At 40.3% G+C, this 72,089-nt stretch overlaps 2 protein-coding genes, 2 long non-coding RNA genes and 1 pseudogene across 6 annotated transcripts; 3 read left to right on the top strand and 2 right to left on the bottom strand.

Moving 5' to 3' along the window:
* LOC109232498 lies at nucleotides 3,676-5,486 on the bottom strand (annotated as a pseudogene).
* Nucleotides 27,000-31,452, top strand: LOC109232013 (probable LRR receptor-like serine/threonine-protein kinase At4g36180). Of its 3 annotated transcripts, XR_002068874.1 has the most exons (6): nucleotides 27,000-27,371; nucleotides 27,888-28,043; nucleotides 28,720-28,809; nucleotides 29,137-29,214; nucleotides 29,302-30,622; nucleotides 30,717-31,452. XR_002068874.1 is itself a non-coding variant. In XM_019397639.1 (5 exons), the coding sequence occupies exons 1-5, from the start codon at nucleotides 27,020-27,022 to the stop codon at nucleotides 30,363-30,365; spliced, it is 1,740 nt and encodes a 579-aa protein (XP_019253184.1). In that variant the 5' UTR covers nucleotides 27,000-27,019; the 3' UTR covers nucleotides 30,366-31,452. The 3 variants fall into 3 exon arrangements, 2 of the variants coding, with proteins under 2 accessions (XP_019253184.1, XP_019253185.1); XM_019397639.1 differs by having other exon boundaries at nucleotides 29,302-31,452; XM_019397640.1 differs by lacking the exon at nucleotides 28,720-28,809 and having other exon boundaries at nucleotides 29,302-31,452.
* Nucleotides 30,554-32,027, top strand: LOC109232497 (probable LRR receptor-like serine/threonine-protein kinase At4g36180). Its single transcript, XM_019398268.1, has 3 exons — nucleotides 30,554-31,384; nucleotides 31,749-31,872; nucleotides 31,951-32,027. Exons 1-3 carry the CDS (start codon nucleotides 30,554-30,556, stop codon nucleotides 32,025-32,027), a joined length of 1,032 nt encoding a protein of 343 aa, XP_019253813.1.
* LOC109232012 lies at nucleotides 32,233-35,107 on the bottom strand. Its single transcript, XR_002068873.1, has 4 exons — nucleotides 33,831-35,107; nucleotides 33,612-33,667; nucleotides 32,685-32,760; nucleotides 32,233-32,600 (listed from the first exon to the last, which is right to left on the bottom strand). It is a non-coding gene; the product is annotated as an uncharacterized LOC109232012 (long non-coding RNA).
* LOC109232732 lies at nucleotides 35,686-37,096 on the top strand. Its single transcript, XR_002068976.1, has 3 exons — nucleotides 35,686-36,002; nucleotides 36,341-36,436; nucleotides 36,780-37,096. It is a non-coding gene; the product is annotated as an uncharacterized LOC109232732 (long non-coding RNA).

Below are 72,089 nucleotides of genomic sequence, written 5' to 3'. Positions count from 1 at the left end.
TCTTGAAGTGACATAGGCGTTTCTTTGTTGAGCCATATAAATATTTTACCCGCCTAATTGTTATGTATCATAGTTAACCCCTTTGAGCCTGTAATCCTGTTTCTTTGGCAACCATATTACAAGCCTTACTCATTTGTTTGAATTAACCATCTATTTGAATATTTTCACCTCTCACGAGCACTTGAATTGTTATGAATTTTGTAAAAGTTAAAGTGTGGGGTGGTTGGTTTGGCTTTTGAGTGGAACTAATGAAATAAGGAGAAAGGTGCACTGTTTTGAAAAAAGTAAGAGCCACTTGAGTTGAAAAAGAAAAAAAAAAGATAGTTGTATTGCTGTGAAAATATTCGATAGTGGTGACTCTTGATGTAATTGTGCTTAAAGAAGTGGGGAGTTAATATATATTGATGTGAAGGTGGAGTTATGGTTTGACATAAGTATGGAGTTTTGAATGTTAAAGTATATGTATTAAAGTGCTTAGGGAGGTGTAGTCACTCTTATATCTAAATGTATCCTACCCGTCCCTCAGCCTACATTACAACCAAATAAAGTCCTACTTGATCCTAGACTGAATGAGCTCGATTAGTAGAGTAGTACACTACGGGCAAGCCTATGGTGCATCTTTTGTGGCATATGAATGTTATTTCTGAGAGTGAGTGAATTCTTTCTATCTTGAGTTCCTAAGTGTTCTTAAATTTTATTGTGTGGGACTACTCTCGTTGGTTGTGTGAGGGCACTTGATTCATGAAGGAAAGGTAATGTCATTGAGCTCTATGTTAGAGTAAGTGGGTGAGTTGTGAATAATGCGTGGTACTTGTGAGTCAAATCTTGAGGTGAAGATGTTACACTCTTGTGCTTAGTCTATTTTAAATATTCTTGGTGTGATAAGTTAGGAGAATTGTTTAAAAAGGTCGTGTCTTTATAAAGTGTAGTTTGATTGCTCGAGGACGAGCAATGGTTTAAGTGTGGGGTGTTGATGATAGGCTATAATTGTATATTTTAGTCGCTTATTACACTCTAATTTACTGCACTTTAATTGAGTTTGAGCTTTAATCGCTAGTGTTTTGCACTAAATATGTGTTTTATGCCTTGTAGGAGTGATTCCGAGCTATGTAGATGTTATGGAATGAATTCAAGTGATTTGGAGCTTTGAAGTCTGAGTAAAAGCCCAAGGATACGAGCCGGGATCGTGTTGGGGGGTCAACGGATGATAGTTAGAGCAAACAAAGACTTCAGTAGGCAGGTTGCGCACTGTCTAGTAAAATAGATATAACTCTTTGATCAGAACTCCATTTTGGCTCCACAATATATGGTTAGAAAGCTAACTCAAAGGGATACAACTTTCATGTTTTACGTTTTTCCAAATTCGGAACGGAACAGGGCGAAGAACGCGCGAGTCACCCGGGAAAAGTGTCCTTTTTCACATTGGAGAAGTATAATTGTTTGGGCCCAACCCTACTTGGTATATATACATGAGAGAACGTTTTTAGAGGAATTTTTGGACGGGAGAGGACGCCACTTTTGGTGATATCTAACACCACGCTTGGAGGAGGCTTCTAACTAGTTTTTCTTCTCTTCTCTTCTTTTAATCTCATAGTTTATTAGTTCTAGAGTTTTGGGTGCTACATGAACGTTGTAGTTTGAAGCGTGAATTATTCTTATTATTTTATCGTATTGGTTTATTTATTCAATCTTGCACTTAATTATTTGATTGCTTGATCACCAATTGAATACTATCTACGAATCTAGGATTGAACTCGGGAGAAGGAATTCTAGATTGCATATAAGATTGAGTAGAACAAGATCTTAACTCTTAGGGGGAGCGGATTTGCGGTTAGGATAGGAATATACCTAATCGCGTTGCTTGGTTATTATACGGGAATTATAAATGCGTTCTTGTTAATCCTAATTCCATAGGAATATAGGCGTTAGGTTAGCTTGAATAGGCGAATTGTACTTCGGGAGAAGGCTGCGAGCAATATTAACCCTGTCAATCAATAAACCAGATAAATTAATTTGACGACTTAAGTGAAAAACTCAACGGGATTGTTAGCTAACCCATAGCTCTAGAATATTCACTCACATTAAATTCGTCTCTATAATTCGCCAACTTGTTTTCTTTAATCTCTTAGTTTACTCCTCTAGATTATCTTTAGTTAAATATTCATACTTTAGGATTCGCTTGAATAGATTAATTGTTTGGTTTAATTTGGTTGATAGTTAATCACAAGTTCCTGTGGGTACGATATCTGGACTTACTATCCTATATTATTTGTCGACCACGTATACTTGCGTGTGCGTTTTGGAGCAACACTATGGCTGCGAATTAATAATCTAACAGTATTTTGATATATGAGGTAGGAGTTACTCCCAACCCCATCCTTAAGGTGGCTTTGATTAAAAAAGAGTAATTATTCTTTGACTAAATAATAGTATTGCATTATTAAACACTATTTCAGAGACATGGTTTAGTAAAAATAAACAAAATTTTCATAAGCTTTACATTTACTTTGAAGTCCGTATAATGTGGATTTGCTTCATTCTGTTTATATGTGCAAAAGGCGTAATCAGTGCTTGGGTTGACCATATTCACTGATCTTGTACCAATCTCAACTTGATAAAGTTACCACCAAACAACTAATGCTAAGTTAGCGTCTGGACATATATTAATTGAAATTTGAATTTTTTTTAAATTTGGACTGAAAAATAATTTTTGAAAGTTGAAGTTGTGTTTGGACATGCATTTCACTTGAAAAAACGTTAGAAGTTTCGTAAGGGAAAGAATAGATTTTCACCCAAAGCTGGCCCAAACTAGTGTTTTATGTTGAAAAAAAAATTCAATTTTTTTTTTCAAAAACTAATCAAATTTTATGAACAAGCAGTGTTTTCAAATTTTTTGTCAAAAAGAGTAAAAAACATCTATGTTCAAACGGGAGTTAAATACATAACTATAGCATAAATAAATGAGTAAAGTTGAATTGGCAAATGTCATGGTCAAATATACTCAGATTAAAAAAAAAAAAATTTCAAATTGTATTTTTCTTGGCATATGAATACATCAGTGATCAATAGACTAAGGGCTCGTTTGGTACGAGGATAAGGGATAATTAATTCCGGAATTAAATTTGAGATGAGTTTATACCATGTTTGATTGGGAAAAAATTGCGGTATAACTAGTTATCCCGGGATTGTAGTGTTTTTTTTATCCCCATAGATGGGTGAAAATAATTAATCTCGGGATAACTAATCCTGGTATAACCTATTTCCAACCAAACGACCCCTAAATGATACTCCTTGGTTAAAAGACTTAACTCATCTCAAGTTATCCCTTCCTTGTTCTCCTCTTCATCCATTGTATCACGAAGTGTTGTGCAATTAGTTTCTGGTAAACACAAAATAAAACAACCACATGTTGCTACGCTTAAACCAAAAGAAAACCACTTGTTGTTCCTACCAACTGTGATGAGCATTGGACTGAAGGCTCGTCCGACAACCATCACTTGTCTCACCATTGCCACAGGCCCACAGCCGAGCGAGTTCCTCACACACGTCGGAAAAGCTCCAACGTGTGTAGATTAATAGAATGCTATACGCTGTACACGCGCTGAAATATGAAATCAATTCTACCCTGGCCTATTTGCACAACAAATTCTAGTAGGGAACCCTTCCATGGTATCACTAATTAGCAAACAATAATGTAACTTCATTGCTTTCCTCTTCCTCCATGGTATCACAAAGTGTTCTGCCTTTGGTTTCTGGCAACCACACAACAAAGCCAAAACCAACACACATTACCATAACTAATCGACGAAAAATGCCCAATTCTTTTCCATTAACATCTTGATAGCTGAATAGAGATTGATTACTTTCTCTTTTTGTTCTATGACATAGATCCATCGAGGGGATTCACGAACAAAGAAATGGACTAAGAACGAGTAGAAAACTGCAGGGAGACAAGTCCAGAGGTAAATAAGTCTCCAGGAAGATCCCCTGGTTATAAATGCAATGGCTGGTAAAGTAAGAAATCCCATAGTGAAACAAAAGTAGCCAAGAATCCCAACTTGACTTTGCCATTGATTTGTGACAAGCTCTGTGGACAAGACAAGAGAACTAGTGCCAATTGTAGCTCTTCCACACCCAGAAAGAAACCTCAAGAATGAATACATCCATATGTTGGTAGAAGTAACAGTAATTGTTCCACTAATAGACATGAGTAGACATGAAAGAACCAACATGTTTTTCCTGCCAAGTGAAGAGTCAGCTAAAGTGGAGAGAAGGAAACCTCATGTAAGAAGATACACAACTAGAGTGTCAGATCCATGATTTTTATTTAATGAGTTCAGCTTTTAAATTTTTTAATATTGAACTTATTGTACTGTTAAAATTATGGGCTAATACTTGTTGAGATTTTAGTTGGTTTTTACATATAAATCCATATTTTATATCGAAAATTACATGTTTAATTGAACCATAATCGAAAGGCCACATCCACCCCTGGTTAGGAGTGAATTCAATTGAATCCATCATGCATATTTAGCATGCACTATAGATATATATTCGGAAAATCTTGATAAGTAGTATAAATATTACTCCATTCGTTTTGTTTTAAGTGAAAGTGTGCGACTTAAAACGAAATTTAAGAACGAAAGAATGATTTTCGGAACTTGTAGTTTTAGTTATCTCACGAAATTTCTGTGGCTATAAAATCATATCATTAAGGGTAAATGATAAGTTTAAAGTTGAACTATTTTGAAGTATAAAAAAATGGAATAATATTTTTTGGAACAGACTAAAACGAAAAGTGTGTGGTGTCATGTTGAGGACATAATTAAACTTTTAGATGAGATGGACATCATATAATATCAACATGAAAGCAGGCAACGTCTTAGTTCTGAGCTCACCGCCACCTGTTATTAAAGAGAATTTTCACATGTTTGGCCCATAGTAAAGAATTTGGTTCTCACGCGTGAGAGATATAATTAAGAAAATAAATATTACTTGTCTAAGCTTTTAAATGAGATGATCATATGTACAACTTCTAACATGTCATGTAAAGTGAAACTGGTAAATTCAAAACAAAGAACCTATTAAATTTAATTTATGGATCCATGATATTTACCAGTAAGACATCCCATGAAGAAGGAAGAAGCAGGAAGACCAGTAATAATTGAACCATCACACTGCAAAGACCACTCTGAAATAACTGAAGTATGAGCTGCTAAATCCCATGCCCATGAACCCTTTGGAAGATTACATAAATTAATGTTGAAAGAGTTGCAATCCGATGAAGAAGAAGAAGAAGGAGGAGGTGATGTGCAATGCCAAGATGGCTGTGCATCAGTGAAAGCACTGATGAAAGTTTGTTGAGCATCGAAAAACCATGCAAAAGAGACAAGGATGGCTTGCAAGAACTGAGCCCAAATTCCAAATTCATCTACCTCCATAATGCACCTTTCTATTATTGGCAAGCTTAGTGATGGTTCAACCATTTTTCTTTTTTGGAGATGTGATAACCCAAAAGGTCATCACTTGTTTTAGAAATAAATTCAGTGTTCCAAGGTCTAAAAACCTCCTCTTTACCTCACCTCGACTTGCGTGCGTGGTCCGGACCTATATCCGGAAAGCCTTCTATGTGAAAATATGAGAAATAGAAATTTCTAGAGTTAAAATTTGATTATGGTTGACTTTGGTCAACATTTTTAGCAAACGGATCCGGATCCGTTCCGACGATCCCAGAAAGTCCGCAGTAAAATATGGGACTTGGGCGTATGCCCGGAAATGAATTCCTAGGTCCCAAGCCTTAGAAATCAATTTTTGAAAAAAATTATTTTGCTGAATTATCTAAGAAATGAAGAAAAGAATTAATGTTTTTGAAACCATTGGTCTCAGGCCCGTATTTTGGTTCCGGAGCCCGGTACAAATTTGTTATAGTATTTAAATGATAACTGTGAAATTTGGTAAAAAATGGAGTTTATTTGACGTGAGTTGGACTTCCAGTTGAAGAGTTATGAACTTTGAGTGTTCTCGATGAAAATATTGAGTTTTGAGGTTTAATTCATGGTTTTACATGTTATTTTGATGATGTGATCGCACGAATAGGTCCATATGATGTTTTTGAGTTAGTATGCACGCATGGTTTGAAGTCCCGAGGACTCGGGAGAGTTTCGGGTAGGTTCCGGGATGTTTTAGGCTTAAAACATAGCTGTTGCAGGTCCAGGGATGTTGCAGATCTCTGAACCCGCCAGTGCTGACCGCATTGATTTTTGTGCTGACCGCGGAGGGGCCTTTGCGGCCGCACTCCTTTTTGTGCGGTCCGCGGTGAGGAAGAATTTCACTGGTCTGACTTCGAAAGCCTATATCTTTTGATCTACAAGGAATTTTGAGATGATTTAAAAATGAAAGTTGTACCCTTTCGTGTCTAGTTTCCAGAAAGGTAAAGAAATCATAATTTGGACATCTGTAGAGAAAGTTATGGCCAAAATATTAAAGCATGTCCCTACAGTCAACATTGTGAGCTCCGCGGCCGCACTCGATTTTGTGCGGTCCGCACAGAGGGTCTGAGATGGGTATATTTAGACGGGATTTTCAGTTTTTTTTTTCATTTTTCAAAACCCCAAAAACATAAGAGGCGATTTTTCAAACAACCTTTCTTCTCCAAAACATTAGTAAGTGATTTCTAACTCATTTTCTTTACTCCTTAACTTCTTTTTACAAGATTTCATCCTAAAATCTAGGGTTTTCATGGTTGAATTGGGAATTTTGGGTAAAACCTAAGAATATTGAAATTTGGGGATTTAGACCTCAAATTGAGGTCGGATTCTAAAACCAATTTTATATTCGGGTCGGATTCCTTATTTTCTGTTGGTATTTGATTTAAGGCGTTCCTTACATTTTCTACCGTTATTCTGTTGTTACCTGTTACTCCCCGCAGCATATTTCCCCCGCCAAACTTTAGTTGTAATTATCTGCTTTATTTTCCACTGTATATGATTTAACTGCACAGGTTTATTTGGTAGTCTGGTCCTAGCCTCGTCACTACTTCGCCGAGGTTAAGCTAGGCACTTACCAGCACATGGGGTAGGTTGTGCTGATACTACACTCTGCACTCTTTTGTGCAGATCCCCGTACTTTAGATTTCGGACCGCAGTGAGATTGCTGCTTCTTGTTCATCAGGCGACCCAAGGTAGTCCTGCAGGCGTCCGCAGGCCTTGGCGTCTCGTTCTATCTATTATTCATGTTTTCTTCTTGTATTTCCAGAGAGAGTGTTGTATTATTTCTTTCAGACCTTTATTTGTAGTAATCTTAGACAGTCTGTGAAGTTGTGACACCAGTCTTGGTAGATTTGTTATGGAATGGTTTTAGCAGTATTATTAAAACTTGAAATTAAATCTTCCGCTTGTTAAATTTTGTTGATTATTAACTGTTGGTTTATAACTGTTAACGAATTTAAAAAAATGGAAACAAGGCAAATAATTCAATTGGTTGGCTTGCCTAACTTTCACTAGTAGGCGCCATCACGACTCTCGAGGGTGGAAAATCCGGGTCGTGACAGGAGATTATTTGGAGACTTGTACATGAAATGACAAATGGTATGTCAAATATACAAGTTATTGCCCTACTTTACTTTTTCTCTTTTGGTCTGTTTCTAGGGGTGTGCATTCGATTTATCGATTCGATTTTGACCCTTATCGATGATTACTTATCGATTATCGATTTTACATATGCGTATCGTTATCGTTTCAATAAGGTTTTGATTTTTTCGATTTCGATTTATCGATTTTGGGGGCTTATCGATTCGGTTATCGATTACACCAATAAGAAAATTTGCGGGATTCCACGGAAAGTATATCACTATAAACGCGCCTAACTAATATGGACAAAAAGAAGCTAAAATAAGACGAACACCATTTATAATATAAAAATTGTGTCAACAAGCACACGCAACAAAACTAAAGTAAGGGATCAAATGTATGCCACCAACACTCCAATGGTATAAAAAAACAAAACAAAACAAAACACATCATCACGGCTAATTCTGTTTTCCATTAATTTGAACTTCATTCCCTTGATCTTTAAATATGATCATTCCTTAAATGTGGTAGAGGAAATAATAGGGTAAGGGACTTAGGGTAAAGGAAAGGGTATAGATTAGGGAAAATAATATTGTATAGCCGCTTTCAAAATAGTAGCGGAATATATATACATTCTGTATGTTATATTAATTTACACAAATAGGTAATTACTCATTTAACAAGTGTCTGCAGTCTAGGGGTGTGCATTCGATTTTGACCCTTATCGATAATTACTTATCGATTATCGATTTGTACATATGCTTATCGTTATCGTTTCAATAAGGTTTCGATTTTTTCGATTTCGATTTCGATAACAAATAATCGATTCGATTTATTGATAAACCGATTCGAATGCACACCCCTATCTGTTTCTAATGGGAACCAACTGGTTTTTTATAATCTATTATGGGCCCGTTGGCCATAAAAAAGTTCACATCTTTTTTTTGATTTTTTTCACTTTTTTACAGAATCAGTGTTTGGCCATGAAAATTTCAAATTTCACTTGAAGTTGAATTTTGGAATTTTTCGAAAATTTAAAAAACTCCAAAAAACTATTTTCTAAATTTTTCACTTCAAATCACTCACAAAAATTCAAAAACAACTTCAAATATTATTCACATTTCTTGGAAGAAAATAAGTTTCTTGAAATTTTTCATCTCGAATTGTATTCCCACGAAAGGAATGGTGAAGTTGAAAAACTAATCCTTCAAATCTTTGTTGTGGAGTTGATAAATTATACGCCCTTTGGTTGAATCATAAGGACTTACTTCAATTTTGACTCTATCTCCTGGCAGTATCCGTATAAAACTATGCCGGATCTTTCCTGAAACATAATATATAATCAGATCTAAACGAATCTAAACACAACTCTAACTTTCAAATATTATTTTCAGTTGAATCTTTTTTCATTTTTTCCCCGAAATTTCACAATTCTTTTGTCCAAACGGCCACTAAGAATTGACGGGAAAGGAAGTAGAAAGTACTCCATCTATTTATTGCCAATCGTTTTCTTTTCATTGCTATTGAAAAATGCAATGCCTTAATTGTTGGGGTAAGCATTAATATGCATTAAAAGAGGGTGAATGAGAAATGGAGGAAAATAAAAATTTTAAGTGAAATTTTAAGTTTTCCCCCTTGACAAAGAGACATTGTCCCATATTGGAAGAGGAAGAGGTTTTTGATAGGTATATAAGCAATTGTTCTTCTTTTAGCTCTTAAAGAGTTGAGAAGAAGGCAAGCCTCGTGCCGTCATCGTCGCTCGCTCGGCTTCGGCTTTGAATTTGGTCAATTGATTGATTAATTTTTTAGACCAAATTTATTTGTTAATAGTAAATATTAACAGAAATATTATTAAATATCCGTTTTAATAACAGAATATTAATATTAATATTAAATCCAACGGAATATCGTTTTTCCGTTATTCGTTTTCAGTTTTTCGGTTGTGTAACTGAAAATTAACCTCCCTCTTCAATTCTCGGTTTATTATTGCATAAATTAGCCATTTATGTTATGGTATTTATGCTATGGCCGTTTTGCATAAACAACCATTCTGAAGAGTTTCACCTCTTCAGTTTTCAGGCTAACATTGGCTATAAATACAAGTCCATTCTCTCAGAATTTCCATACGATTTTCTGAGTTCTTCTCCTTTCTTCTGCATACTTTTAACTTCAAAGAAAGCAACAGTAAGTGTGATTTGCTACCGAACTTTGTTTTCGCTGGAACACTGGGGTTTGAAGTACCACTACACCAGTGTGTAATTCGTTCTATCCTAGGAGGAAATAATTCATAACCTTGGGTACTAGGAGGAGATTAAATTCCTTAAGGAAACACTGTGAATTCAGCGGGGTCGGATTAACTTTTGTTTGGTTTACATTTTCTGTTTATATGTTATTCTATCTTTTCCAAAATTAGCTTACATATACAGTTTACTAAGAGCTTAAGGAATTTAATTTATTTTCTGTACTGTTATGGAGATTAAAACCTTTTTGGTTTTCTACTCCGTTGGAGATTAAAATCGGCATGATTTTAACGTTTGCTTTTGTCATTGTTGATACCCAATTTTTCCCATAATATTTTCAGAACTATGCTTTGGCATCAATTAGTATTTTTCATTCAATTTCTGTATTTTAAAATATTTTAATTTATCCCTGCAATTATTGCATCATAAATAGTTTTATAATAATTTTTGTGGCTTAATTTTATCATTTTACATTTGTACTAAGTTTCAATTATTGCACAAATAGCCACATTTGTATTTTTAGGATGCAATTGTAATTACTTTGCAATTATAGCCTATGCATGCATTATTACATTATTTTTCCAGAAAATAACCTTTTACATTTTTAAAATATTAAGTAATCATTTTAAAATACTTCTAGGCATGAAAATCATTTTTTACAACCTATTAGTTATTTTTTAAAATTGTTTTACAAATTGAAAGGGTATTAACAAATAGCCCTCTTATTTTCGGATTTAGCCTAATTACCTAGCCCAATTTCAACCCCAATTCAATTAAACCAGGCCCAAAATCTACCCAGCACAAACCCCTTATCTACCCGACCCAGATCTTGTTAGATCCTGGTCGTTGATCATTTTGATCAAAGGTCCAGATCTCCCCTTACCTAAATTAAACTAACCTATACCCCCCAAACCCTAATCATTTTACCACCCTTCCCCGCCGTCATCTGTTCCTCTCCTCCCTCAAATGCTCTCGACCTCAACCCTAATCTCCACACGCCGTCACTCACCTACCGCGCTCCTATGGTGGTTCTTCACCACCTCAGGCCTCTAATGGCCTCCTGTTTGCTATGGCGTCTCCATTTTTTGGATCCTTGAAGAGATCCTCAAGGGACCTAGGCAGTCTGTTTACACCTTGGGTTTTCTTGCTGATTTCAGGCTATTTAGCTTGATCTTGAGTAAGATCTTTCTCATTTTTTCGTCTTGGAACCGTGGTTTCCTAAGTCTGTGCATGTCTCTGTTGCTTTTCCAAAAAGGGACCCTAATTTTTATCCTTTGATCTTCTCAGATCTTGCCAGATCTGAGATGAATCGAGTCTATTCCGCATGTTTTCATGAAAGTCTTATGGTTTTTTTTATCGATTCTCCGTTTTTCCTAAAAACTAGGGTTTACTGAACTCACTCTTTTAAAGACTTTCCGATTTTTGAGTGTTTAATCGTGGTTCTTAAGTGTTACCGACTGATTCGTGTTAATATTGTTTGGACCCTAGTCGATTTATGCTAAATCCCTAATTTCTCATATTTTTTGCTTCGATTCTGAATCTTTCCGTGTAACTGGCTACATTGTTTGGTCTGTGTTTTGACTTTCATGATTTTCCTTAGCATCTTGTGACTTCTACCCTAGTTCATCTCTACTAGGGTTTCTGAGTGGATCTCTTGGCTCATTTATATGTGTTTATGAAGTTTTGTTCAGCCTACTCATCTATTTCTGGAAACTGGTATTTTTCCCTCTCTTTAAATCAGTATTATTTTGAATTTCGATTTACTGATTTTCTTGGTTGAAATTATGTGCTGATTCTTGATTTATTCCCTTGTTTACGACTCTAATTATTCTTATTACCTTATTGTCTGTAATGTTACTGATTCTTCACGATTACTTCCTTAATTAAACTTCTGTTTGTTTACCTTTTTACTTAGGTATGATTTAATTTTCTTTCCTTAAGTGACTCCTGCCCTTTAACCGTTGGGTATTTGTCCTTAATTGAAGGAAGACTATGCTAATTTCATGTGTGATTGATTGTGTAATTTCCCTGATTGCTGAATTATGATTTCTTTACCTTATTCTGCTCCGCTCCTAAACCGCTATATATACTCTCCCTTACTCTCAGTTCAACACGGACATTAGTTCATCAACTACTCTTACACTCTAAAATGTTATCTGTTCTTCCTGCTACTTGTGATCTTCATTAGTCTAGCCGGCTGTCAGCCAAGGCTAGAAATTGCACAACACTTGTCTTACATCTTGTGTTCTCTTTCCCTAACTGGTATGCCTCTGATTAAATTTTAGAATCTAAAACTATGTGTTTATTTACTGCCTTAGTTCATCAGTCTTGAGGTTCATTCTTACTTCTGTTTACTGCTTATCTAGCATGCCTAATACACCTTGATCAATATGTGATTAACATGTCTCATTTCACTTGCCTGTTTACTATCTTGTTTAACATGTCTAACACTTTCTTATCCCATATATGATTAGCCTATCTGCCTGACTACTGTTTATCTAGCATGCCTAAACTTTGTTTTGTAAGTGTGTGATTAGCATGTGTACACTTGTTAATACTTGCCTAGCATGTCCATTTAAGTTCTTGCCTGTTCTGCCTTACTCCTGCTAAGTTATCTAGTCTCTCCAATGCAACTCTAGTTGTGTTGTTTCTGTGCTCCACTATACCCTAAGGTGTATTCTATGTGTCCCCAACCCCTCTTCCCTGGTGTGGAATCTGTTTGCCAAAGTATTTTTCGAAGCTGTTTGTTTTGTGACTTGTGTTCTGATTGCAAATTGTTTTCCATGTTCTTCTAACTACTGTTTTATCATCAAAACTAGTACTGATTTTCAGAAAATCTTTATCACTCCTAAGACCCTATTCATACTGTTTACCAAAACTCTTTCAAATCATGTCAAGCACTCTCACTTATTCTTAGGTTATTAAGTCCTACCTCTCTGGTATGTGTACTGCCTAGAGGCCCCATGAGATCTCTCTGAACTCTGGCATATCAGGGCTGGCTCTTCCACACTGTACATAAATCAGTCCTTATTTGAGAAAGGTCTGGGTGTGAGCACTGCCCGGGATCCTTGAGGTCCTTAGGGAACTCTGACACACCTAGACATGAAATTGGCTGTGAAACTTTGGGCATTTGAGACTACTGAAGGCTTGGTACACTAGGATTTGCTTTGGGCCTATTTCAAGCTCCCTATAGCTTAATTTCTATTCTATTTATGTAATTTTTATTCAATCACTAGTCTGTAATAATCAATTGTAAACAGATAATGGGGTGACTAGTGAAAAGGGAGGGTAGTTGTATACTGTGGGTAAAAAATGGTAGATAACATGCCTATAGGATTACTTTTGTTCAAATGTGTTTTGTTAGATAACATGCCTATAGGACTACTTTGGTTCAAATGTGTTAGATAACATGCCTATAGGGTTTTGCTTTGGTCCAAATAAGTTCTGCCTACTTTACTTCACATGATTAGACACCATGCCTATAGGAAATAAAATAACTAAGGTTCAGTTCTCATTACGGTATATATTCAAATCTGTCTCTTTAGAGATCATGCCTATAGGATCTAAAATCGGTTTAATTAGAAATCATGCCTATAGGTTCTGAATCCGCTTAATTAATTATCCTACTCGTTTCTTTAATGGCCTTCAACGTTGTGTTAATTAATGTCACTAGAAAGCATGCCTATACGATAAAGGACTTCAAAAAATGATTTTTCCAGAATAGTGAATGCATATACACACTTAGGCAAACCTTAGGGCGTTAAAATTTAAACCAGTTCTGTTTATGTGTGAAGTTATCCAGGCTTAACAGGCTATAAACTAGTAGGCAAACTGATCAGGGTTCTGCCACTTTCCTTATGCATGTCCTGAATCTGTAGCATTCATCTAGATACGTACCATGTTCTTAGGATTTCTGAACTTTCTTCAAAACCTGTGTTTTAGACGTGCTGTTTTGTTTGCCTATATACACGCGGAGGTAAATGTGAGCCTTTTAACTGCTTGTCTTTATTTGCTTGTCCTATATGTTATTTGCCTGTCGCCTAGATTTTAACCTTTTATAAACCTTAGGCTGTCTAGAACTGTCCAGATTTAGAGGTCCCATAGTCCTCCAGGACCACAAGGGAGGGACGGGTAGCAGCACACTTAGAGGTCGTTAACTAAACTCGCTTATAACCACTAGGGGGGAGGGGGGGTAATGGGTAGTAAAAGGATGATGACTGCGCGGTAATGTCATGTGTAGCCCCTCATTGAGGAGTGATTACCGGGCATTGCATGGGTATGATCCTGTAGGCTAATCAACTTAGGACTTCCCTTTCCTAACCCTCCTATGTGTTTAAATTCTACAAACTCCCTTTTCTTTACATGTACATGTGTAAGCTATTCAAACCTCTACTTTCATTACTTGAATCATACACGTACTTAGAATGTGAAAATATGCATTTATTTGCAAATATGTGTTGAAACTGTTTACTTGTTTAAAATGACTGATTCATATAAGTTCGGCCGGGACCCACCGTTGTGGACCGCGAGGGGTGCCTAACACCTCCCCCTCAAGGTTATTTCGAGCCCTTACCCTAATTTCTGGTAACGCAAACTAGTTACATGAGTTGATTACTCTAGGTGCCCTAACGCACCATAATCCGTTAGGTGGCGACTCTTCAAATACCCAATTCCAAAAGGAAACGAGTTTTTCCCTGATAATAGGATAGATTTATGTAGTTTGGAAACTATTTATGCCCCAACTTGACTATGCTTCACCGTTCTAGGATGGTAAAATGACGATAAATTGGCTCTAATTGTGAATTTCATGTTTTGCAGGAGCGAGTTGCGCTTATGAGAACTTAGGACAGTGTTTGGAGCTAAATTAAAGCAAGGGAAGCCCCTCGGAGCTGAGTACGTGTGAAAGAAGAGAGAAAAGGAGAGCTAAAATGATGACCCAGCTTAGTGCGGCCATTAGCGCGACCGCACTAGTCCATAAACTCGAGACAGAATACTATGCTATATGCGCGGCCATTTGCGCGAGCACGAGCGCGGCCGCGCTAGTCCAGTTCGGAGCATATAATTTCAGGGGTAAACTTGGAAGTTCGAGGGTAATTCCACTTAACCTATAAGAGGTCCAGCTCGCCCAAAGGGACATTATCAAAGTTTTTAAAGCTTAGTTGAAGGCAAGGAGAGGCAAGAGGCAAGGAGGATAATTCGATATCGAGTTCTTCCTTTCTTCTCTTTGTATTTACCATTTATGATGAATTTTGCTGTTGTTAGTATGAATACGATTATGAGTAGCTAAATATTTAGTCTAGGGTTTTGATGGAACCTGTTGAAGGATGAACTTCGTGTTATGTTAATATAGTTTGCCCAGTTTAATCTCTATTTGTTCAACTACGTTCTTGTTGTAGTTAATTGATAGGATCCTCAATTAGCTGTGCCTATTTAGTATGTATTACTCGGGAGAGAGTGCATATTTAGGTAATTGTTGAACAACACCACTCCCAAAGTATATGAGGAATCAATAACCGAGGGTTTAAAGGCGGGATTAGGGATAACGAAGCCTTGGGTGTGATCTAAAGTGAGCTGTAATAAAAGCCAGCTAGCATAACTCGGGAGAGTGCGTCTAGTAAATTGTCGTAATTACTCGGGAGAGATTTACGGTAGTAAGAGTGCTCATGATCAGTAGAGACGATTATGCAAATCTATATGAAACATAACAGGAAGGGATTCCATCAATAGGGGAAATCACAACCTTAGATCCTTCTCTTAATTGTTTACAACTCAAGCATAGTTAGTCTTTAGTTTACTTAATTTAGTTCAGTTATAGTTGGTAAAAATATCGCCAATTGTTATTCAAAATATTTGGGAAGTTGATTAAGAAAAATTTAGTGAGTCTAACAAGAGTAATTGGTAGGTTAATTCCCTGTGGATTCGACTCTGGGCTAAATACTCAGATTATATTTGCAACGTCCGCTTGTCCTTTTTATAAGGCATAGTTGGGCGTGATCAAATTTTGGAGCCGTTGCCGGGGAATTAACGGTGTTATCAATTACTGTTTAAAGAAATACAAAAATTCTTAGTGTAGTCAGTTTTCTTATTTTCAATCTATACATTGAAATTTTAACGTTTGTTGACTTGGTTGTACAGGTGCATGCCTAGAAACTCATCGAGAACTGGTGAAGTATTTGAAGCATTATCAGATCCCGAGAAAGTCTTCAAGGCCTTGAATCGGGCCAACCGGAAGAAACAAACAACAACAATCAACTGAACAACTCGAACCAAACATGGGGGATAACGTGGTAGATTCGGCTGCGCAAGTAGTGGCACCTCTTGTGCCAGAGGCTCCTCTATATGACTGGGCGCAACCCACAGCTGAGAATTTGGCCACAACGATATTAGTCCAGCAGATACAGGCCGAATCTTTTCAAATCACAAACAATATGTTGCACTTGGTGCAGAACAAGGGACTATTTTAGGGGTCATATATTGAAGATCCTCAGCAGCATTTGAAATATTTCCTGTCAGTCTGCAAAACTCAAAGGCAGCCCAACGTAACTCAGGAAGCAATAAAGCTATTGTTGTTTCCATTCTCAGTGACAGGAGCTGCCCAGACTTGGCTAAACTCACTCCCCATTAACTCCATCACTACTTGGGAGGAGTTAGTCAAGCAATGATGAAATTTTGAGCTTCAAACAGAAACCAATGGAAACACTGCAAGAAACATGGGAACGATTCAAAGGAATGTTAGTTATATGTCCGCACCATGGTATTCCAGAGCAGATGTTAAGGCAGCAATTTTACATGGGTCTGACAGATGGTGTGAAGGCTATTGTTGATGCTTCAGCTGGTGGNAATTAAAATAGTAAATTAACTAACTAAAGATATTAAGGGTTAGAGAAAAGATTAAGGAGGTCTAGAGTTATGATTTCCCCTATTGTCGGAATCCTTCCCGCTATGTCTTCTATAATTTCGCCTAAGTATTCTCTACCGATCATGAGCACTCTTATTGCCGTAAATCACTCCCGAGTAATTACGACAATTTACTAGACGCACTCTCCCGAGATACGCTAGCTAGGCTTTTAATACAGTTCACTTAGATCGCACCCAAGCTTCGTTATCCCTAATCCTGCCTTTAAACCCTCGGTTATTGATCCCTCATATACTCTGGGAGTGGTGTTGTTCAACAATTACCTGAATATGCACTCTCTCCCGAGTTATGCATACTATATAGGCACAGCTAATTGAGAGCTCTTCAACCAACCACAATATAAACGTAGTTGAACAAATAGAGAAAAGCTATGGCTCAATTATATAAAAACATAACAAGAATTTATCCTACAAAAGGTTCTATCAAAACTCTAGATAACAAATTAGCTATTCATAATAGTATGTAAAACTACAATACTAAAAGTCATAACCAACAATTAGAAATAGGAAGAGGAAGGAAAAACTTGTAGAAGAATTCTCCGCCTTGCTCCCAATGTGTTCTTGCCTCCAAGGGTGTTGTCTAACCCTAAAGTAGTGTCTCTCCGCCTCCTTAGGTCTAATTTGTGTCCAAAATATGTCCTCTTTTTGTTCTAGGCCGGCCTCCTTTGTTTTATATAGGGTTTAGGACTTAAAATCCCATGTTTTACACTTTAGCCCCTGAAATTTACGCTTCCCACCGCGGTTTCACCGCGATCGCGGTGGAACCGCGGCCAAACGCCCTCGCGGATTCTTCATTCTTCAGAAACTGCCTTCCACCGCGGTTCTGCCGCGGTCGCGGCAAAACCGCGGTTTTTCACCCTGTTCCGTTTGGAATTTGGAAAAACGTAAAACATGAAAGTTGTAGCCCTTTGAGTTAGCTTTCAAACCATATATTGTGGAGCCCAAATGGAGTTCTGAGCAAAAAGTTATGTCTATTTTACTAGACAGTGCGCAATATGCCTCCTCAAGTCTTCGTTCGTACTTAATTATCAAATTTGACCCCCGAACACGATCCCGGATTAATTCCTTGAGCTTTTACTCAGACTTCAAAGCTTAAAATCACTTAAATTCATTCCATAACATCTATATAGCTCGGAATCACACCTACAAGGCATAAAACACACAATTAGTGCAAAACACTAGCGATTAAAGCGCAAACTCAATTAAAGTGCAGTAAATTCGAGTGTAATAAGCGACTAAAATATGCAATTATAGCCTATCATCAGGTATTTCCATCTCTAAGGTCCTCAAGGGACCAGGGTTAGTCCGCTTACGCCTTTGGTTCTTTCTCGCCTGTTTTAGGCCATTCTGGTTCAATTTCGAGTAAGGATTTCTTATTTTAATCTTGAACCTATGGATTTCTAAGGCTATATTGTCACCTCTGAGTTACTTCTGAAAACCCTAATCTTTATCTTTGATCTTCTCAAATCTGTACAGATCTGAGATGAATCGAACCTATCTCACATGTTTCCTTGAAAGATTTCTGGTTTTTCAACTGATTTTCCGTTTTCTAAAGTTAGGGTTTTACAGAAAGTCATCTTCTCAAAGGTTTCCTGATTTTTGAATGTTTAATCGTCTGTTCTTATGTGCTTTTGACCAATTCATGTTAAGTTTGCCTAACCCTAGTCGATTTATGCTAAAACCCTAATTTTCTCATATTTTGCTTCGATTCTGGGTTTTTCCGTGTTACTTGTTGCATTGTTTCGTTCTATGCTTTGACTTTCATGATTTTCCTTTAGTCTAATTCAGTGCCTTGTGATTTTTACCTTAGTTCATCTCTATTAGAGATTCTGAGCCAATTTTTGGGTTAATTTCTGTGTGTTTATGAAATTTTATTTAGCCTATTTGCCTATTTGTGAAAACGGATATTTTCCTCCCCGTAAATCAGTACTACTTTGAATTGTGATATACTGACTTGTTCTGTTAAACTTATGTGCATAATCCTTGATTATTCCCTTATTTATGACTTTAATTGGCCTTCTTACCTTATTCTATCACCTGTGATATTTACTGATTTTTCACGATTGTTTCCTTAATTAGACTCCTGCTTATTTTGCCTCTTTACTTACATCTGATTTGATTTTCTTTCCTTAAATATCACATGTCCTTTACCGTTGGGTAATTACCCTTAATTAAGGGAAGACTATGCTGATTTTGCGTGTAAGTTGATTATGTGATTTTCTTAGTTGCTGAGTGTTGATTTCTTTTACCTTTTTCTGCTCTGCTCCTAAACTGCTATATAAACTCTCCTCTATTTCACTTTAAGGGACAGACATTAGTTCATCAACTACTCTTACACTCTAAAAAGTTCTCTATTCTTCCTGCTACTTGTGATCTTTATTAGTCTAGCCGGCTGTAAGCCAAGGCTAGAAATTGCACAACACTTGTCTTACATCTTGTGTTCTCCTTCCCTAACCGGTATGCCTCTGATTAAATTTGAGAATCTAAACTTATGTGTTTATTTATTGCCTTAGTTCATCAGTCTTGGGTTCATTCTTACTTCTGTTTACTGCTTATCTAGCATGCCTAATACACCTTGATCAATATGTGATTAACATGTCTCCATTTCACTTGCATGTTCACTATCTTGTTTAACATTTCTAACACTGCCTTATCCCATATGTGATTAGCCTATCTGCCTGACTACTATTTATCTACCATGCCGAAACTTTGTTTGTAAGTGTGTGATTAGCATGTGTACACTTGTTAATACTTTCCTAGCATGTCCATTTAAGTTCTTGCATGTTCTGCCTTACTCCTGCTAAGTTATCTAGTCTCTCCAGTGCAACTCTAGTTGTGTTGTTTCTGTGCTCCACTATACACTGAGGTGTGTTCTGTGTGTCGTCAACTCCTCTTTCCTGGTGTGGAATCTGTTTGCCAAAGTGTTTTCTGAAGCTGTTTGTTCTGTGACTTGTGTTCTGATTGCAAATTATTTTCCATGTTCTTCTAACTACTGTTTTATCATCAAAACTAGTACTGATTTTCAGAAAATCTTTTCACTCCTAAGACCCTTCTTATACTATTTACCAAAACTCTTTCAAATCATGTCAAGCACTCTCACTTATTCTTAGTTTATTAAGTCCTGCCCCTCTGGTATGTGTACTGCTTAGAGGCCCCCGAGATCTCTTTGAACTCTGGCATATCAGGGCTGGCTCTTCCACATTGCACATAAATCAGTCCTTATTTGAGAAAGGTCTGGGTGTGAGCACTGCCCGGGATCCTCGAGGTCCTTAGGGAACTCTGACACACCTAGACATGAAATTGGCTATGAAGCTTTGGGCATTTGAGACTACTGAAGGCCTGGTATACTAGGATTTGCTTTGGGCCCATTTCAGGCTCCCTATAGCTTAATTTCTATTCTACTTATGTAATTTTTATTCAATCATTGGTCTATAATAGTCAATTGTAAACAGATAATGGGGTGACTAGTGAAAAGGGAGGGTAGTTGTATACTGTGGGTAAAAACTGGGTAGATAACATGCCTATAGGACTACTTTGGTTCAAATGTGTTTTGTTAGATAACATGCCTATAGGGTTTTGTATTGGTCCAAATGAGTTCTGCCTATTTTTCTTCACATGATTAGACACCATGCCTATAGGAAATAAAATAACTATGGTTCAGTTCTCATTACAGTATATATTCAAATCTGTCTCTTTAGAGATCATGCCTATAGGATCTAAAATCCGCTTTAATAGAAATCATACCTATAGGATCTAAAATCAGTTTAATAGAAATCATTCCTATAGGTTCTGAATCCGTTTAATTAATTATCCTACTCGTTTCTTTAATGGCCTTCAACGCTGTGTTAATTAATGTCACTAGAAAGCATGCCTATAGTATAAATGACTTCAAAAAATGATTTTCCAGAATAGTGACTGTATATACACACTTAGGCAAATCTTAGGGCGTTAAAATTGAAACCAGTTCTGTGAAATTATCCAGGCTTAACAGGCTATAAAACTAGTTGGCAAACTGGTCAGGGTTCTGCCACATTCTTTATGCATGTCCTGAATCTGTACCATTCATCTAGATACCATGTTCTTAGGATTTCTAAACTTTCTTCAAAACCTGTGTTTTAGACGTGCTGTTTGTTTGCCTATATACATGCGGAGGTAAATGGGAGCCTTTTAACTTCTTGTCTTTATTTGCTTGTCCTATATGTTATTTGCATGTCGCCTAGATTTTTACCTTTTATAAACCTTAGGCTGTCTAGAACTGTCCAGATTTAGAGGTCCCGAAGTCCTCCAGGACCACAAGGGAGGGACGGGTAGCGGCACGCTTAGAGGTCGTTAATTAGACTCGCTTATAACCACTAAGGGGAGGGTAATGTGTAGTAAAAGGATATGATGATTGCGCGCTAATGTCACGTGTATCCCCTTATTGAGGAGTGATTACCGGGCATTGCATGGGTATGATCCTGTAGGCTAATCAACTTAGGACTTCCCTTTCCTAACCCTCCTATGTGTTTAAATTCTATAAACTCCCTTTTCTTTACATGTCCATGTATAAGCTATTCAAACCTCTTACTTTCATTACTTGAATCATACACGTACTTAGAATATGAAAATATGCCTTTATTTGCAAATATGTGTTGAAACTGTTTACTTGTTCAAAATGACTGATCATATAAGTTCGGCCGGGACCCACTGTTGTGGACCGCGTGGGGTGCCTTACACCTTCCCCTCAAGCTTATTTTGAGCCCTTACCCTAATCTCTGGTAACGCAAACTAGTTACATGAGTTGACTACTCTAGGTGCCTTAACGCACCATAATCCGTTAGGTGGCGACTCTTCAAAAACCCAATTCCCAAAAGGAAACGAGTTGTTCCCCCATGAATGTCGAAACCCGGACTCCGCGAGGAAAAAGGGGGCGCGACATGCACTTCCTCGAGAGTATGCCTTTGAGACACCAGTCGAGCATGATTGACAGCGCAGGACAACTTAAGCTCAGCTGCGGCAAATATCTCCCTAGCCCGAGCATTGGCAGCTGCAGCATCAGTTCGGTATGAAGACACAAACGCATCAACTTTGGACTTAACTTTAGATAACTCAACGGCTGTCTCATTGTGAAGCTCCTTAAATTTACGGCCCTTCTCCTTTGAATTCTGAAGCTGACTCTCGGCCGAGGCCAGCTGTTCCCGAAGACTGCCTTTTTCAGAGGCCAAGCTATCCATATTTTGCTTCCACCCGAGGGTTATAACCTCTTTGGTCTTAAGCTCATCCCGGAGCTGCTCCACCAGGTCAGCCTTTTCCTGGAACTGCAAAGGTGGAACATTAGACACCAAAACTAATAAGTACAAAATGGCCACAAAGGCTATATTACCTTTTCAACAAGCTCGGCCCGCTCCTGGGAAGCCTTCGCAGAACTTGCTCAATGATCATTAAGTTCCCCCTCTCTTTTGGCATAAAGAACCTTGAGTTCATCCATCTCTGACATAAGCTTCCTGAGATCACCTTCACATCGGGAAAGTTTAGCTCGAGACTTGGAAAAATCCTGATCGAAGAGCATCGCATACTTAGGAAGGAGGTCAGAAAAGCAAGAATCAAACTCTGATTGTTAAGTTGAAGTTTACCTGCTTTCGAAGCTTCTCAGCCTCTTCGAGGATGAACGAGGCGTCACGATCGGGGACCTCTTCGATTCCGGAAAGGTATTCCCTGAAGATATCATTCTCCCTGTGGGATGTTCCTACATCAGAAGTCTTCATACCTTGGGCATCCCGTATTTGCCCCTCAAAAAATGACGGGCCTGGCGGGGAGTCATCTACATCAATCACCCCGAGTGGCTCTATCGGGGCCTTCTCTCGCCTTCGAGGAACCTCAGCACTGGGTTTGCTGAGTTCATCGACCAAGTGCCCTTCAGGGCGGGGCGCTTCCTGGCCAAAAGTAGGTTTGAGAACCTTGCTCGAACTCCCCCCGGGAACTTCCTCAGCTTAAGGATGAACCGCTTCGGTGGCCTCCGGCTCAACATCGTTTGAAGGATCGGTGCCTCCTCGTCTCCGTGTTATAAACGGTCGAGCATCTTCGTCCTCGGCCTCTTCGTCCTCATCATGAAGACGTACAACAACTTTTGGAGTCAAGGCCGCTGTATAGGCCCTAGGTTTACGAAGCTTGGCCTTTTTCAGCTTCGGGGACTCCGCCGGCGACCCTTTCCTTCTTTTCTTGTCCTTGTCAGGTTTTTTGGTCTCTCCCTCGCTAGGTGGGGGCGGCCTCATCGAAACAACATCTCCGAGGCCTACACAAGCGTGAAGATAAGTGTATAGCTGAGGAATACTTCACTAAGGGATTTGAATATGCAAATAATAAGGACTCACCATAGTTTTTAGCCTCCCATCGGCCTTTGGCCAAATCGCGCCAAACGCGCTCGACATATGTGAAAGTAGAAGCTAGTTGCCGAACCCAGCCCGGGAGGTCCGCAACCGCACTTGGATACCAATCAACGGCTGCATCATCAAAAGGGAGTTCGTTCAAATAAAAAGGAAAAAGTGTAAGTAATAAAACGTACTTGATAGGTCTGTACTTAAGCTTCGTATTCCATTCCTCGGGAAACGGCATCTTTTTAGCAGGAATCAGATCGGAGGTCCTAACTTGAATGAAGCGGCCCATCCACCCTCGGTCTTTATCTTCATCGATACTAGCGAAGAAGGACTTCAGAGATCGACGTTGCAACTTTATCAGACCACCTCGATAAAGACGAGGGCTGTATAATCTGATCAGATGGTCGAGGGTAAAGCGCATCCCCTCGACTTTGCTCGAAAAGTACCTAATTAGGTAAACAATCCACCAAAAAGAAGGTTAAATTTGGCAGAGTGTCACTTGGTATTGTTGACAGAAGTCGAGGATCACTGGGTGTGGAAAGGGCAAAGAGAGATCTATGGGACCTAAGGTAAATGGGTATGTGTATACACTTAGGTATCCCGCTTTGTGAGTGGTAATGTCCTCATTAGGTGAAGGGATCTCCATGTGCACTTCGTCTCCCCAACGGCAATCTGCCTTCACTTGTTTGAGATCGGTTATTAAGCTAATATACCGAGACATGGGTTCACATCGTCCTGGAACCAAAGCAGGCTTGTCGACCTAGAAATCGGACGACGTATCGCAAAGCCCGGGGGTACACTCCTCAATGCTAGGAGGTACCACTATTTTGCTCCTCGACGGACGTGAAGACGAAGAGGCCTTCTCTTTTTGTGGAACTGTCTTAGAAGTTTATGCCATTTTTGTTGTAAAAATTCAGAAGAAGGAGAAGGAGCAGGTTAAGAAATAAGCACAAGGGAGGAATAAGTGCAGAGAGGATTTGATGATATTGTGAAAATAAAAGTCTGAAAAATGAAGGATTGAAGTATTTATAGAGGCTGTCTAAGCGTGTTGGAGGAGCTAAACGGGCGACCAATATCCGTCTTTCATTAAAGGCTTTTCGAAAACTGTGTAGGCGTAACTTTTGCACGACTTTTCAGTTGCACGGACCGGTGACCTCACCAGATTGATATCATGATCGAGACATCGAAGGGGTCAAAATCAGATCGTTTCTTGTCATTTCATTCTAAGAAATGCGGGGACTATCTGTATACGGTCGAAATCGGAGAGCTCGATTTCGAGGACTCAACAGAACTCGGGACTCGAGTTCGGGCAACACGAAGTGAAGACCAAAGCTGACTGGAAAATGCATACCTCGAGAAAATCGAAGGCCTGGCATCATCTTCCTCGAGGGCAGTACAATTTCGATGACAGTCAAGAAAGAGCGGGAATTTCTCAAGGACACGTGGGTCAGAGTATGAATTAAGGGATAAGATTTGTACGAAATAGTACAAGTCCGTACAAGATTGTTGTATAGCTGTACCAGTAGAATTCTTTGCCATAATTGGAAATGTACCATATTAGGATTTTCCCCTTCTATATAAAGGGGACCCAATTTTTGTAAAAGAGATTATTATTCACTGCAATAGAATATTCTACTCTACTTTTCTCGTTTACCGTGCTCCACAATTGTTCTTCAGCATTACTATCTTTACTTTATTGTTCATACTTTATTTGCTTTTAACTCACCTCGAGGCCCCTGAGATAATCAAGCTCGAGGTCCCCGTTGCTCTAACAACACTGGTTTGCTTGATCAATTCTTCCTACTTTAACTTAATATAACTTGTAGATTCATTAGTATTAGAATAAATCACATATTTTTAAAACCACAAATCATATTTAATTATTACTCACGATTTTTGAGGCAAACAAAGTTAAAGCTCTCATTCTTCCCCAAACAGTCGAGGATCCCCCCTTCCCCCTCCCATTTTAAAATTCTTTTCTTCCATTGGAGCCCACATAGGTCCCACAAAAAAACTCGAATTTTATATTTTAATCGGAAAAGGGTTCAAAATACCCCTAAACTATTGGAAAAGGTTTAAAAATACCCTTCATCCACCTATTGGGCTAAAAATACCCATCCATCCACCTTTTTGGTTCACTTATGCCCTTTGACCGTTAGGTCAATGCTGAATTAAAAATAATTATTATTCTTTTTGTAAAACTTAATAAAAAATATTTCACAAAATATTTTCGTTTTTTTAAACTATTGCACCAGTAGTCCACTAATTTAGTAAAGTCTTCTTCTTTTTTCTTTTTTTCAGTTTTTACAAAAAAATTCTTTTTTTTCCAGTTTTTTTAAAGCATTTTTATTGTAAAAACTCAAAAAAATATTGTAAAAGCAGAAAAAAATGTTTTTAATAAAATATTTTCGTTTATTAAAAAATGAAAAAAATATTTTCGTTTTTGAAAAATATTTTTTTTTCATTTTTCAGTTTTTTTTTAAAAAACGAAAATATTTTTTCTTTAAAAAAAATGAAAAACGAAAATAAAACGAAATGCTTTAAAAAAACTGAAAAAAAGAAAAAAAAATTTTCAAAACGAAAATATTTTGTTGAAAATATTTTTTTCAGTTTTTAAAAAACAAAATATTTTATTAAAAACATTTTTTTTTCAGTTTTTACAAAAAAAATAATGCTTTAAAAAAACTGAAAAAAAAGTATTTTTTTGTAAAAACTGAAATGTTTTTGTAAAAACTGAAAAAAAAATAAGAATACTTTACTAAATTAGTGGACTACTGGTGCATTAGTTTTATAAAACAAAAATATTTTGCAAAATATTTTTCTTTAAGTTTTACAAAAAGAATAATAATTATTTTTAATTTAGCATTACCTAACGGTCAAAGGGCATAAGTGAACCCAAAAAGTGGATGTAGCGATATTTTTAGCCCAATAAATGGATGAAGGGTATTTATAAACTTTTTCCAATAATTTAAAGACATTTTGAACCCTTTTCCGTATTTTAATACACAAAACTTTGCGGCAGAATAATCACATGAAATTTGTTGTAGTAAATTAATTCCAATCAATTTGCTCCACTTCAGAAACTCAAATATCCTCCTGGAGAAAAAGTTAAAACACATAATGTAGATGGAAGACTGACCGACTCTATTTCACCAACCCAACCCACTAAAATATTCATTAAGTCATATCAGCTGAATATAAAATTAGCCTTCATTCTGTGAAGATGAACAAACTAATTTAACTTCACTATTTTTCGTAATAAATAAATTAACCCGATTCAATACTCATTTTAATTCGGGCTATTTTCACTTTTAACTCATGCCAGAAACTATTTATATTCGGTAGCTAAAAAAGTATATAAAATTTATATAATTTTTGTATATGACATATATAATGTATATATATACACACACAAAAAAAATACATTTTTCGGCTATTATTTTGTGGCTTTTTTCATTTTTACCACGCTAGAAACTATTTACATTCAATAGCCAAAAAGTATATAAAATGTGCATAAATTTTTTTGTATAACATACACAATTATATGTATACAAAAAATATGTATATTTTTCGGCTATTATTTTGAAAGCGGTTATACAGTATCATTTTCCCATTATTTATTTTGAGAACAACTATACATTGTTATTTTGCCTTTTAATTCCCACATAGAAAATCTTCACGATCTAATTATAATTGTTCCATTTTTCAAGTCGCGCTCTTGACTTTGTGGAGTCTTGACTTGTCTCCATTTATCATTAGATAATGACTTACGGTGTAGAAAATACATTGAATTAGTCAAGTGGATTAATTATTTGACCTATGACTGACATTAATGTAACACTACTACTTTGAAAATGACTTATAAAGAGTAGAAAATATGTACTCACCCAATTCTTATTTAAGAGATTCTATACCACAAAAAATCCTGAATGTGTTCAGAAAAATGGAGATCAGTACTTTATTATGGTTTTGGGGAATTGTTTTGCTTGGTTTGGTATATGGTAATTTAGCCTGTTTAGAAGAAGAGAGAATTGCTTTGTTGCATATCAAAGCAGCCTTTAAAATTACTCATTATTCTACCTGGGTAGATAATAAGAAAAGTTACTGCTGTAAATGGGAAGGTGTAAAATGTAGTAACAGTGCTACAATGCAAGTAATTGAACTCTCTGTCCATGGGAAAGACCCAAAACCGAAAACAATAGTACATTTCAATGCGTCTATGTTTTTGCCATTTCAAAGTCTTGTGGTTCTAAACTTGCCTAACAACTACTTAGTAGGTTGGTTTAAAGATGAAGGTATGGATTCTTTGATTGTATTTTGAGAATACTAGTAGAGTACTTGTTTTGGAGGGAGCCTTGGCATAACTGGCAACGTCCATGACCAAGAGGTCACGGATTCGAGCTGTGTAAACAGCCTCTTGCAGAAATACAGAGTAAGACGGCGTACAATAGACCATTGTGGTCCGGCCCTTCTCCGAACCCCGCGCATAGTGGGAGCTTAGTGCACCAGGCTGCTATGTGGCCAGGAGATCACGGGTTCGAGCTGTGGAAACAGCCTCTTGCAGAAATGCAGGATAAGGACCCTTGTGGTCCGGCTCTTCCCCGGACCACGCGCATAGCGGAAGATTAGTGCACCGGGCTACCATGTGACCAGGAGGTTACAGGTTCAAACTGTGGAAACAGCCTCTTGCAGAAATGCTACATACAATAGAACTTTGTGGTCCGACCCTTCCTCCGACCCCGCATATAGTGGAGGACTTATTTTAGTCAATCTGTTTCAACTTAACTCACATGTTCGAGTTTATTTGACAGGTTTTGATAAGTTGTCTGAGTTAAGGAATTTGAAGGTTCTTGATTTAAGTGGTAATAAGTTCAATCTTAGTGTTTTCTCGTCTCTCAGTCGGCTTTCATCTCTCAAGTCTTTAATTCTCAGCGGCAATCCTTTGGACAGTGTGCCTACTAAACCTAGTAAGTACCCAATATATAATTCACTGTTCTTGATTACTTTAATTTAAGTGCTTGAGTGTTGTAGTAGCTTGTTTTCCCGAAAGTTGTTGAATATATTTGTAGAGGGGAGCCGTGACATAACTGATAAAGTTATTGTCATGTGGCCAGGAGGTCACAGGTTCACGTCGTGGAAACATCTTTAGATTCGTAAGATCATAATAGAGTCCCTTTACTTTCTATTATATTAGTCAAGCGCTAGCGCCCTACAACTAGTATAGTATAGCAGAGCAGCCAACTTCAAAGCTTACCTGATTTAAAAAAGAAGTATTATTCAAAAAAGGTACGCAATTCGCCGAGTTCAATTCAAGGTAAGGTTGCATACAATAGACCCTTGTGGTCCGGCCCTTCTCCAGATATCACACATAGCGGGAGCTTAGTGCACCAGTAAAGTTGGCGTAACTGGTAAAGTTGTTGCCATGTGAGGGAGGTCCTAGGTTAGACCTTGGAAACAGTCTGTTGCAGAAATGCAGGGTAAGGTTGCGTACAACAGACCCATGTGGTCCGACCCTTCTTCAGACCTCCACATAGTGGAAGCTTAGTGCACTTCGTTGAATATATCTATAAGTCCATATTATATTACTGCCTAATTTGTACTAGTAGTATCTTTGTATACTTCTCAAAGCTAATTACATTACAGGCTTTAACAAACTCACAAATTTGAGCAACTTGGAAGTCCTTGACTTAGGCTATACTCTCAGAAATCACAGCGATCTGCAATCAATCTTAAGTGAGTTTCTCGATCTTCATCTAAAACATTATACAGTCAAACCTTACTATAACAATCTCGTTTGTTCCGACATTTTTGACTGCTATGGTGAAGTGTTGTTATAAAGGACATATATTATACTATAACATAATAATTAGTTCCGAGAAACACTTTATAGTGAATAGTTGTTATATAGAGATACTGCTATAGAGAGGTCTGACTTTTATAGTGAATAGTTGTTATATAGAAATGCTGTTATAGAGATGTCTGACTGCATATACGTTTTGTGCTATGTGAAGTACAAATGGAGTTGTTGATGTATAGTGACATCGTTGTTCATTTAAGCAGATTTAAATGATTTCACCAGATTGAAGTATCTGGATATATCTGGGAATCATTTACATACTTTTGGATCATTTGATTACGGTATGTTGGTTTCAAGTTTTCTCTGCATTAGTTTAATAAGTCTGATTTCACTTCTTTGATTTATATTCGTCGATTGCTCTTCTGCAGACTGGTGCCATTTTAAAAACCTCCAAGAGCTCAGAGTTGGTAGTAATAACTTTGATGGAATGCTTCCCTCTTGTCTTGCAAACTTAACCTTTCTTCAAAGTCTCGATATCTCTAACAATCGGTTCACTGGAAATATTGCGTCTTCTCCACTTTCTAAACTCACATCTCTCGTATCTCTAAACATTTTGAATAACAACTTAGAAGTCCCGGTTTCCTTTGAGGCCTTTGCTAATCATTCTAGCCTTATAGAGGTATATACTGATGGAAATATCGGTGTTCCTGAAACTGAAAGTCGTGCTTGGGTTCCAATGTTCCAACTGGAAATCTTTTCCATGTCGAATTGTACTCACCTTCAAACGTTGCCTAGATTTCTTCACTACCAAAATCAGTTGACATTCCTTGATTTTTCATTGAACCATTTAAGAGGAAGTTTCCCGAATTGGCTATTCCAAAATAACACACAACTTACAGGATTGTCCCTGGGTGGTAATGCTTTCATTGGATCCTTCAACCTGCCTTTACATGCCCTACCTAGTGTCAAGTACATCGGTATATCAGAGAATCGATTAAGTGGGCGACTTCAAGAAAATATAAGTTCAGTGATTCCAAATCTCGTACTTCTGAAAATGAGCGGAAATTATCTCGAGGGACAAATACCTGCTAGCGTTTGGCAAATGAAACGTCTTGAAGCACTAGATTTGGCAAACAACCACTTTTCAGGAGAATTACCAACAGAAGTTGTCATTCCACCGTCAATGCAATATTTGCATTTGAATGGAAACAACTTCACAGGTGAAATTCCGAAATCACTTTCTTCCACTAATTTGGCAGTGCTCGAACTCAGCAACAATAGTTTGTCTGGCATGATTCCGCAGTGGATGGGTCAAATGTCAGGATTAGTCCTACTTGCCATGTCTCATAATCATCTTCGAGGTCCTATTCCCATAGAATTGTGCAATCTTGATCGTCTCAGGTTCTTAGACTTGTCAGAGAACCAGTTCTCCGGATTGGACCATCTTGTTTCAGCCACTTGGAACACCTTTTTCTCAACAAGAATCACCTGAGTGGAAACCTTACCCATGGATCGACGAACAACTCAGCTTTGCTCACTCTGGATCTCAGTGATAATAATATTGTAGGAAGCATTCCACAATGGATTGGCAACCTTTCTGCACTCAACATTCTTCTTCTTAAAAACAACAAATTTGAAGGTGAAATTCCAAACCACCTATGTCATCTACAAAGATTGAGAATGCTCGACTTGTCTCATAATCAGCTCACAGAATCAATTCCTAGCTGCTTGAGTAACATAAGTCAAGAGGTGACTTCTCAACAAATGTTTCGCTTACCAGCACTGAAAAGTTTTGCTTTTCAAAGTGTAGCATTTACGAGTGTATACACTATGTTTGATGCAGTAAGAATGAAGGTAGAGTTTACAACAAAGAGCTCTTCCCTTAATTATGAAGGCGGCCCCCTACTTTACATGTCTGGAATTGATCTTTCTTCAAATCACTTAAGCGGTGAAGTTCCCATTGAGCTTGGTAACTTAAGTGAGATACAGGTACTAAACTTTTCGCATAACAAGCTCGTTGGATCAATTCCAAAGACATTCTCCAATCTGCATGAAATAGGATGCATAGATCTCTCCTACAACAAGTTGAGTGGAAGAATTCCTGATGAGTTACTAGAGCTACATTCGTTGGCAGTCTTCAGCATAGCACACAACAATTTATCAGGTGCTGTACCCGAGCTTAAAGGTCAGTTCAGTACATTTGACAAAAGCAGCTATGAGGGCAATCCTTTTCTTTGCGGACCACCATTGCATATCAATTGCACCAGTGCTCAATTGGAACATCCGATTCAATCAAACGATGGAAACGAAGAAGAAGGAGAAGATGGATTCATAGATATGGGGATATTCTACATAAGCTTTTCAGTGGCTTTTCCAGTTTTTTTCATTGGGGTCATCACAACTCTTTGGGTAAATAGCAGTTGGCGAAATCGATGGTTTCACTTTGTAGAGAACCTTGTATTCTCATGTTACTATTTTCTGGTAGACAGAGTTACTGATATCTGTAGTAAGGTAACATCTTGACTATTATGTATATCCAAGAAATTGCAAAAATAAATATACTTGTGGAGTGAGTCTTCTGAACAAATTTACAGCACTTTTTTTTTGTTCAAAGAACCAGAAATCGCATTGGATTCCAATTAAATAATGTGTTTTTTTATTTAAAAAAAAAAAAAACAGTTCTTAGATTCTACCATGAATACAGGAATAATTACTTCCTCAATGTTACTCCAGGCTATACATTTGCTATGTAGTCAATTAATAGCATATTAATGAGGTTCCGCTGTGGTCTACCACAAATGATTCAGACACTAAAGCTTGGTTTGCTCGTGGGTCCATAATCCAGCATATTATGCTGGAACTTTCCGTGTTTCAGCTAAAACCGTGGCTATTTTTCAATGACTATGCAAATGCTGGCTACTTTTCGATTACCAATCCGAAAACTGCTAGCCCATGCTATTTTCACTTTGTTCGCACACCAGCCATAAATATGCAACCTAGTTCTTAGGGGAACCATTTGCATATCTGCAGATAAAAGCAATATGGAGCAATGGTTGGAATTGACTCTCCCTTTCCAGAAATTGACTGGAATGTCATGGTTGTTGGTGTCAAAAGCAAAGTAACGGCCAAGCGCCGAAAGCTCTCCGTTGACTGAACAGATAACATCTGATAATAAGTTTTTTTTAAATCAGTGACTTGCTAGCTAATAAGTAATCAGTGCTCTTGCAATCATACTGAGTCTTGATTGGAAATTTTCAAGTCTTCAACACTAACTTCTAGTCCAATATCCACATAAAAATTCAAACAACTAGTCTCCAAAATACACAATAATCAACAATCTTATTCACAAACCAATGCTGTCCTGAAATATCACTTTCACAAGAAATAGTCAAATTTTTGAACATAAGAGATGTCGTTACATCGTTACAACAACAGTACGTAGACCCATCATTGTTTACATTGATTTTCAAAATGAATCTATCGACAATTTAATGCGTTCAAACAAGACAGTAAAGTCTCTATAAGGGACGATTCAGTCGTTCATTAGGCTGATATTCCTTTTGTCCAAGTGGAAGTTAAACTTGCTGATGCAGCTAAACAGGGCGTCGTAGTAAACGTTGAACAAGGAACTTCATTTTGGTACGATTTTGAGGAGCTCAATATCAAACAGGAGAGTCTTATCAATTAATCCTTGGTTCCTCAGCACAAAATCCAGAGCTCTTTGTCCCTGTAAAAATATAAAAATGGAACTTTTTAAGAGAAAACGGATGTGTGTGCCGTAGAACACAGCTTTATAAGGAATTGAGATTACCGAAAATGTCGTTGGTCTTGGACCTTTCTTGTTGTAGTCATTATCAGGGTATCCCAGCTCCGGAGGAACTATGATCCTGCAATATCGCGAGGAGAAAATGAAACAGGAGAATACATCATGATATCATCCTCATTAGTCATTGCAAAGATAGTACTCCGCAATAAAGAAGCTATGTAGTAGAAGTGACAATGAGATGCAACATTGTTGTCAGGTGCCGTTCCTACAAACATGTGGATAAAATATAGCTAATCTTTTCAAAACCCTTAAATACAGAGGTGGATCCAGGATTCAAATGTAATGGGTTCAACTTTTAGGATTTGCAATATTTAACTCATTATACTATTAAAATTTATGGGTTCAGATCTAATATTTGTTGATACATTAGTAGGTTTTACATATATATCTATACTCTGCATGGAAAGTTATCATTTCAGATGAACCCGTAGACGTAAGACTACATCTGCCCCTGCCTAAATACGGTCTCAGTTGACTAAGATCAAATCCAGCATATTAAAAAGCACCAATTCAACCAAAAGAGTATTTTAGTAAAGAACAGAGGCATTTTGGGAGGCTGACTACAACCACATTGACCATACAAATAGGAGATCAACAAAACCCGTGAAGACTCAACTACCGTCCACTGAGGCACTGCTGCTAACTGTATTCAAGTCGAGCCCATATTAATGAGAACACAGAATCATTCAAGTCAGACTATTTATGTCTAATCCGACCAGTCATATCCTATTTTGAAGCGGCGAGAGGTGGATTTTCTCTTTTGCATTCGATACTCTTGGTCTTACAAGTGCAAAAAATCCAAAATTTAGCAAAACTTGACGTTACAAGAGTCCAAATCTTTTATTTAAGGATACAATGATCGGTAAACTAAAGTCAAATGGATCTGTTCTCAGTTAAATACAGCTATATTACCTTCTGATACCACCAACTGCCATGCCAGTAATAGCTTCCTCGAATGCCGGTATTACCTGAATATATGATAAACAGCAATGCTGTTGAAAACCTTTCTCACAGCTTTAAAAAGTGCCAGGAAAAAAATCAAGCATAACTGACAAAGTGTGTAGAATCGGTATAATTTGTTTATCCTAATATATGACATAATAACAGCATGAATGATGAATTAACACTTACTGATATAATGCAATTTCAGAACATGGTTTTTACACCAGAGATATTTTAGGCATATAACATTACTATTAAATCGCCCTGGACTGGAGAGCACCCATGTATGACTTCTTTAAGGGTAAATGCTTCATAATGTGCACAGGCAGGCAAAACACTTGCCATAGTAGTCGGGTTAGGACTTATCCCAGAGAATTCCAACATCTCAGTAAATAACAGCAATGCCTCCTTAAAGAATCCATTTTGTGTGAAGCCAGCGAGCATAGCATTCCAAAGCCCAATGCTTCACGCCCACTTTCAACCTGTCGACAATTGCAATACATGTCAACCAATGCACTAGCAACAAATGGATTCCCAATCATATCATCATTCTTCAAGACATAACAATGAATCTGCTTCCCAACATCCAGCAAAGCCAAATGAGAAGACGCAGGAAGAACCCTTGAAATCGTGAATCCATCAGGCTTTATCTCTTCTTGTATCATGAGACTAAAGTTGTCCAACGCCTCTTTAAGCTGGTCATTCTGTGAAAAAGAACTTATAATAGTATTCCACGAAACAATATCCCGGTTTGCAAACAATTCAAAAAACAGCTCTTGAGTCACCAACCCTTCCTAATTTGGTATACATAGATATCAAAGCATTGTTAGTAAATGTTTTCCTATCATCTATTCTCAAACTATACCCGTGAACTTGCTTGCCAAGCCTCAACCCATCAGTCCTAGGCAAATTACTACAAGCAAGCGCCACGCTCACCAACGTAAACGAACTAGCCTCGAATCCATCAGCCTAAAAGCCTCCAATGCTAACTCCCACTTCTCAAATTTACAAAGAGCATATATTAAAGAATTCCAAGAAACTTGATCTCCTTGGGTAATTCTATCAAACACTTTACAAACATCATTAACACTACCACCACATTGCCCAAGCAAATGGATAAGCGAATTTCCCACGGTGGACGATATCGTATCATACCCCAATTTAACAACAGAACCATGTATCTGTTTTCCAAGATTCAAGTCCTGAAGGCCGGTAGCAGCCTTCAGAACTGCAGGGAAAACAAAATTATCACCAAGATTGCATCTTTGAAGCAGATTAAGCGTACTTGGGATCGAAGAGTATCGATCCATGGAGCTGCAGAGGGTGTTTCTGAGGTGGGTTCTTGTTCAAATTTCTTGGAAATGAGGGTAGTTATAGGTGATGGAGTTGAAGATAGTTTTCTTGGTGGGTTTTGAGTAAATGATGGGGAAGGCTGTTGAAGAGGAAGAGAAAGAGGGGAAGTAGAGAGTGTACGTGTCCAAGAGGACATTGTTGGTAGTTATTACAGTTGGAAGTAATAGAACAATAGTGATAAGGTAGTTTTAAGTTTAACTGAAGAAATGATGTGCAGCAGTTTATGCACATAGTACAATACACAAAAATTTGATTCCAAAAAGAGAGGACATAGAAACAAACAAAAAAAGAAAAGAAAATAAAGGTGTGTTTTCGGTATTCTCCTAAGGCTGAATAGTCAAAAATTATCCAGCTTATTTTGTTTTATCATTCCGACCTTTTATCTTTACAAAGTTTCATTCAAACACCTAAACTAATTCAAATTACTCTTTTCGTCATAGAATTTGTTGGTAATACATACCTTATCATGTTATCCTTGGTAGAGGTGGTAAGATCTTTATTGTAGGGAACTTGTTGCTTCTGTCCCTTTCTTATGTCTCTCAAATCTTATTAACCATATAATAAGTGGAAGTTCTATCATGTTTCGTCGTCAAAGGGCATTATGGTACTTCTTCTTGGCTCTATTAATATTCGAAGAGACGTGTCATTCTGGTGCCCTAGCTTTACACGTGTTAATGCTAAAGCACTAAAACTCAATATTGTCTCCTTCTCTTCGTCCTCCTCTTCTGCTTCCGGCTTTTCTTTTTCTCCTCTTCTCTTTTGTTTGCTTGTTATCGGCTTTTCATTTTTCTTTTGGTATTTTTCTGTTTTTCTGGTGATATTATGAGTTTTAGAGCTTCAATCATCTTCTTTGTTTCTTCGGACATAATCTTTAACTAACGATTTCCTCTCGGTTTTCTTTTATTCTTTCAGACATGCTCTACAATTGTCTAATTGTTGCCGGAGATGACAGCCGGTGGCTACTGAAAAAGGAGAAGAAAACAGTCATATATAATATTATTTGTTTTGGTGAATTTTTTTTGTAATTTTTCTTTGTTTTTAGTAGTCATAATTTGTTAGGTATACGTTAATTTCCTATTATTTTGGTGGCATATATTTTTTAAGACATTTTGTTTGTTGGATTCATGCATGTAAATAATTTAGTTGTATTTTCTCATTCATGGTAGGTATTTGATCCTTAGTGCATCAGCTATTGAATATTCTTTACTTGTGTATATTTTGTCATTTCGGGATTTCTCTGTTTTTATGGTGATATTTTGAATTTTGGAGTTTCAATCATCTTCTCTGTTTCTTCGGATATAATCTTTAACTAAAGCCTTCCTTTTATTTTTCTTCTATTCTTTCAGACATGGTCTACAATTGTCTAATTTGTGCCGGAGATGACAGCCGGTGGCTACTGAAAATAGGAGAAGAAAACAGTCATATATAAGTCTATTTGTTTTGTGAGTTTTTTCTATCATTTTCCTTTGTTTGTTAGTAGTCACAATTTGTTGGGTATACGTTAGTATCCTATTCTTTTGATGGACATATATTTTTTTAAGATATTTTATTTATTGGATTTTCACATGCATGTCAATAGTTTAGTTATATTTTCTCATTCATAGTAGGTATTTGATCCTTAGTGCATCAGCTATTGAGATTCTTTACCTGCGTGCATTTTGTCCTTTGGAATTTCTCTATTTTTCTGGTGATATTTTGATTTTTAGAGCTTCAATCATCTTCTCTGTTTCTTCGGATATAATCTTTAACTAACACTTTTCTTTTGTTTTTCTTATATTCTTTCAGACATGCTCTACAAATGTCTAATTTGTGCCAGAGATGAAAGTCAGTTGCCACTGAAAAAAGGAGAAGAAAACAATCATATATAAGTCTATTTATTTTGTTGAGTTTTTCTGTAATTTTCCTTTGTTTGTTAGTAGTCACAATTTGTTGGGTATACGTTAGTTTCCTATTTTTTGATGGGCATATGTTTTTTTTGTAGAACATCTTATTTGTTGAATTTTCACATGCATGTCAATAATTTTATTGTATTTTCTCATTCATGGTGGGGATAATACATAACCCCCTTGAGGTTGTCCGACTTTACCAGATGTATCCTTATACTTTTGCGGGGGTCCTATAATCCACCTGACATTGTTTAAACTATAATAAATATCACCTTTTGTGATCAGTACCAGTTCCAGAAAAAGTAGTGTAATGCACACACCAACCATCTTTTTTCAGATCATTTTGTCTTTTTATTACTAATTTTATCAAATTTTACAACATTTCTTTTATTAAAATTTTCTTTTACTTTTCTTCTTTTCTTTTTTTTTTCATTTTCTTCTTCCTAATTAATATTGTTTCTCTCACCTGTAAACTTGAAGAATCCAGTGACTAAACCCAAAATCTCACTGAAGGAAAGAAAATCCAACCACCTCCAAGAAAGAAAATCATGAAAATCTGCCAGTGGAAAACAACCATATTTCATAAAAACCACCATCGTCAAAGAGAGACGATCAATGAAGCATCGTAGAAAAACTACCGAAAATAAACAGGTTTGAACGGAAAAACTTCACACTGTTATCCCTCCCCTTTCCTAACCCATTTATCTGCCTTTTATCTCTCAAAACCCATCATAAAATACCATAAAATCAGTGAAGAAATAACCATTAAATACAAAAAAAAAAACAGTAAATAAACTAATAGAGATTCGGCTATAAATATTTTTCCGGCGACTGATGTTCCTTCTTTTTCTCCTGTCAATCTCTCTCAAAACCCTCAATTTAGAAATCCTCAGTAAAAAAACAACCTTGGATTCACAATAAAGCACCCATTCAACACCAAATTTGAAACTCCACAAATTGAATACAACCTTTAGATTAGAACAGCTAGTTTTCTCCTTTAAATTCTTCCGTCTGAATGGTTTATTTTAGCTTTTATTAAAAAAAAAAAAAGAGATAAAGCAAATAAAATAGTCGATCCTCTAGCTTGATTGTGTCAGGAATTTGGAGAATGGAGGTTTGGACTCTTTGATGTATTATTGCATAGTGGAGGTTTAATTGAAGAAGAGAAAGAAGAAAGAAAAAGAACAAGAAAAAGCCAACGCAAAATAAAAATATAAAAATAAAAAAAATAATTAGATATGGGGCAGTTTTTTTGTTCTCACGCGCTATAATTGCGTGCAAAATTTTAAAGATACCACATCAGATCAAAAGGTTGTACTTATTGCAGTTTAAATAAAGACAAGCGGGTCGTAGGATCCTCATAAAGTATAAGGGTACATCTGGTAAAGTCGGACAACCTCAGGAGATTGATTATGTATTATCCCTTCATGGTAGGTATTTTATTCTAGTGCATAAGCTATTGAAGATTCTTTACCAACGTATATTTTGGTCTCTTAACTTTAGTAGCATGCAGGTGATTCGCTCCTCATAAATAAATGGTAATAGTATTTATTTCACACATGAGTAGTATGCAGCATATCTCAATTTTTGTAACGAATTGATGAAGACATGGCTGGAGGATTTATAGAGTTTTTCGAAGTTATACTTTAGTCCTAAAATTAGTTAGTAGTTTTTGCTTTTAACCCCGTAGTTAGCCTTTGCACATTTTACCTTTTTCCTTTAAATACTTAATGTACTGCTCTTTGGAGAGGTATCTGATGAATGAAAATCTAATATTTTTCTCTGTATTTTTCTTTCCTTCTTCTTTTGTATTTCTTGTTTCTTTTCCACGGCCTTTCTCATTTTGGAATCGCAACAATTGGTATCAGAGCCAATGTTTCTCAGCCCAGATTCTGCCGCGATGGTCGGACAATATTACTATCATTCGCCACAGTATCCATACGGCTTGATTTTAATAGTGTGACGTCGAATCCATATGCATATCACTACTACAATGAATATCTCAGTTTCCATCCAAATCCCTATGGCTTTGAGCGTATCTCAGCAGCCACGGGTGTTTCATGAGATCCTCTGCACAATGGTAGCAAGAAGAAAGCTTGGAGGAAGAAGCGCAAGTATGAACTGGGCCGCCAACCTGCTACTACTAGGTTATCTAGTAACCGAGTTCGTAGAACTACTCTTATCCAAAAAATCCCTACAAGCTTCAGAGAGTGGGAAAGGGAGCAACCGATCACAACAGAGCCCAACATAATCACTAGTGAGCAGGCTATTATTGCAGAGATCCTTTTGTTGTTGCGAGAGAGCATTCGTCGGTCGGAGCAATTTCGGAGTGATTGCGAAGCCTATCGTTGATGGAGTGAAACCTATTCGGATTCCCATAACGATGAAATCAGCAGAGATTCCACAACTTCATTGACTATGAGAAAGTCTGATTGTTTGCTCAAATCGAGCATTGAGGCATTGGACCAAGGTAACTACTGATTTAACATACATTCACACCTTTGAACCTGTTGTTTTTCCTTCTTCAGTGGTTTTGTTTGACTCACTCGACCACGAATTGGATTATGAAGAACCATTAGAAGTTGAGGACGAAGATGCGATGGTTTTGGGAAATAAAGGAGACCAAATGTTCGATAAAAGTCCTCAACGAGACGAAATTGATGGTGATCGACTTGGATCGGGAATAAGTAATGAGAAGGAGAGCAGTGTGAAAATTGGGGCTCTAGAATCTGAAGGTGTTGGAGATCAGGTGTTTGATAAGCGTCCTCAAAGAACTAGACAGATTTCTTTAGAAGTCTTAATCCGTGAAGTTAACGAAGAGAATGTTGGATCAATTTTTAGTAATAGTCTTGAGCCAGAAACTAAATTTTGTGGGAATACTAAACTATTGTTCAGTAATTATGAGACTCATTTGTTACACATTGATAGTGACAGTGGAGGTGAAGTACTAGCACATAAAGATGATGAAAACTTTGAAAGTAGTAGAGATTTCTCTGTTTACTTTGTCGGCATCCGTGAAATAGGAGAAAATTTTGGAGCCAATTCGTCGGAATCATATGAAAGTTCCACTATTGTTGATGAGATTGAGGATAACATGGCAGCTGAAAATTGTTCTGATTTTGGAGATAATGAGGTTGTAGTGGAAGCAATGAAAAAATTGAAGAAGTAAAGGAAGTAATTTTGGAGAAACCGGAGATAGTGTTGTCTCTGCTACAAATTAGTGGTATTATTAATGGATCTAGACAATCTAGTCTTGAGGAAACTGGGTTGTATTTGATTGAGGAGTACGAGAATTATACTTTACTTGAGCTAGGTCAGCCATTACATGTTTTGTGCGTGAAAACTAGTCATGATTCATTTACAGTTGTGGAAATTTCCTCGAGTGCTTTGTATTCCAAGTTTGGTATGGTTGCAGGTGTTTATCATTTTTCTAGAATTTCAAGCAATCTTGTGTTTCTTTTCTTCCGTCACATACTTTGTTTCGGGTCCGAAGGTTTTGGGAATATTTGTGGTTGGATAAGAGATGGTGGAACATCACTTAAATTCCCTATGCAGAGAAGGACAACTAAATTGTCCTACAAGTCCTTTCAAAAGGAGTTTTCTAGTGAAAATATATCATGGCTCTGACGGGTGACATCAGGTGTGGACTTTGCTGATGTTTGTTTCCCTGCTTTGGGAGATCCAAGAGCTGGTGTAATAGGTCCTAGTATGTGGAGAGTTGATTGCTGGTTATGGGATTATTTAGGAAGAAGTGGCCCTTATGGTTTTCTGGTTCCAATTTCTAGTAGTTCTGATAGTTCCTCCACTGCTGCTATAGTTGGTTCAATGTACCATCTTGTTATAAAAAAATTGCAAATGGCAGTAAGCTAGTAACAGCTGATGCCTTTCGACTTGACCACTACACTAATGGTCAGTTTCCAACAGTTAGCAAAGAATTTGATAAACACATCCTTAACACTATGTTTATGGGATCTAGAAATAGTTTAGAAGCCACAATAGCTCAAGCAAAGGTGTTGGCTAATAAAATTATTTTTGTTGGTGTTCTAATGGATTGCAGTCAGAAAAGTTGGATAGAACAGGATCAGTACCTGTTTGAACTTATGGAGAACCATTATGGAAAACGTGAGCACCCGCCGACAAATGAGGAAATCTATATTGTTTTGTCATTAGTCGTTTGTGCAGTAACTTTTTATCCTCTTCTGAAGTTTATGATCTTGATGCTTATAACTGATGATAATGGAGTAACAGGTACTCAGCCAAGTAGAATATATGCAGAGACATGGGAGTTGGAATTATTTTTATGTGTAAACAATTTGAAGGCTCAAATGCTCCTAGCTTCTTCTGGCAGGTTCCTCAGTATGCTTTAATAGGAGCTACATATATGTTCTTATGTGTCTCTTTATTGTGGTCCATCTCACAAATATAAGCCTGGATTAAGGCCATTGGAAATGCATTATCCATATCATTGTTAAGCTACTTGAGGGATGATACTTTATTATCAGTGAAGGAAGCGAGAGATTCCATGGTTGAGCAATGTAGTAAGAAGGGGGTGGGTAGACTTTTTCATGTTCCTAATTCATTTACTGTTTTGGAGTTCTTCTCTATTGAAATTGTATGGTGCAAAATGACATTTCTAGTACTGTCAAGGGAATCACTTTATCCAAGGTTATGGTCTCTTCAAAGTAATTTCGATCCCTTACCTAATCTTTGGTGATGCAAACTAGTTAAATCTGAGTCATATGCAAATAGGTATCCTAACGCACCTTAAAAATTATTAGGTGGCGACTCTTCTCTTTTAACCCTTCCTTAAAAGAGTTGTCACGTGGCGGCCTCCATAGCTCAATAAAGCAGTTTCTTTGCTTGTTCCTCCCAGATGTTCGGGTGTATACACCCTACTAGTTCGGGTCATGCCTTGTGCTGCACCTGTTTCCTCCATTTTCGCCTTTCCTTTCCTTCTTGCTTCCGCATCATAGTCCCAGGGGATAGCTTTAGGGTGATTAGAGGGGTTAGGTGCTACTGTCACGGTGAAGGGTGTGGTCACTTCCACCTCAAACGGAGTTGGCGCGGCTGAGGGCGTTGTTACTTTAACCTCAAACGGAATTGGTATGGCTATTTGAACCCCAATTGGTAACTGAATCTGCACTACAATAGGTGTGAGAGTGACTGGAGGTATTTTAAGTTCATCCCCTTCACGAATGAGTCCAATTGACCTTTCCGGATCCCATTCTTCATCGGTTTCTATCACATTTACCCCCTCGCCCCTATGATCCGGGAGAGGATTGTTACGGACATTAGGTGCAGTCTCTTTTGCTTGTATAACCTTAGTGTCAATCAATTTCTGGATCTTATCTTTCAAAGTGCGACATTCATCAATAGTATGACCCTTCATGCCCGAGTGGTAGGCACATGTCTTATTTGGATTGACCCACTGAGAGGAGTTTTCCATGGCAACATCGGGAATGGGAGTGACATACCCGGCAGCCTTCAGTCTCTCGTAGAGTTAGTCTATGGGTTAAACAATTGGGGTGTACTGTCTGGGTGGTCTGCGATCGAAATTTGGTCTTGGCTTTTGGAAGTTTTAGCGGGCTGGTGGTAGTGAGTGGTAATATGCTGGTTGAGTGTTATAAGTATGGTAGGTGGCAGCAGGTTGTTAGTATCTAGGGGGTGAAGGCTGATATATGGGTGGAGGTGTTTGGTATGTAAGAGGAGACTTCGGACCTTGGTCTACCATTACTGCACCAACTTCTTTTTTCTTAGAGATACCTCCCGACTGCAAGGCTTTGTTTGTAGCTTGGAGTGCTTCAAAATTTGTCACCATGCTGCTTTTAATTCCTTCTTGTATTCTCTCTCCCATGTTGATGATATCAGAGAACTTATGGTTTTCAATAACCATCAACCTTTCATAGTATTGTGGATCTTGAGCTCTTACGAAGAATTTATTCATCTGTTCTTCTTCCAATGCTGGCCTCACCTTCACAACTTCCGACCTCCATCGAGTAGCGTATTCACGGAAAGTTTCTATTGGTTTCTTTTTGAGATTCTGAATGTAGAAAACATCTGGTGCATTTTCTGTGTTGAACCTAAATCGATCCATGAAATCTGACGCCATGCTCACCCAATAACCCATTTCTTCGGGTTCTGGCCGATGTACCAAGACAGGGCATCTCCAGTGAGACTCCTCATGAACAGCTTCATGCGGATTCTTTCATCCTTGCCAACTCCTACTAGTTTGTCGCAATATGTTCTCAAATGCACCTTTGGATCACTTGTTACGTCAAACATTTCAAAGTTAGGAGGTTTGTAACTCTCTGGCAGTTCTACATCCGGTTGAATACACAAATCCTCATAATTCAAACCCTCAATGCCTTTACCACCTTCGACGATTTGAAATCTGCCCGTAAGTTTCTTGAGTTCTTTCGTCATCTTCTTGATGAGCAGGTCCTTCTCGGCGGATTCAGGTATGTATAAGGTCTGTTATAGGGTGTGGGGTAAGGTTTCCACGTATATGGGGTTGCTTTGATGGACTCTAGGAATTTGGGCGCATTGGTGGTCGTTGGTTAAGTTTTGGGGATCAGGGGCATGTTGTGGTGCGTTTTGAGGAGTGTGATAGGTGGTGGTTTGTGGACACTGAGTTGGGTAGTGATGATGCTGTGGAGGGGTAGGTACTGGTGAAGGAGTAGGATTTTGAGGAGGTGTGATGTATTGATGAGGTGTGGGAGGGTTTTGCGGATTTTGGTTTTGTGTGTTTTGAGGAGATGCCGCGTTTTGGGCGTTTGTGTTTTGTTGGTTGATATCGGGGCGTTCAGGGTGAGGGAAAGATTTGCCAAGTTCCGGACCTGCTCAAGCTCTCCTTGTAACTCTGATATTTTTTGTTTCAGAAGTAGGACCAAATCGTTCTGTGCTGGGGTACTTTGGCCATCCGAAGTTTCAGCGTTTTCTGCATTGTCTCTCCTGTTACCACTTAAATCGTCATCCTTTCCTTTTGCTTTTGCCTTTAGGATCACTTGGCGGAGGAGGAGGTGGAGGACCTCTGGATCTAGTGTGATATGCGGATAATGCCAGTATGCACGAATCAAACTTAGGGGATGGGAATAAACAAAAGAAAGAAAACAAAAAAGGTAAACAAGTCAGTAAGGAGAATGAAAGGGATATTTGCGATATTTAAACACATATTACGAAATAAATTTGCGTCCTAATTTGGGGACCTCATTGTACCCGAGGTAGGCCTAAGCGACATATAGCTTTGGAGAAAATCGATGCCAATAACTGCGTCATTTCATTAATATGGTAAATGGGCCAAATCTCTACTAAAACGACAATAATTATAAAAAGTCACTAATGGCATTTGCCTTATTACAACCAAAGTCTAAAACAAGCCTAGAAAGCAAGTAAAAACATCATTCCTAATCTATTTGGTCCCAGAGGGCCTTCTCCATGCTTGGCCTTCTCTGCTCCATCGATCAGATTCCCCAGGTCGCACACGTCCAACAGCAGATACGCCCTTGCTAGATGCCCTCCTTCATTGACCTCTACATTCTGACAATCCGAGATCCTTTTCCTCGTCTTTCCCTCAAGCTCCATCAACCCTTGCTCCAAATACTCCAACCTTTCTATTGATTTAGTAGCGATTTCTTTCCACTCATCAACTGCTTCCATTTCCACTTTATGTTGTTCCAAATGCCTGGCTTCAGACTCGTAAACCCTTTTGCGCAGCATCCTGTATTTGACTTATGCTTCAGCAGCATCGTCTATAACCCTATTCTTCAGATTAACCCTGGCTTAACATCCCCCGCTATATCATCTACCAACCATGATGAATAGAAGTACACATGGCCGGCATGATACCGATCTGGCTCGATGGTATCTTTATCCACAACGATCTTTTGATGCCACATGTGATGTGCCTCGAACTTGAATGGAATGGCGTTCCCCTGGAAGTCCGTTTTGTACTGAACCATTTTGGAAACTCGTGGTATAACCTGTTTTCTTCTAGCTTGCCTCATAATCCTGATAGGAACATAAGGATATATCCCCCTTAATTCGATTAGCACTAGATGAGGAGTATCTCTCGACCTGATGATGAATTCACTGCTAGGAAACCACTCGAACATCCAATGTGCCTCGTCATCAGTCAGATTGCTAAAAAAATGTAACCAGCTCATAGCGTTTTCCGATTGAGCAAACCTGTTTGGGATAAAAGACATTCTCTTCGGATGGTAATATGCTATGTGTTCATTCCATTCTCGTCGCGGAAGTTCTTGACGGTATTATCCTCTCTGAAGGTGTTCAACAACCATACTTGCAGCAACAAATTGCAACCCTCGAAATGCCTATACCACTTTTTGCAACGGTCTAAAGCTCGGTACATCTTAGCCAAAATCATAGGGACAATAGTATAAGTTTGGCCCTCAATCCCCTCCATTAAGGTATTAGTGACCATAGCTAGGTGAGTGTGGATCCTTTCTCCCTATATTGGAAATACCAGCATCCCCAGAAAATAGATAATGAATACAAAAACTCGGCGGTGAGTCCAACCCAAAGAAGTGATGGCAAATTCATCATGATAAAGGCGATATGACTTGTTGTGCCCATAAAGCTCATAAAGGAAATCGAATGGTATGTAAGATTTCTTCAGATAGACTAACTCATCATTTTTCCTGAAACCCATTATTTTCAAGAAACCTCGAGAAGTGCGGTTTTCTGGTACCAACAAACCAGGGATATCCTATGGGAGTCCAGCAAAAGCTCCTATTTCTTCTAAAAGGGGAGTCATTTCTACGTCGCCAAAACAGAAGATGGCTCTCTTCTCATCCTAAAATATGGTGGCGGCCTCAATTAATGCATTGTTTGGCTGAATGTCCAACAAGGAGGGTAAATTACCGAGGACTCTTTTCACATGATTTTTTTCACTCGGTGAGAGATTTTCCCACCAATCCAGCAACAAAGGTGGGATATTTTGAACCATGCCTAACCTGGGGACTTCGTGCCTCATTTCTGCAAAACAAATAAAGTTAGCCCTTTCCCCCTCTGGATTTGGCTATTTACATATCAATGATCAACATATTGGCATGTTTTCTCCAAAAAATGCACAGATCGTGATTGTGTCCAATGGAATTATGGAAATTCCGGCGGACTTTGGACAAGGCTTGCCTTAGCGAGTTATTACACGGACAGCGTTCTAACCCATACTAGGTTTGGACATGATGCATGCACAGTTTATATTAGAGTGGGGGTTTCTAGGAGAGTCTAGACCGGTACCCTCAAGCGGACAACTTGAGAGGGAAAGGCACTGAACCGTCGACTGCACCGCTGATCGACTAGTTTTACCGCAAATAAGCCTTTCCAAATTTAAAGGGTGATTTAGGAAGAGCGCGGACACTCATCAAGCGCCGCTATGGTATTAATTAGGCACGGGTGGAATATGATGCGGAGCATGCTTTATGCAAAGATAAAACAACACGTTGTCAAATATTTTGCATGATTAAAACAGTAAATGCAGTATTAAATGAAACGTAAAGACATAAAAAGAAAGGAAAACAAGGAAGAAGTTAGTTCGTGCAATGTGGAAATTGTAATAAAGTAAACGAGGGAGTGAGGGTGGGGAGAGACATGATGTAGCAATTCTAAAAAATGTCTTGGAGCAAGCAAGCATGACTAGAAATAAAGGAAAACGCATGTTATAACCAAATTAAGCAGAGATCTGCATATTAATTCAAATAAAAGGGAGAACGGGGAAAGGGTGTGCATGCAACAATAAAAGGGAAACGGGAGCCGAATATTCATGTAACAGCAAAAATAATAAAAACACGTTTGTTAGAGAAGACCAATTCATATAGACCAAGTTCGCTATAGTAAGAGCCTAAAAATATCCTCAGTAGAGTCGCCATGCTGTCCGCCCGTTTTTCTCGTGAAATCGGGTTTCGACACGTGACAACTCTTTTAAAGGAAGGTTTAAAAGAGAAGAGTCGTCACCTAACAATTTTTAAGGTGTGTTAGGGCACTTATTTGCAAATAACTCTGGTTTAACCAATTTGCGTCACCAAATATAGGGTAAGGGCTCGATTTACCTCGAAGAGAAGGTGTTAGGCGAGGTCCACAACTGTGGGTCCCGGCCGAACCCGAATTATATGAATTAGTCAGACAAAGAAAGCAAGAAGTTTGGGAAAATTCATTATTAAAAGACTTTGAATAAACACAAATAATTGATTTAAAGACAAGATGGGGGGTCCTAAGTTTTTTAGCCTAAAGGATCACCCCGTGCAACATAAATAATACTTCGTAACTCCCTCGAGATGGGGTGTTACTCGTATTATTCAGCGGGCACAGACTATCATCTCCTGCTACCCGATTACAATATTTAAGTTGTCACCTAAAGCGCACTAGTTGTTCTAAAATGTGCCTTATGTGTGTGCTACCCGTCCCATGCCTATGGCCCAGGAGGCATTTGGACCCTCTATTTTTGGGTGGTTCTAGACTTAACTTAGGCTGCTCAAAATGATAAATCTAAGCGACATTCAAAATAGACTACACATAAGGGCAGTAAATGGCTCAAGTTGGCCTCCACATATAAGCAACAAATGCACGCAATCAGTTTTTCACATGAGGAAGGTGACAAGTCGCAGAAATGGGGTCCTTAAATCCTATAGGCAGTATTCTATGTGATTCTGAATTTTAAACGTACAGGCAGTGTTGTTGTCTTAACACGACAAAGTATTACAAATCCTATAGGCATGCTTTCTAATTTGTTTGCAAAATAAGACAGTAGCACAGTTGGATAGTTCAATTACCAGCGTTTTATCAACATACTTCCTAGGTGAGCGATAGAGTCATATAGGCAGGATTTCTAAGAATGAGAGCTTGAAACTGGTTCTTTATCTTTTCATTCTTATGGGCATGCTTTCTAGGCAGGCAGTATAATGGGAATAACAGAAATAGCAGCTATCTTGATTATGTTCCTATAGGCATGATATCTACAATGCAAAGAGCAGGCATTCATGACTTAATGTATTCCTATAGGCATGATATCTATGTGAATATTGTAAAGAGCAGGTATCTATGACTTAATGTATTCCTATAGGCATTGTGTCTAACATGATTAAATTTGAATAAATAATTACTGTATTGCAGTATAATAGGCATTCAAAAACGTGTGAAAATAGACATGAAAGCGGATGAGATTATTTATGTCCTATAGGCATGTTATCTAACAAAACACATGGAAGCAGACCATGTTGAACACGTTAAACACTTAGATCCTATAGGCAAGATTTCTATCCTTTCATGCGAACATTAGAATAGACCCATTTTCCCAATTTTACTAATAACCCAATTGTTATTACATAATTATTACAGGCCCAATGATGAAATAAATTACAAAGTGATAGAAATAACTATAGTGGGCCTAAGATAGGCCCAAAGTACACCCAGCCCAGCCAGGTCTTCAATTTCGTATCCATATAGGTTTCACCACAGCCCAGAAATCACAGTTGGTCAAACCCAGCAAACAATCTTCATTTACACAAGATAGCCAAAGCCCAGTAGCCATAGTTGATCAAAGATCCAGAAAACAACCATTTACACAAGCCAATTGGCTTACTCAGTAGGCATAGAGAGGCAGAATTGAGTAATTAGGACAAGGGAGATAAAAAACCGTATGCCCTAGTGCGTCAAAGTTCACAAGGGTCTCAGAGTGGACCCCGAGCAGTGCTCACACTAGGGAGGTCAGTAGTAAGAGCCTTGGTGGCCTTGGCTGATAGGATCAGAATAGCATAAGTAACAAATGAGAGAGAGTGGATAATGGTTAAGGGGCAGAAGTTAAGAACATAGAGCAACTAAGCACACAGGTCACAAGACTTAGAAAAAGGTTCAGCAAGACTTAGAAGCAGGTTCAGCAGGATTTCAATTAGTAAAGTAACACAAACAACCACATATTGAAAGAGTTAGGGGGGAAAACAAGTTTACAAGATTGACAAAAGTTATCATGCTCAAATACACAATACCAAACAAGTTGAAAACCTAAGAGGTCCAAATTATGCTAGGTATACATCTTAGTGTCACAAGACAGACATGTTAACTTTCATCAGGACACGGGACTGCATAGAAACATGATAGGGAGCACACATTATGACAAATCAAGTAGTCACTGAAGGAACAGGGAATTAGGTGATCCAAAGACATACTGAGGGACAAATTAGCCGGGAAACAGGATCATAGTTGATAGAAAAGTTCTTAACACCATATTGGAACACTTTACATATGCAAAACTATTACTCCAGAGATTCAGAACAGAGTGGGAAAGTAAATTCATGTCAAATAGCACATGTAGGCATTCTAGCATTGACAAAGTAGACAAATTGACTAAAGAAGATCCAGATTATGCCATGAAACAAAGTAGTTCAAACATGATAAGGAAAACAGGTTGAAGTAGCTGTTAAGATCTCAGTCAATCACTAATGGGAGCTATATTGAGTGACAAGATAGCAGGAGAGCATGTCACAACGAACACAGGGAGTTCTAGCACAAGTATGAAGCATTTACTATAGAGATTAAGGACAAAACAAGTAAGCATGTATTAGGGAACATCCAAACACCAATACATGGGTTAATCGAACTTAAGAGGATCAGATTATCCAAGTTAGGCTTAGGCAAACTTAGAACTAGCAGCATTAGGAAGAAGTTAGATGCTAAAGAGACTTAAAACAAGTGCCAAGTTAACAGAGTCATGCATAAAAGTAACCCAGAAACACATTAAGCCAGAATTTCAGAGATGAGAACACATGCAAACCAAAGACACATAAGAATGAAACTGAAAAAGGTCAAGTGGCTTACTAGTTAAACGAACAACAATAAAGAACAAAAGATCCACAAGAACCCAGAATCTCAATGCGTCAAAATTCCCAAAGAGCCTCAAAAGAACCCCGGGCAATGGACACACCGAAGAAAAGGTTGAATAATGGAATCCTAGTGGCCTTGGCTTTCAGCCGGCCAAGAAATAAGCACAGAACAAGAGAATGAGGGAATAACAAAACAGAGCTTCAAAATTTTAGTGAGATTATAGTGATTCCCGTCTCTTTCAAAGGGGAATGGGGAGGGGTTTATATAGTAGTAGAAATCGAACAAGTAAACATGGAAAATAAATTATTCAAACACAAATAAGGAAAGATAAAGATATATTAGAATCGATTTTTAGGGCATAAACAAAGGAGATCAGTAAATAAACAAGGAATAATACTAAAAATAAAGAAATACAAAAGATTAAACAGAGAATAAGAAAAATATCATACCAAAAATCATTTAGAGTCAGATTTAGGGCAAAATAAAGTAGAAAATAGGGAAACATGGCAGATTAAACAGAAATACGGAAAAGAATGGTCAAACACGGAAAAGGAAAAGTATCAATCAAGAACCTATAAGAAATAAAGGAAAATCTCAAACCCTAGTTGAGATTGACAACTTGAATGGGACCAAAATGCAAGGACTCTTCAATATAACATGATCGTCCAGATCTTCACAGAATCAAAGTAAATCGGCCCGTTCTTGAGAGGTAGTTGCGAATAATAGGGCAAGAACTAAGTGATTCCATAATCATGCGTACAATGAGAGAGTGCCGCGAAATAGGTAAGTAGATCATGGATTGAATCCATGTTTGAGCCGGAATCGGAGAGGGTTAGGGGTTACGGCGGCTAGGGTTCGTGAAAGAGAGATGAGTAACAGAGAGAACAAAGGCAGCGGTCTTCGGAGAATGGGGATTAGGTTAGGGTGAAGGGATATAAGGAAAGCGGGTGGGGTTTTGTGAGCCGTTGATCGTTTTTGATCAACGACTGAGGTTTAAGGAGATCTGGGTCGGGTTTTGGAGATGGGTTGGGGATTAAGGGGTCGTTTGGATTGGGTTGTTGAAGAGGGGTGTGAGTGGGCTAAGCACTTGGGCCAAAATTTGTCCGAGAAATCACTCAATATTAGGCCTGCGTTTTAAACACATATAATTTAGCAAAATAATTTATAAAAATAATTAGTAAATGAGTAAAAAATATTTTTTATGCACTAAAATAATTAAAATAATGATTTAGCATTATAAAAATATAAAATGCTATTTTTTGGCACAAATAGTATAAATACAGAGCATTTGTATATGAATATAGACCATTATTGCAAAATTAGATAAATAGATCAGAAATGCTAATGTAATTATATAAAATAAAGTAAAAATATTTGAAACATGTAGTATAGGTGCAAATAATAATTTAAGGTAATTGAGTCATCACAAAATAATTTGAAGGAGTAATTAATAATTATTCAAACAATTTAAATGCAGGAGAATCAATTTAAAAGCTCTAAAAATCATGAAAAATTATAAAAAATGCTTGTATATATTTGTAAACTAAATAATGATGCAAAACGATATTTTGAAAGATATATATAGATAGATTATTAGCATATTACTTGTTTAATATTTTTGTCTGCTATTTTTTTTGTAATATAATAGAAGATATACATTTTATTACTCTTGAATATATATATATATATATATATATATATATATATATATTTTATTTTATTTTTGAAAAAATATGAGGGCAAAATTGGGTATCAACATATGGTACAAACCAGAGACCTGGTGGTGCAATCCAGATATTGTGTTATCGATCACAAGGAGCTACCATATAATAGATATTGTGGGTCGTGCATATGACATAATGCAAGTCTGTGATGGAGATAATATGATCATGGTTTCATTCTTTTTGCAGTCCCAGGTAAGTAATTTACTTGCTAATGTCATGTTACTTGAGGAGCTCGAACAAGAATATTGTTTGACTCAAAAGATACTAATTACTTTGTAAGCGAAAACAATCAAAATGAATCAAAGGTAAATCGTAATCGAATATAATTAGACCTAGAAATATATATTATGCTTGTGATGTTTCAACAACTTGGATATTCGAAAGAGAATAAGAGAAAGCTTGTTGAGAGAGAGAGAGAAAGAAAAAGATAGTTTCTTATTGAAAAGATCCCTCCTTTTACAACATTGGGATTCTCCTTTATATAACAAGAGAACCCCCTCAAAAAATAATAAAATAATACAGGGATAGGTCACGTGCTTTTGAGGAGACGACGAGATTCAAGGGCATACTTTCGCTCTGACATTCTTAGGTTGTCCCCTCTACTTCGGCTATTGCTTAGTCGAGGGTCGTTGCTTACCATAGTGGGCAGAATTTGACCCCATACAGATAGTCCCTCCGTTCATTGGAGACGTAACGAAGTGCGTCGCCGATGGACGGAACCATGATCCTTGTACTAGGAAAATTTTGACCATGTTTGGAGACGACGACGGGGGGGGGGGGGGGGTGGAGGGAGGGGGCGATAGTTTGAATTTGTTGATCTATTGGCGCGCAATCCCTTCCCTGAGATGACGTCACTATATGCAGGCGTTATCATTGCGCGTGTTCCCGAGGAAGTACAAAAGGTGTTCTGATGCTTGGTTTCCCGCGCCTGTTTGGGGTTTTGCCTCTTCGATTTCAATGCTACCCAACCCTATTAATAGGGAAAGGGTTCAACTTAACCTAACTTTAGATCATCTGCAAACGTTTTCCAACTATTTCAAGAAAACGCTTTCTTTTTACGAAAAATCACCGCTTCCCTGAAAGTACACTTGTGGTTGCGTAGTACATCACTCCTTAATCGGAAACCATGACAAAATCTAAACGGGGTAACGCTCCGGGGGTTCGTAATAATAAATCATCTGACATACCGCCTCCATTCGGCGGCGACAGGGGAGAGAAAGGGGAGGATCTCACCCCTCTTACCGTAGATAACGTGCTCCAGAAGAAACTCCTTATTAGGAGGGACTTTCAAAGGGATTCTCCCGAACAACCTTGGGAGAAATCTGAGTTACAACAAACTGATTTAGATACTCTTCGCGCGTCGTATGATATACCCGCTCACATGGAGATGGGTTTAGCAGGAGCGGACTATGCGAACACCCATAGACCGGGATACTGTACGTTTTATGAATATCCCTTTTTGATCGGCTACGGCCTCCCCATTTTTCCATTGGCGGAGGAACTTTGCCGTTACTACAACATGTGTCCTGCCCAGCTCACTCCGTATACCCTAAAGGTATGTAGGGTAATATCGACATACGCGGAGCTGGTCGGGCTGGAGGTCTCCGTCCACCACCTATTGCAGCTATTCAGTGCCAGCTATCTGAGGGGCACCATGCTGCATCTAAGGAATCGTGGCTCGAGGGGGTTGGTTGTGCAAACCGACGATCGGGCTAACCGGGGCTATTGGCGTAGATACTTCTTTATCAAGACGGAGCACCTGGTGTATAACCCCGTCGGATTCCTTGAGAGGTGGAATTCGAGACGTAAGTATTATTATCCGTCGAGTCGTTTATCGTACGTGACTCTAGCGGTTCCGATTATACCATCCTTATGATTTTTCTGTTATTTTGCAGCTATAGCTTACGTCCCCCGGTTCATAACCGATATTAAGGAGTGGGTGTCCAGTTTGCTGCCTCTCGCGGAAGAGACCCGTACGTGGGCTGAATTCATTGAATGTTATGGTCCCGCGAGCCCTTCAGGTATTTCTTCGACTTTAATTAGTCGCTTTTACAAACTTCGTCGGTTAAATCACTTTTATTGCCAGGTCGAAGTGCTCCTAAGAGGAGGGCGACGGCATCCGCCTCCTCCCGATCAGATGTTGGTCAGACTGCGCAGGAAATACTTTGTGCTTCTGTCAGGGAAGGGGTGACCGTATCCTCTTTACAAGAGGCTGATCCTGCGGAGGTGGCTATAAATGAGGCGGGGCCGTTGACATTGTCTCCGCAACCTGCGGACGAGCCTTCCGAGAGAGAGGAGCCTGAGGAGAGAAAAAGGAGGAGGCTCGTGATCGGTAAGGCGGTGGCGACTGGAGATGAAGAGGGTGACGCGCCTCGCCAAACAACTAGGCCCGTCTTTATGGCCGACGCTATCCGTTCGGGGAGGTCGGCCAACCAGATAAGTGCTAATGTTGGTACTAGCTCGGCTCGTGTTGCCGAGGGTAGCTCATCGCCCCTTGTTGGTGGCGACGCTGGGGGACCAACTGCTGAGGCCGCCCACGGGAATGTGGAAGAGGTGGTGGAAAACTCTGCACGCGTGGAGATGACAACAGACGGATCCGGCCGCCGCATCGTGATTCCAGGGGCTTACAACTTGTTACAGCACAGCGAACGGGCTGCACTGGAGATGGCCCTACTGTGTGCTGCCCCTGAGCGTGAGATGCTGAGCATTGTCAGCGATGCGGAGCTGTCACGGAGGGTCGCTGGCATGGCGTTACAGGTAACTTCTCTGTTCTTCCGTGTGTCGTGAAGTTGATTTTGATGCGTACTAACTTACTTGCATGTATATATTTTCTTCTTTAGACCCTGGTTTTGGAAGTGGAGAGGAGGCGCCGTGAGGAGAAGAGAACGATCGTTTTTGATAAGATGGTGAAGAAGTATAAACCGTATCGCTCCAAGCATCAAGCGGCGGCGGATCTTTTCCGGCAAGATCCATAATTCCAGGTGTTCCGGGAGGGCCTCAAACAGAGGGAGGCACAATTGAGCCGCAGGGCGGCGGAGCTGGAGAAAATGGATGAGGAGTTGGTAAAGGCTGTGGCTCGTAATAGCGAATTGGAATCACTCCTCAAGCTGAGGGAGGAGGAGTTGGATAGCCGTGGAGTGGCAGCGAAGGTAGCCGATCTTCACCGTAGGGTGGTGACTTTGACAGCCGAGCTCGAAGCTAAGGTGGCTGAGATCGATGTCCTTAGGCGTACTGCCCCGCCACGTCCCGGGGACGCGACCCAAGATGCGCACGAGATGTGGGTATATGCGGAGGCCAAATTGGACGTGTATAAAAAACTTCTTGTTGCGGGACGTGCCTCCGAAGAGGAAGTTCGGGAGCAGTGGCGTGAGGCTCGTGCCGCTCGTGTAGCTTGTGGGTACAACTCCGACTCTCCTGACCGAGAGGGCTACACTTCGGAGGACGTCAACCAGCTCGAGTCCGACCCATGGTTTAATGAGACTTACCGTCTCAGTGTAGATGGTCGAGAAGGAGAGCAAGCGGATGGCGATGGTAAATCTGGCGAGGCTCCTTAAGATTAGCATAGGTTTTGCCTTTTTTCTTTTTGGAATGTAATGGGAGTCCTCCGTGGGACTAAATGTATATAATTTTTGTCATAGTGAAAGAATTATACTTTTGTTGCTATTCTTTTGTGTTATTCTTTGTTTATACATATTTTGTCACCGTCGAGCTTGGCTGGTGCATCGGTTGTGACGGCTTTTGGCCCGCAGGATGTAACTTCGACTATCGTTGAAGTGTTACCTGTCGTCATCGAGCGTGGTCAACAATTATTGGCGATGGCCTTTGGCCCATAGGATGTAACTTCAACTGTTGTTGAAGCGTTATCCGTCGTCGTCGAGCGTGGTCGACGATTATTGGCGATGGCCTTTGGCCCATAGGATGTAACTTCAACTGTTGTTGAAGCGTTATCCGTCGTCGTCGAGCGTGGTCGACGATTATTGGCGATGGCCTTGGCCCATAGGATGTAACTTCAACTGTCGTTGAAGTGTTATCCGTCGTCGTCGAGCGTGGTCGACGATTATTGGCGATGGCCTTTGGCCCATAGGATGTAACTTCAATTGTCGTTGAAGTGTTATCCGTCGTCATCGAGTGGGGTCGACGATCGTTGGCGATGGCCTTTGGCCCATAGGATGTAACTTCGACTGTCGTTGAAGTGTTATCCGTCGTCATCGAGCGGGGTCGACGATCATTGGCGATGGCCTTTGGCCCATAGGATGTAACTTCGACTGTCGTTGAAGTGTTATCCGTCGTCGTCGAGTGGGGTCGACGATCATTGGCGATGGCCTTTGGCCCAGAGGATGTAACTTCAACTGTCGTTGAAGCGTTATCCGTCGTCATCGAGCGGGGTCGACGATCATTGGCGATGGCCTTTGGCCCATAGGATGTAACTTCAACTGTCGTTGAAGTGTTATCCGTCGTCGTCGAGTGGGGTCGACGATCATTGGCGATGGCCTTTGGCCCATAGGATGGAGTTGGTGGCCTTAGCCGCTTACATAATGGAAAAAGTGGCCTTAGCCGCTTACATCATGGAGAAGGTGGCCTTAGCCGCTTACATAATGGAGAAGGTGGCCTTAGCCGCTTACATAATGGAGTTGGTGGCCTTAGCCGCTTACATAATGGAGTTGGTGGCCTTAGCCGCTTACATAATGGAGACTCAACTAGGCTAGTCCCTTTATTATATCGGCCTGGAGAGCGCGTCGACTGGCTGGTATGATAAACCTGTCTCCATATGCCCCTGGGTGTCCCCTTCGCCGCCTCGTTAAAAACCTTCCCGAGAAAACCCAATTAGGACAAAACTCAGGTAAGGGAAAAAGGGTACGACTCGGGAGACGCCCCTTAAAAATGGAAGTACTTGAGGTGGGCGATGTTCCAGTTGTTTTGGAGTATTTTTCCCTCCATTGTTTCCAACTGGAATGCTCCTTTGCCTGCATCTGCTGTTATTTTGTATGGCCCGCTCCAATTGGTGCCCAGTTTCCCTTCGCTTGGGTCTTTTGACGCCAAAGTTTTGGCTTTGAGGACGTAGTCACCTACTTTGACCGGTCGTATTTTAGCTTTTCTGTTGTAATACCTTTTGACCTGTTGCTTTTGAGCCGTCATTCTTATGTGGGCCATATCCCTTCGTTCTTCTGCCTCGTCGAAGTCTTGAAGCCTACCTATGTCTTTGTCTGCTCCGCTGGTATGTGAATATCTCAGGCTCGGTTCTCCGATTTTGACAGGTATAACCACGTCGGTTCCGTAGACCAGTGAGTACGGTGTTTCTCCTGTGCTGGATTTGGGCGTTGTCCTATATGCCCATAGTACCTCTGGTAGTAATTCGGGCCAGAGTCCTTTGGCTTCTTCGAGTTTCTTCTTCAGTATGTTTAATATTGTTTTGTTGGAGGATCCTGCTTGGCCGTTGGCGGCGGGGTGATATGGTGTGGAGAGTATCCGTTTGATGTGCCATTTGTCAAAGAACTCAGTTATCTTTTTGCCGATGATTTGGGGGCCGTTATCATCTGATTTCTTTGGGGATGCCGAAGCAGCATATGATGTTTTTCCATATGAAGGCGATGACTTCTTGTTCGTGTATTTGGGTGTACGCACCTGTTTCTACCCACTTGGAGAAATAGTCAGTCAAAACTAACAGAAATCGTACCTTTCCTCATCCTGCTGGTAGGGGACCGATTATGTCCATCCCCCATTTGATGAAGGGCCAAGGTGATGTTACTGAGTGTAGGGGCTCTCCCAGTTGATGTATCATGGGGGCGTACTTTTGGCACTGCTTGCACCTATGAACGTACTCCGCTGCCTCCTTTTTCATTGTGGGCCAGTAGTACCCGGCTCGGATGATGCAACGGACGAGAGCGCGATTGCCGGTATGTGCGCCACAGTGGCCCTAGTGTACCTCTTTGAGTACTTGCCTTGTTTGGTATGGCCCCAAGCACTTAGCGAGGGGTCCGCCAAACGTTCTTTTGTACAGATCGTGACTTATTAGGCAGTATCGGGCAGCTTGTACGCGGAGCTTTTTGGCTGCTTTTTTGTCGAGCGGGAGTGTCCCGTCCTGCAGATAGGAGATAAACTGGTTGCGCCAGTCCCAAGTTAGATTTAAAGAGAGTACCTCAGTGTGATCTATGGCTGAATGGAGGAGGGTGACTATGTTTCCCTTGTTGATGTTTTTGGTGGCTGCAGCCAATTTGGCTAGGCCGTCTGCTTCGATATTCTGCGCCCTCGGGATTTGTTCCGGGCGGCATTCGTCGAATTCGGGCACCAACTTGTGAATTTTTTATTGATATTTCTGCAGTCTCTGTTCCTTGATCTGGTAAGTCCCGGTGACCTGGTTTACCACGAGTTGAGAATCGCAATGGAGGATGAGTCGTCGAGCTCCGTACTTGATGGCCAACTTCATACCTGCAATCACAGCCTCGTACTCGGCCTCGTTGTTAGTCATCTCAGGGCATCGTATGGACTGACGAATTATTTCGCCTGTGGGGACCTCGAGTACGAGTCCCAGTCCCGATCCCGAGGCGTTGGAAGCGCCGTCAGTGTAGAGGGTCAAGAGGTCGGTACTAGGAGTGGCACGAATGGCCTCTAGTTCCGCTTCCGGGAGAATCTCTGTACTGAAATCGGCGACAAAATCTGCAAGTACCTGTGACTTGATGGCGTTTCTCGGGTGATAGGATATGTCGTGCTCGTTGAGCTCTATGGCCCATCTGGCGAGCCTGCCCGATAGCTCGGGCTTGTGTAGGATGCTTCTCAGGGGGAAGGTCGTTATAACTTTTATTGGATGACACTGAAAGTAGGGTCTAAGCTTTCGTGAAGCTACGACCAGTGCCAGAGCCAGCCTCTCGAGGTGTGGATACCGTATTTTGGCGTCCACTAGGGTTTTGTTGATATAGTAAATAGGAGACTGCGTACCTTTGTTTTCACGGGCTAGGACTGCGCTGACGGCGACTTCGGACACTGCCAGGTATACTAGCAAGGGTTTGCTTTAACTAGCAATGGTGGCGAAGACAGGTATTCTTTCAATTTTTTTAAAGCCTCGGCGCATTCCACATTCTATTGTAGTCCGTGATCTTTTCTCAATACGTTAAAAAATTTATGGCACCTGTCGAAGGATCGCGAGATGAACCTGGATAGGGCGGCTATTCATCCTGTCAGCTTTTGTACCTGTTTTTTTACTGTGAAAGGTCTCAGGTATTGCGTCTATCGCCTTGATCTGGTCAGGATTGACTTCGATACCTCGTTGTGATACGAGGAAACCCAAGAACTTTCCTGATGCTACGTCGAAGGTGCATTTTTTGGGTTTAATTTCATCCCGTACTATCGTAGTATCTCAAAGGCTTCTTTCAGATGGTCGAGGTGGTCTTCTTTGTTTGCCGACTTTACCAGCATATCGTCGATGTAGACCTCCATGGTCTTGCCAAGCTGTTCCTTGAACATTCTGGTAACTAGCCTCTGATACGTCGCCCCTGCGTTTTTGAGTCCGAAGGGCATCACCTTGTAGCAATACGTTCCCTGGTGGGTGATGAAAGTTGTCTTTTCTTGGTCTTCCTCAGCCATCATGATCTGGTTGTAGCCGGAGTAGGCATCTAGGAAGCTTAGCAGCTCATGTCCTGTTGTGGCATCGATCAACTGGTCGATGTGAGGTAACGGGAACGAGTCCTTCGGGCATGCCTTGTTAAGGTCTGTGAAATCTACGCACATCCTCCACTTCCTGTTTTTCTTTTTGACCATGACGACATTTGAGTCCCATTGGGGATATTTTGATTCCCTTATGGACCCGTTGGCCAGTAGTTTATCTACCTTTTCGCTGACGGCCTCGTTGATTGCAGCGTTGAACTTTCTTCTAACTTGCCGCATGGGTGGATATAGTGGGTCGACATTCAGTTTGTGGGTGGCAATGTCTCTTGGTATCCCCGGCATATCTGAATGAGAAAAAGCAAATAGATGTGGTTAGTTAAAAATTCATGGTACTTACTTGGGTCGCAGAGGCCGTGTCCGATGTAGGCTTTTCTTGAGTGGTCGGTGTTGTCCAGTTGTACTGGGTTGAGATCCTCGACCGTTGCTTTGCAGGCTTCTACGATGTCCGGATCTTTGATGGCTTCCGTTGTCGGGTCGACCTTAGTCCCCGACACGGTTGATTGCTATGCTTCCGCACTTGCTCCTTTCAACTGCTTGGTGTGTGAGTAGTCTTGAGCGATTCGGTAGCATTCTTTCGCGGTGCGCGGCTCGCCCCGAATGCTAAATATTCCCCAAGGGTTGGGGAACTTGATCACTTGGTAGAAGCTTGAGGGGACTGCTCGCATGGCGTGTATCCACGGGCGTCCTATGATGGCGTTGTAGGCTGTTTCTTGGTTCATAACGTGGAAAGTGGTTTCCAGCGTAACTCCTCCTGCTAAAATCGTCAATGATACCTCCCCGGAGGTTCGTTCCATTGCATTGTTAAAACCTGCCAGTGTTATGCAACGCGGTATTATCCTATCTTCAAGCCTCATTTGTGCGAGGACCCTTGGATGGATAATACAGGCGCCGCTTCCGTCATCAACCATGATTCTCTTAACATCAGTGTCAGCAATACGTAAAGTTATGACCAAAGCATCATAATGAGGAAAAGACAAACCGTCGGCATCTGACTTATCGAAGGTGATACTTTCTTCGAAGTCATCATACCGTTCGTGGGCGATTGTTCGCTTCAGTTTGTGCGAAGTGGTGAACTTTACATGGTTGATTGCTGAATCGTCGCCTCCTCCGACGATCATGTTGATGGTGCGTGCCGGCGAAGGCGGCTTTGGCGGCCCTTGAGGTTGATCCCGCCCTCGTGCGAAGTTGATCTTTCCCTTATCGTTAAGTAGCTCCCTTAAGTATCCTCGGTTCAGCATTCTGACCACCTCCTATCATAGCCCTATGCAATCTTCGGTTTTGTGCCCTCGTTCTTGGTGGAACTCGCACAGGACATTTGACTTTCTCATGGCGGGGTCTGATTTCATCTTCTGCGGCTATTGTACCTTGGTGCCCAGCTTCTCCAGTGCGTACACTATTTCTGAGGGAGACACACAAAAGTTATGGGCGGATAATAAAGAGGGCATACCTCTTTCATTACGGAGTGGGGCGACATGTCGCTGCAGTGCTTCTGTGTGTCTAGGCGGTGGTGGATGCGAGGATCTGACGTAAGGTTGCTGCCTTTCTTTGTTGAAGCGCGAGGATTGTTCCCGCCGGCCCTCGCTGCGTCGATCCCTCCTTGCTTCTGACTGTATTGTCGTGAGCCGCTGGGTTGGTCCGTTGAGGTCATCCTCGTCGGCTCGTACCTCGGCACAGTAGGCGTTATGGATCTCCTCCCATGTGGTGGGAGGATACTTCATGAGTCGGCTTAGTAGCTTTTTGGTTGCTCTCGAACCATCTCTACTCAGCCCGTTTTGGAAAGCTGCGACCGCCATGCCTTCCGATACGTTTGGTAGGCTCATCCTTACTCTGTTGAATCTGGCCAGGAAGTCCCTGAGTCCCTCACCTGCGGTTTGTCGGACGGCGAAGATATCGTTGACCCTGGCCTCTGCTTTCTTAGCTCCTGCATGGGCGGTGGCGAACTTATCCGCCATTTCTTCGAATGTTGATATCGTTCTGGCTGGCAGTTGTGAGTACCATGTTAGCGCCCCCCCCCCCCCGGTCAACGTTTCTCCGAACTTTTTCAGCATTACGGATGGTACTTGTTCCTTTGACAGATCATTACCCTTCACAGCGGTCACATAGTGGATCAGGTGGTCTTCGGGGTCCGTCGTCCCGTCATATATCCTTAAGTAGGGTGGCATCTTGAAGGTCTTTGGGATCGGGTGAGGTGCAGCTTCTTCGTTGTATGGCTGTTCGACGAATCTTCCCACGTCGCGCTTTGGTAGTAACTAAGGAGCGCCGGGAATTTGTCTGCTCTTTCCTGATGCTCTTTCATCTGATCCCGAAGTGCCTTGTTTTCATTCTCCGTTTCCTCCATTTTTTTAAGGATGGCTGCAAGTGTGCCATCGCTGGTCTGGCCATTGGTGTGGTTGTTGTTTGTACGTACAGTATCGTGTTCACTGGTGGTAGCGATGTCTGTCGTCAACGGGTTCTTAATGTTGCTTTGGGGCAATTTTTCGAGCAAGCTGCCTAGGGTGTTCGTCAGCCATTCTTCCAGTAGCTTCTTGACCACCGGGGGTGGTGCTTCTTTGACTGCAGACGTGGAAGCCCCCTTTTCTTGCATGATCGTCAGATCTTCATATGGGGAGGGTGAGATTTCTCCCTCTTGAGTGTTACCAGGTGTTGTGCTCAAGATGTTTTCTCTGCCGGCCTCGTTGAGGGGGCCCATATTGTGACGCCTGCTATTGCTTTCAATCTTGCGTCATTTTCCGCCATTTTTCGATTTCAGTAGGGTGTGAAGGAAGGTGGTTTATTTTTTATGTTCTAGGTGCAAACTATGATTTCGATTGCCGAAATCCCCACAGACGGCGCCAAATTATTTGACTCAAAAGATACTAATTACTTTGTAAGCGAAAACAATCAAAATGAATCAAAGGTAAATCGTAATCGAATATAATTAGACATAGAAATATGTATTATGCTTGTGATTGTTTCAACAACTTGGATATTCGAAAGAGAGTAAGAGAAAGCTTGTTGAGAGAGAGAGAGAGAAATAGAAAGAAAAGATAGCTTATTATTGAAAAAGATCTCCCCTTTACAACATTGGGATTCTCCTTTATATAACAAGAGAACCCCCTCAAAAAATAATAAAATAATACATGGATATGTCACGTGCTTTCGAGGAGACGACGAGACTCAAGGGCATACTTTCGCTCTGACATTCTTAGGTCGTCCCCTCTACTTCGGCTATTGCTTAGTCGGGGGTCGTTGCTTACCATAGTGGACAGAATTTGACCCCATGCAATATATATATTATACACCGTACGTTACCTGTTTAATGCAATAGACCAAATATTCTTCAAAAAGTGTACACACTAATTAAATAGTTCAACACTTGACGCGATAAATCAAAATATTCTTTCAAAAGTATATGCATTAAATAATTCAATGGTTATTTAACAATAATTTATCCAGTATATTCCTATATGTAGGGTCTAAGGAGGGTAATGTTTATGTAAATCTTGCTTCTAGCTTGTAAAGTTAGAAATATTGTTTCCGATTGACCCTCGATTCAAGAAAGCTTTTCGGAGCCATGTTGAAAAACAGTAATTCAATGATTATTATTTTTTCATATTACAATCTTTGCGTAGCTTTATTTATGAACGAAATGACCCAATTTTTGGTGATTACCCCTATTCTATGTCACTCAATAATAGTGCTACTAATAATGATTTATCACGCTTCATTAGAGTCAGTTAAGGTTGCCGCCGTTAAAATTTTCATTTTGATCTATGCAAGACTTTAACGTGGATAGGGAATTAATATTGAGAAAAAAATATTTTCAGTGTTAGTAATTAAATACCATCTTTATCTAAAATTTCAATTTTTGCTTTTCAAGAGTCAGCTATATCAAGCAAACTATGCAATTATCTTAATTTGTGAGTTTTGTCTCCGAACCATCTTATGTTAGTGTCTACATCAGACTGTAATCATTTAACTTTAAAGAATTTCCACGTACTCCCTAACATAAGCTTCTTCACCTAAGAATTTCCACATAACATGATTTGTCAAGGCAGGATTAACCTTATCCAAGTTTGTTTCTCAACAAATAGCTCAAATTGAAGAATTCTAGAGTAGCTAACATGATTAACTTTAGCAGCGATTTGTCAATAATATTGTCTTCGCCCCTGTACGGGTTAAAATCCGATCGAGAAAATTCAGCACGAAGAGGTGATTATCGTGAGTAATTTGTAATTTATCATGGGCAATTTGGCCGAAGTCGGCCAGTGATCAACGGAACGAGTCGCCAAGTGGTCAACCACGGCCGAGGTCGGGTAGCGCAGATAGTAGTAACGACTAGTTTTGTATTGGGATCTTCAGAGCGAATATTCCCTTAAATATTCTCTCTGTTTATACTTTTAGGGTTCTTTGGAAATATCTCATATAAATAGTATGAGATAAGACAAAAGGCATGTGTTATTATTTTGATAAGAACTCTTTAGAAAAGTTGGCTCTCTAGATAGATACAAACACTGCTTTTCCAAAGAGATTCAATTCATTGTTTATTCTATACTTTTCACATCAGATCCGACAAAGTCTTCAATATTCCCATAGTTGTTTGTCTTACATCATTGTCAGAAAGAGGAATCATCCACCTCATTCAATATTGTGTGAATCATTCTCTCTATTTACATTTAGTGCTATTTATTGCTTATCATTATACTCATTCCATTAATAACCGCAACATTTAAAATGTATTGCATTAAATCCACTTCGACGTGGTCCCACGTTATCCGCATAAACCGATTTTTGATCTAAGGTCATTATCTTTAACTAGGATTAACCCCTTATCCTTTTATTTAATTAGTTTAACCATAGATTTATATTTTTAGGTCAAACAATTTGGCGCCGTCTATGGGGATTTCCTAGTCAATCTCTTAGTTCTTTCAGATCTAAAAGAAAGCAACACAAAACCTTATCTTTTCTTGCGTGCATAGTTTAACATGGCAGGTAATGGAGAGGAAAGAATGAAAGCTGTAGCCGGTCTTACTACCAATCTCCTAAACACCATCAACGAAGTCACTGGAACAGACACTGAGGACGTGACACCAAACGCCTCCCCCAGGCAGAGTGGTTCACCTCTCCCTCACGACAACATCACAACCTCACACGGTAAAGAGGCCTCTACATCTACAACGGAAGAGGCACCACTGGCAGTGAAAAAGCTGCTCGAGGCGTGGTTGACAAACACGCTGACCAGCATTCTCGGCAAGCCCGCCCAAAGGATGAACAGAGAAACTGTGAGAGTCTGCGTCGCACCGGTGATAGACGAGCAGCACGACCTTCCTCTTGTGACAGGTATTACTCACAACGTTAGTGATCCATGTAATGACACCCTCACAGCCATTTTGAGGAAGATGGAGGAGAAGGAGAACGAGAACAAAATTCTCCGTGACAAAATGAAAGAGCATCAAGAATGGGTAGACAAAATACCAGGCGCCCCAAAACTCTTACCAAAAAGGGATGCCGGCCGATTTGTTGAGCAACCGTACAGTGAAGAAGCTGCACCACACGCCATAACTAAAAGCCTCAAAATGCCGCCGTACCTGAAAATATACGATGGCACGACGGACCCTTAGGATCATGTGACCCACTATGTCACCGCAGTCAAAGGCAACGACCTCGCCAAAGATCAAGTGTCTTCCATATTACTGAAGAAGTGTGGCGAAACCCTCACCGGGGGAGCACTAACTTGGTACTCACAGCTACCTGCACGCTCTATAGAGACGTTCGAGGAAATGGCCGACAAGTTTGTAACTGCCCATGCCGGGGCTAAAAAAGCAGAGGCGAGGGAGAATGACATTTTTGCCATTAAACAATCACACGGTGAAGGGCTAAGAGATTTCCTTGCCCGATTCAACCGTGTGAGGGTGACCTTACCAAATGTATCAGAGGGAATGGTAGTAGCAGCTTTCCAGAACGGGTTAAATAGGAACGCTTCGAGGGCGACCAAAAAATACCTAAGCTGACTCATGAAGTATCCCCCAACCACTTGGGACGAGATACACACCGCCTACTGCGCCAAAGTGCAAGCTGACGAGGACGACCTCAACGGGCCAACTCAACGGTTGACCTCAGTCCAAATGGAATCCAGGAAAGACCGAAGAAATGACAATAGAAGGGACTATGCAGGCCCGTGACCCAGCCGTTAAAGACATCTACCATATGTCAGAGCCGCTATCATACACCTCCCCGTCATGGCGACGGCCCATCTAGGCCGCCAAAAGGGACTCACCAAAGAGAAAGAGGTATGCCTCGACTACTATCTGCTCACAATTTCTGTGTTTCTCCCTCAAAAATAGTCTACGCCCTGGAGAAGCTCGGCCCAAAAGTGAAGTGGCCGCAGAAGATGAAGTCCGACCCATACACCAGAAAGTCAAACACGCTCTGCGAATTCCATCAGGAACGGGGCCACAAAATCGAGGACTGCATCGCTCTTAGGCAAGAGGTTGTGAACATGCTTCACCAAGGACATCTGAAAGAACTTTTGAGCGATCGAGAAAGGGCAAACTTTTCTTGAGCATGCGAACAACATCAGGGTCCACTAAAACCACCCTCCCTAACTCGAACCATCCAAATGATCATCGGAGGAGGCGACGACGCGTCAATCAACAGTGCAAAATTCACGACCACCCATAAGATGAAACGGTCAATCACTCATGAACGGTATGACGAACTCGAAGAGAGTATCATCTTCGATAAGCCGGATACCACGGTTTGGTCTTTCCTCATTATGACACCCTTGTTATTATTTTACGCATCTTAGATACTAACGTAAAACGTATTGTGGTCGATGATGGGAGCGGTGCGTGCATTGTCCACCCTCAAGTTCTCGCACACATGAAGGTCGAGGATAGGATAGCGCCACGCTGCATCACACTAACTAGTTTTTACAATGCAGTTGAGCGGACATCTAGAGAAATCACGCTACCCGTCCTGTCCGGCGGCGTCACCTTGGAGACAACGTTCCACGTCATGGACCAAGATACGACGTACAACGCCATCATAGGTCGCCCCTGGATACACGCCATGAAAGTCGTCCCCTCCAGCCTATGTCAAGTCATCAAAATTTTCACCCTTTGGGGAGTATTCAGCATCCGAGGAGAGCAACACAGTGCCTGAGAATGATATCGCATTGCTCACAGCCCTTCCAAATTGGGCTAGTGGAAAAAGTCAAAATTCAAAAGAATTAATTCTCTGCTCATGTATTTTTCAAGAGGATTTTTCATAGATGGATAGCTTTCTTTATAAGAGGAGTGAAGAAGGTGGTGGTATTCATGGTGGAGGAGCCATGGCTGGCAGGTGGCGTTATTCTTCTAAGAAGGTTGAGTTGGTGGGTTTGAAGAAGGGAGGAGGGGTATTTCTTTAATTTTAGTTTTTTGCTTTTATTTTTTTATTTTTTATTTATGAAATTAATTTTTTTAATAATATTATTTTGGCATAGAATCTGACGTAGATGCTGATTTGTCATCCACGTCAAGCAAGTGAGCATCACACGAATCCGAAGGGATTTAAAAGTCTTGTTTTGATGAAGTTGATGTGTTTGGATGAAACTTTATGGAGTGTAGGAACTGGCATGACAATCTGGAACAAGTACAAGTGTCTCCTAGGCCATTCTGTCTTTTATATACTCATATTATACACCGTACGTTACATCTTTAATGCAATAGACGAAATATTCTTCAAAAAGTGTACACACTAATTAAATAATTCAACATTTAATGTGATAAATCAAAATATTCTTTAAAAAGTATATGCACTAAATAATTCAATGGTTATTTAACAACAATATATCCAGTGTATTCCTATATATAGGGTCTGAGGAGGGTAATATCTATGTACACCTTGCTCCTACCTGTCCTGGCCGGCGGCGTCACCTTGGAGACCACACTCTACATCATGGACCAGGATACGACGTACAACGCCATCATAGGTCGGCCCTGAATACACGCCATGAAAGCCGTCCCATCCAGCGTATATCAACTCATCAAATTTCCCACCCCTTGGGGAGTAATCAACATCCGAGGAGAGCAACACACTGCCCAAGAATGCTATCGTATCGCCCAAGACTGCACATACAACCAACAATTGAAAGGCAAAGGGTCGGGGTCAGGTGATGACGAAGAGAAAGATGTTATCAGGGACCCCAAAATCGTAGAAGCCACATGGTCGACCGTACGGGATCTTGATCCCGTACAACTCGACAAAGACGACCATAACAAAAAATCCTACATCGGTCTTGAGGAACTAGGTAAATTCCATCAATTTTTAGCTAACAACGCAGACTTGTTTGCCTTTTCCCATGCAGATATGCCAGGCATCCCGAAAGAAATAGCGACACATAAGTTGAACGTTGACCCGTTTTACCCCCCAATATGGCAAGTTAGGCAGAAATTTAACTCCGCAATAAATGACACGGTCCGCGAGGAAGTTGAAAAACTGCTGGAAAACGACTCTATCACAGAATCAAAATACCCTCAATGGGTCGCCAACCTGGTCATGGTGAAAAGAAAGAATGGGAAATGGCGGATGTGCATAGACTTGACAGATCTGAACAAAGCTTGCCCAAAAGACTCATTCCCACTACCCCATATCGACCAGCTCATTGACGCGACGGCCGTGCACGAGCTATTAAGTTTCTTGGATGCCTACTCGGGCTACAACCAGATCCTCATGGAGGAAGAAGACCAAGATAAGATCACTTTCATCACTCACTAAGGGACATACCGCTACAGAGTGATGCCTTTCAAATTGAAAAATGTGGGGGTGACGTATCAGAGGTTGGTGACAAAAATGTTCAAAGACCAGCTCGGCAAAACCATGGAAGTCTACATCGACAACATGTTGGTCAAGTCAAAAAGGAAAGAGGATCACATCGACCACTTGAAAGAGGCCTTTGACATATTTAGACAATACGGTATGAAATTGAACCCTGAAAAGTGCGCCTTCGGCGTAACCTCAGGAAAGTTCCTCGGCTTCTTGGTATTAAAACGAGGCATCGAGGTCAACCCCGACCAAATTAATGCTATAGAAGGAATACCGGAGAACCTAACCAGTAAGAAATAGGTGTAGAAGCTCACCGGCCGCATAGCCGCCCTGTCAAGGTTCATCTCAAGGTCCTCCGACAGATGCCATAAAATTTTCGGCGTACTCAAGAAAGACAATGGACTCCAATGGAACTCTGAGTGCATCGAAGCCTTGAAAGAATTAAAGTCGTACCTATCTTCTCCTGCACTGCTCGCTAAGGCGGAACTTGGGGAACGTCTCCTCGTCTACTTGGCCGTGTCTGATGTGGACGTGAGTGCGGTCCTGGTCCAAGAAAACAAAGGTACGCAATCTCCCATCTATCATATTAGCAAGACCCTAGTTGACGTCGAAATGAGGTACGCACACCTCGAGAAGTTAGCCTTGGCTTTAGTCGTAGCTTCACGAAAACTGAGACCTACTTCCAGTGTCACCCCATCTCGGTGTTCACGACCTTTCCTCTAAGGAGTATTCTGCAGAAGCCCGAGCTGTCGGGCAGATTGATCAAATGGGCCATAGAATTGAGTGAGCATGATATAACCTATCAACCGCGAACGGCGATAAAGTCGCAAGTGCTCGCCGACTTCGTTGCCGATTTCAGCACAAAAATAATGCTTGAAGTCGAAAAGGAAGCTACCCGCACTTCCCCTAGAATACATGACCTATGGGTTTTGTACACCGATGGCGCCTCTAATGTGCCGGGATCGGGACTGGGACTCGTGCTCGAGGTCCCAACAGGCGAAGTAATTCACCAGTCCATAAGATGCCTAGATATGACTAACAACGAAGCCGAGTAAGAGGCCGTGATTGTAGGGCTAAAGTTAGCACTCAAGTACGGAGCGAAGCGAGTCGTCCAACGGTGCGACTCTTAGCTCATCGTCAATCAAGTCACAGGGACTTTCCAAATCAAGGAACAAAGACTACAAAAATACCTGGCCAAAATCTGCAAGCTGTTACCCGAGTTCGACGAATGCCAGCTCGACCAAATCCCTCGAGCACAGAATATCGAAGCAGATGGCCTTGCCAAACTGGCAGCGGCTAGTAAAAGCATAACCGGAGAAGGGAACGTGGTCACTCTCCTCCACTCGTCGATCGATCAAATCAAGGTACGAACTATAAACCTTACTTGGGACTGGCGCAACCGTATTGTCACATATTTGTAGGACGGAGTGCTTCCAGACAATAAAAAAGAAGCCAAGAAGCTTTGAATGCAGGCGGCCAGGTACAATGTCATCAACAACGACTTGTACAAAAGAATGTATGACGGTCCCCTAGCAAAATGTTTAGGCCCAAACCAGACGCGATGCGTTCTGGAAGAAGTCCACGAAGGTCACTGCAGAGCTCACACCGGCAATCGAGCCCTAGTCAGATGCCTCATACGAGCAGTCTACTACTGGCCCACAATGAAAAATGAGGCTGCCGATTTCGTAAAAAAATGCGAACAATGCCAAAGATACGCCCCCATGATCCACCAAGCGGGCAAGCACCTCCACCTAGTTACCTCGGCTTGGCATTTCATCAAATAGGCGATGGACATCGTCGGACCCCTCCCGGCGGGACGAGGTAATGTACGATTTCTTTTAGTTTTAACTGACTATTTTTCCAAGTGAGTGGAAGCGGGTGCATTCGCCCAAATACGCGAGCAAGAAGTAATCGCCTTCATATGGAGGAATATCGTGTGCCGTTTCAGCCTCCCCAAAGAAATCAATTGTGACAACGGGCCTCAGTTCACTGGAAAAAAGATCACCAAGTTCTTCAAGAAATGGCATATCAAGAGAATTCTCTCCACGCCATATCATCCCCCCAGCAATGGGCAAGCGGAGTCCTTCAACAAGTCAATATTGAATATCATGAAGACGAAGCTCGAGAACGCCAAGGGACTATGGCCGGAGTTGCTGCCGGAAGTGCCATGGGCACACCGCACAATGCCAAAAACAAGCACAGGAGAAACACCGTACTCACTGGTCTATGGAACCGATGCAGTAATACCCGTCGAGGTCGGAGAACCAAGTCTAAGGTAATCACACGAAAGCGGGCTGAGAAACGACAAAAGTAGTAGGCAAGACCTCGATGAGGTCAAATAACGAAGAGACATGGCGTACATAATGATGGTCGCCCAGAAACAACAAGTAGAGCGATACTACAACAAGAAAGTCAAGGTCAGACCGCTCGAAGTCAGGGACTACATACTTAAAGCCAAAACACAGGCAAGCAAGGATCCACGAGAAGGAAAGCTAGGGACTAATTGGGACGGCCACTACAAAATTTCAGCGGCAGCAAGCAAAGGGTCGTTCCAACTAGAAACGATGGAAGGAAAACTACTACCAAACAACTAGAACATTGCCCACTTCAAGTACTTCAACTTCTAAGGAAATATGTTCTCCGAGCCGTACTCTTTTTCCCTCACCTGAGTTTTATCCCAATTGGGTTTTCTCGGGGAGGTTTTTAAAGAGGCAACAAGGAGGACATTTTGAAGTTAAGCATGAGCAGGTGAGAATACATGTTAGCAAGTTCATTGCTCGACCCATCGAATACTTCTCCAAGTCGACCAATAAAGGGACTAGGTAGACTAGGACTGGAATACCAGCCCGAAAAATGTGTAAACTTCTCCAATGTGTACATGTAAGCAAAGCATACAGGCACATGATGTTTGCTTATGTTTCTACCAAGTTTTAACACCGCACCAATCAAGATACTCACATTCGACCTCGATCGAATTAATTAAGAGAACATTTGACCTCGCTCGAATCAACTCACATTCGACCTCGTTCGAACTAATTAAGAGTAACATTCGACCTCCCTCGAATCAACTCACATTCGACCTCGATCAAATTAATTAAGAGTAACATTCGACTTCGCTCGAATCAACATTCTACCTCGATCAAATTAACTAAGAGTAACATTTGACCACGCTCGAATCAACTCACATTCGACCTCGTTCGAGTTAACTAAGAGTAACATTCGACCTCGCTCGAATCAACTCACATTCAACCTCATTCTAATTAATTAAGACACTCACATTCGACCTCGTTCGAATTAGTTAAGAGTAACATTCGACCTCGCTCGAATCAACTCACATTCGACCTATCTTGAATTTAACGTCACAGTTAACCTCGTCCGAATTAATTATGGCGACATTTAACTTTGCTCGAACTAATCAAAGACACACTCGGCCATGTTCGAGTTAACGCCTACCGACATTTCTTTTAATCAAGACAATCAATCGAGGAAAACATTCAAGGAAAAAATAGAAGACTCAGAAATAAACAGCAAAAGTAGCATTCCAAATCAAAAAGGTGTCTTACAAAGGCCGAACAGACGCCCACAAAAGAATAAAAAAGATTACAAAAAGCATCACTCTGCGGCATCATCCCCGCCTTCATCCTCGCCGGTCGAGTACGCATCATCATACCAAGCACCTTGCTCGATTCCGCCTAGCTCGTCTTCATCATTGACCGCCCATGGCGTGGCGGGATCATAACCACACCCTCGAACTCAACCTCAATAACTCTCCCAGCTGCCATCAAGTCCCTAAATATGTCTAGCTGGGCCTCGACATGGATTTACTTCTCGTACAAATCCCGCGCAACGTCAGGATAAGCAAAAGTGTGAGAGGAAGATGGTCGAGCCAATAGGTGCGCCCTTTCGGCCTCAAGAGCGGCGACCTGATATTTTAAATTTGAAACTTCACCCTCAAGCCCGCCAATCAACTCATCAAGCCTTGCCTCCCTAAGCACGGCCGCCTCCGCTTCACTCGCTCGTTCAGATCTAAGGACGCGGATGACCTTCTCCGATGCCGCAATCCTTGCCAAAGCCGCCATCCTGGCCTCCTCGGCCTTCTCCAACTCTGCCGTCTTCTCGATCAACTCATCACTCAAGTCATTGGCCATGGTCGAACTCTGCTCAAGTTCAGCCCGCAGGGATGCCACTTGGGCCTAAAGAACGGC

The sequence above is a fragment of the Nicotiana attenuata genome, chromosome 9, assembly GCF_001879085.1.
Source record: "Nicotiana attenuata strain UT chromosome 9, NIATTr2, whole genome shotgun sequence".
In the NCBI taxonomy this organism is placed as follows: Eukaryota; Viridiplantae; Streptophyta; class Magnoliopsida; order Solanales; family Solanaceae; genus Nicotiana; species Nicotiana attenuata.
This window is presented reverse-complemented; position numbering and strand designations above follow the sequence as displayed.

Bases quoted from the DNA above. Each gene is read 5' to 3' on its own strand.
- LOC109232013 (XM_019397639.1), top strand. From the start codon at position 27,020: ATGGAGATCAGTACTTTATTATGGTTTTGGGGAATTGTTTTGCTTGGT. The intron at 28,810-29,136 runs GTGAGTTTCTCG...TCATTTAAGCAG, and splicing joins CGATCTGCAATCAATCTTAA to ATTTAAATGATTTCACCAGA. The intron at 29,215-29,301 runs GTATGTTGGTTT...GCTCTTCTGCAG, and splicing joins TTTTGGATCATTTGATTACG to ACTGGTGCCATTTTAAAAAC.
- LOC109232497 (XM_019398268.1), top strand. From the start codon at position 30,554: ATGCTCGACTTGTCTCATAATCAGCTCACAGAATCAATTCCTAGCTGC. The intron at 31,385-31,748 runs GTAACATCTTGA...TCCGTGTTTCAG, and splicing joins TTACTGATATCTGTAGTAAG to CTAAAACCGTGGCTATTTTT. The intron at 31,873-31,950 runs GTTCTTAGGGGA...CTCCCTTTCCAG, and splicing joins AGCCATAAATATGCAACCTA to AAATTGACTGGAATGTCATG.